Source organism: Rattus norvegicus, chromosome 9, assembly GCF_036323735.1.
Source record: "Rattus norvegicus strain BN/NHsdMcwi chromosome 9, GRCr8, whole genome shotgun sequence".
Lineage (NCBI taxonomy): Eukaryota > Metazoa > Chordata > Mammalia > Rodentia > Muridae > Rattus > Rattus norvegicus.
This window is the reverse complement of record NC_086027.1, coordinates 31,180,662-31,233,161: the sequence shown is the minus strand read 5'-3', so window position 1 is coordinate 31,233,161 and position 52,500 is coordinate 31,180,662. Positions and strand designations below refer to the sequence as shown.

The window sequence follows — 52,500 nt, the reverse complement described above, 5'->3', positions numbered from 1 at the left end:
ATGGGGCGGCAGGATCACTGGCTGCTCTTCCTCAGGACCCGGTACCCCATGTGGATACAGTGGTCTGTATATTCGGTTCTGGGGAGTCTAACATCCTCTTCAGGTCTCTCTGGGAACCAGGCTCACATTGGTATACAGACCTACGTACAGGAGACTCCTACCCATAGAATAAAAATACTTTAAAAACTTCGTGCCTCTGATTGTAGTGTATGGAAGAGGTCAGTTCGAGGTGTAATCTCAAGGGAGAAGCACCTTGTCCCCCACTGAACTCAGTAAACACAATCACAGAGATTTTTCTAAGGAAAGCAACCACCAGGTTCCTTCAGCTTCCTTACCACAGGAGCCCAGAAGCTGCTGGCCCCTTTAGGAGTAGTTTATGTTCATTTCCCTACTCTTTTGTCAAAGCGTCCAGGACAGGGGGGACAGCTGCTTTTCTGAAACCCATTCTCTCTCTCATGGCTGGGATCTAAGTCATCATCTCCTTCCTCTGGGAATTCTGCCAGAGAAGGGAGAGGAGGCACAGTGACAGCTACTGATAGTTGCTTCCCGGTGCCCTGGTTTTTTTAATTTCCCCAATTCCTCCTTAGCTCGTCTAATTAATACTTTCATTTTTTTTTTTTTTTTGAGACTCGTGGCGAAGGTCCAAAGCATCCCGGATTAAAGCACACACACAGAAATGTATCTACCATGACCTTTTCTGACCCGTGAACAGTGTAATGATCTGTTCTATATTCTAATTGTTTTTTCTGAGTTAGTATACTAACCATTCCCTGCTCCAGGAATCACGGTCAGGATGAGTGCACTGGGGCTAAAAATGTTTCCGATGTCTGTTTTTTAAACGCTATTCTTGCGGCTTGAAGCAGCTCTTAGACTGTGAACTAACCGGTTCTTTGTACTACCCTGCCCCTTTTCCCTGTTTCTCTTCTAGGTGAGTTAGGCGCTGGGTAAGCACCGCCCCAACCTATTGTTCCCCCACTGCCCGGCCCCAGTACAGTCCTTAATAGTCCATTGACCCACGGATATAATTACTTACCCAGTACTCAGAATTACCCTTCACTTTCTCTTTTTTTCTGAGGTCAGATGACAACTTCTGGGAGTTCTTTCCTTCTTCTGTCATGTGGATCCTTGGAAAGCGAGCAGCTTGGAATCCAGCACCTTTTCCCACTGGGCCACCTTGTTGGCCTCCTGATTGTTTATTTAAAATTATAGAACATCTCATAGGAAGAAGATATAGCAGTACACACCTGCAATCTCTGCAATTAGAAGGGGGCAAGGGGATGAAGAGTTTAGGTCATTCTCTTACATTGCAAGTTCAAAGCCAACCTAGCCTACATGAGGTCTATTCTTTCCTCTAGGGCTTTCAGGGTATTAGGCCTTATATTGAGGTCCAGAAGTAGAGTAGAGGCCTTTGAGGTAATGTTCTGGCAGGAAACATGGCTGTATTTGAGGCATGCCCATGCTGGGGAAAGCAAAGAGCTTATTGGGAACATCTAGTCTCTAGACTTTTAAGTGCATAATATTATTTAATGTGGTGATGCAGGCCTTTAACTCTAGGCTGGGGCAGGTGGACCTCTGTGTTCTGGGTCAGCCAGGGCTATATATAGACTTGGTCTCAAAACAGTAAGAAAGTGTGCATAATGGACTGGCAGGGTGGCTCAGCATGGAAAGGAGCTTGTCCCCAAGCTGGTGACCTGAGTTTGAATTCCAGGATCCACTTGATAGGAGAAAAGTAACTGACAGCTTGTCTTTTAGCCTCCACCCCGCTGCAGTGGCACACATGTGTGCACACATGCATACAGTAACACATAAGTGGGGAAAATGCACACCATGGTATAAATCGAAGGCTGACAGGACTTTTTAGGATTGGTTTGCTATTTCATAGGAAGTGGTCACGCTGGGGAAATGGAGGCCAAACTTGGCCTTTGAGCAGATGCTGTTACCAGGTAGTGGACTTGAGCTTGAGCAAAGATTAGTGCTGAGAAAAGGGCACGGTAACTGTTGGTTGGTTCAAGCTGTCTAGCCGTTGGTTAGGTGTGCATTTCAGTTAATGTTGCCAGGCATTAGAGGTAAGTCCCAGTGCTTAAAGGATGTCTTTAGGGAGGGCGTGGCCTTCTGGGCGTGGCCTTCTGGGCGTGGCCGTCTGGGCGAGGCCTTCATTAATCCTCTCACTAGCATCATCTGCACTTAGGAGATGGGCAGGGAAGGGGATGGATGAGGGAAAGGCTGTGAGTGCCTCTGCGTCCAGAAGAGAGCTGTACCCAGGGGTCCCTGTGTGCAACTGGGTAAAATGCATGTGCCACCACACCTGGCTACAGCTCTCTTTTCCCCTTCTTTGTTTTAAAAAGACTGATATTCATCATTTTCAATCGTGTATATGTGTGGGCATGGACAACACATCAGTAAGTGCACAAGGAGGCCATGCAAGAGCTGTACTCATTTTTAACTACTCAGCCATCTTTCCAGCTCATGTAAAATCTCCCTCCCCCCTCTCCCTCCTCCCCCAGGTGGAGTTCCGTCTCTGATTGCTGGGCTCTCTGTAGGCCTTATGGCTGGCTATGGAGCCTACCGTGTCTCCAATGACAAACGGGATGTCAAAGTGTCACTGTGTAAGTGAAATGTCATCCCCCAGTTACAGAGGATCCATGTGGAAGACGCCCCCTTCATGAATGCTCTATACCAGGCTTACTAGAGAATGAATGAACTGTCAAAGTCAAGTGTCTGTGAGTCCGTGTCAAGTCTGAACATAACTCTTGTTCCTCTCTAGACAGAACTGGTAAGAAATAATAGTACTCACATCCTTCTTCTGCCTCATGTTTTTATAACACAGGATACTGAAAACTAAGTCAGAAAAGGCATTGGGATTATGACCAGATTTTCCTAGGTGGACATTTCATATGTATTTTTCAAGTTGCTGTGAAAATACCTTTATATAGCCTTACATCGTTATCATGTTCAGGGCACAGAGAGCTTTTATGTAGAGCCATGCCTTAAGACTGTCTTAGAGAACAAAGCTGGCTTACCTCTACCTTCTTTTCTCCTGCCTTTACTAAGAGCATGCCTGTTGGTTATCTCCACTCGACCCCCAAGGTACTTGACTTTTAGTCTCTTGACTAGCAAGCATCGATAATGTGAGAAATTCTAATTCATGGAATTTGGGTTTCAGTTACAGCTTTCTTCCTGGCCACCATAATGGGTGTGAGATTTAAGAGGTCCAAGAAAGTAATACCTGCTGGTCTGGTCGCAGGCTTAAGGTAAGAGCCATTCTGATCTATGCTTTCCTTTGCCAGCATTTCCGAGTGGTGGCCATCTATGGCAGTACCACTCTGAATATGCCCAGGCTTGCCCAAGCTATGGCAGTTTTTGTGCAGAATTAATGTCCATGGGTCTATGTAGGATTAGTTGTCATCCCCACCCCCCAGACCCCTCTGAGTCTGCTCTGCCACAGGGGAAGTTTGACCTTGCTTACCCACGCTAGCCTCTTCCTGGTGGGTGTCAGGGACACAGCTCCAGGAAGTGCTGGTCTGAACTCAGACACAGTGCTGGTGACTCAGGAGTCTCCAGGTGAGGCTTTTGGGTTTTCAGGCTCTTGGGGATCCAGGTACCACTGGGTTGCTGAGGAAGAGCTGAGAACAGAATGGTGTCCTGTGGGGCTAGATGTAGCCTGGAGTGAAGGAGGAAAGAAGGGGACTCCAGCTGGTCCTGTGCGGAGGATAATCTTGGTTGGATGGCAGCCCTTAGCCTTGAGCTTGGTGCCCCTGGGAGCGCAGGGAGGATTTCTTCAGGAGATTAGACATTAGCTCTGTAGGCAGGCAAAGGCCTTCTCTGTGGCTCCCCAAGGCAGATCCTGATGAAAAGAAGCAGTCCATGATTTCAAGGCATTTATTGTCATGGCAGAAAGTGGATGAGAAAGCCATACCCCACTTCTCAGTGTGGGCCTGAGATTAAACACCTTTTGCAGGGAGGAGTGTCTGGGAAGGGAAATTCTTTGCCTTAGCCTCCAGGCCTTTAGGTACCTCATTATAATGGAGATCTATCTTAAGCCTATGTGACCTATGGTCAGGTCCTCTACCTGTGGAGGGGCTTGGGGCATTGCCCTTATGTGACTGATGGTCACAAATCTATGGAGGGCTGCAGGCTAGTGACTGGCCTGGTTTCCTTGGAGTCCGGTGAAATGCCTACTGTCCAGTCCCTCTGGTCCACTGGGGTTTCAAACCTTCTCAACTGGGAACCAGGGTTCCTTTCACTGTCCCACAGGTCCAGAGGAAAGGTTCACTTACTACTCTTGCAGAGGACCAGGCTTGGTCCCCAGGGATCTAACGCTCTCTTTTGGTCTCTGTATTAGGAACTTGTGTATAAGCACACAGGCAAAGCATTATTACACAAATAAAAATAACTAATGTTTTTAAAAGGAATTAATTTCCTTGCTGGAGAAGTGGCCCAGCAGTCACAAGACCATTTGTTACTTTCCAATAGGAACTGGGTTTGGTTTCCAGAACGCACATCAGGGGCTCACAACCTGTACCTTCAGGTCCAGGGGATCTGGCAGTGTCTTCTGAACACTGCAGGCACCCACACTTGTACATATACATGTACACACACACATGCGCACACACACACAGAGGAACGCACACAATGGTGTAATTATCATTTGAAAAGTCAAATAGTTATTATGATAAGAATTAGCATAACAGACTTAAGCCACCATGGATTCCGTTAGTCTTTGGTGTGACAATGCTCCTCTCTGATGGACTTTCCAGTATTCAATCAGATGTATGTATTTATCTTTATCAGAATAGGAAATTAAGTTTTCCTCCAGTTGATTCATCCACTGGTATAGCAAATTCACTTAGGACCCTTTTAGAGAGTTGTACAGTGACAGTCTGAGTCATTGACTTTCAAAGGGAGATAAGTTTTTAAAAGTAAATAACCTTACATTTTACTTTATTAGGATATAGCATATTCATTTTATTGATTTGTTTATTTATTTGATTGTGTGTTCAGTGTATGTCTTAGGGTTTTCCTGCTATGAGCAGACATCATGACCAAGGCAACTCTTATAAGGACATTTAACTGGGGCTATCTTACTGGTTCAGAGGTTCAGTCCATTATCATCAAGACAGGAGCATGGCAGCATCCAGGCAGACGTGGGGCTGGAAGAGCCAAGAGTTCTACATCATCATCTGAAGTCAGCTAGGAGAAGACTGGCTTCCAGGCAGCTAGGATGAGGGTCTTAAAGCCCACACCCACAGTGACACATTTCCTCCAAAAAGGCCATAGGCCACACCTCCAAATAGTGCCAGTCCCTGAGCCAAGCATAGTCAAATCAACCACCATGAGTTCATTTTCAATTCCTGTGATAGAATGCTCCAACAGGAAGCACAGTGGAGGACAATATGGTTTACTCCAAGACTATATTCTAGAGGGGACGCATCATATCACACAAGACAAAGTAGCACTGGGTGAGACAGGCTTGGGAATCAGGAAACAGAGTGATCACATTCTGTCCACACGAAGAGAGTAACAAGATGGCTAAGCTATAAAACCTCGAAGCCTGCCCCATATTGACCTACTTGCTCCAGCCAGATTCCACTTCCTATGGGTGTCAATACCTTTCCAATCATGGCCACCAGCTGGGGACCAAGCATTCAAGTTCATGAGTCCATGGGGGAACACTTCTCCTTCCCACAGCTAGTTATTAGTTACCTGTTACTGTTCAGTGCTGACGACTAAACCCAGGGCCTTGCACAGGCCAGACAACCACTCTGACACTGAGCTCCGTCCCCAGCCCAGGTCCTTTGACTCTATCTACGAAGTTAAATACATATTAACAAATGAAATCCAGAGGAAATGTTTCTAATTCCTCCTGGAAGCTGACCCTCCTCCCTGGCCCCGTGTGCCAAAAGCTACAAACATCGCCTCGCTTTGGAACACATTTTTGGGTGATAATAGGAAATATAATGAGCTGGAAAACTAAAGCTGCCTAGAAAGTCACCAGAGGAGAAATATAAATGTTTTTTCCATTTAATGGAATATTGACCAGGCATTTGCATATCATGTTTTAAAAACTAGTTACTGCCATTGGAAATGAATAATATCATAATAAAATAAGAACAGGACCAAAACCCCAAATATAACTTGACCCAATGTTTAGAAGTGTCTGTGGCAAAAAAAAAAAAAGGTGGGAATACTTCAGGTATCAGTTGTGTATTGCCCTGGATACAGCCTCCTGAGTGGTTTTATGCTTTTTTGTTGCCATAGAATTTCCTAGAGTGACTCTGTATTTACCTAGTGTGGTGACCTTTATTTGTGTGGAGAGGTGCCAAAGACAACTGTGCAGCTATGTCCCTGACCTAAGATGAACTTTGATGCTGGGAAGGATCAAAAGTCATGAATGATGAATACGGGACCCAGTTCCTGATACTGTTCTAAGTATCCCCACTGCATTACTCCTTGGCTTTCTTTTCTCTTTTAAAAAGGTGTGTGTGTGTGTGTGTGTGTGTGTGTGTGTGTGTGTGTGTGGTGTATACATGTCTGTGGTGTGTGTTGTGTGTGTATGTGTGTGTGTGCAGGTGCCTACAGAGGACAGACCCCTTGGAGCTTGAGTTGTACATCATTTGTTGGTATGAGCAGCTCCATGGATGCAGGAACGGAACTCTGGTCCTCTGGAAGAGCAGCAAGTGCCCCTCACTGAAGAGCCACCTCTCCAGCACCCGTGATGGGTCTTCCCAGTTGCTCCTCTTCAGTGTCTTTTAAAACCTTATATTTCTCCCTGACCTTTCTCCCTTCAGCCCTCAGCTGAGCCTTTCTGAACAACAGGTCTGGTTTCTCTCAACTGTTCATGAAATGTTTTTAAGCTGCTTCTGGGAAATTGGGACACAGGAAAATGAGTCCACCCTCCTTCCTCTAAGGAGGGCTATGACAGAGCCCTCAGAGACCACAGCACAGGGACATGAAAATGAAAATAGAGCTCCCTGCTCCCAAACCCTGTGGGAGAGAGAGCTCATCGCTCAGACAGATGGGCACTCCTGAGACTACAGGGCAGGAGAGACCAACAGTGCTGCCCACCCTTGCCCACATCCCTGGCCCAAGAGGAAACTGTACAGGGCCTCTGTGAACAGGAAGATAGAGGCATTCAAGCTGCAAGTCCCCTGTGGTCCAGACACTGCCCAGATCTGAAGGAACCTGGTCAAACAGCTCCCTGCACCCAAATCTCATGGGAGGGACAGCTAAAGCTTCAGAGGGGCAGCCATGCCTTGGAAGCCAGAAGAGACTACACTTTGCCCACATTTCTGACTCTAGAGGAAAACGCTTAGCGCCATCTGCGACCCGTGTGCACAGGGACCTGAGGAAAGGTGGGCCAGGTTCTTCTGGTTGCTGCCCTCATGGAGAGGAGAAAAACAGCACCCTAGGAGCAACTTCAGGCCCAGGACCAGAGGTAAGACCAACTTTTCGGCTCCTAGTGACCTGCCTGGTGCACTCAGGACACATGCCCACAGGAACAGCTGAAGACCAGTAGACAGGAAAGACCGTACGTCTGAAAGCAGAATACTCTGGTCCCATAACTGGCTGAAAAAAAAAAAAACAGGAAAACAGGTCTACAGCACTCCTGACACACATGCCTATAGGACAGTCTAGTTACTGTCAGAAATAGCAGAACAAGTTAACACCAGAGACAACCTCATGGCGAGAGGCAAGCGTATTAACCCAAGCAACAGAAACCAAGACTACATGGCATCATCGGAGCACAATTCTCCCACCAAAGCAAACACGGAATATCCAAACACACCAGAAAAGCAAGATCTAGATTTTAAATCACATTTGATCATGATGATGGAAGACTTCAAGTAAGACGTGAAGAACTCCCTTAGAAAAACACAGGAAAACATAAATAAACAAGTAGAAGCCCATAGAGAGGAAACACAAAAATCCCTGAAAGAATTACAGGAAAACACAAACAAACAGGTGAAGGAATTAAAAATGGAAATAGAAGCAATAAAGAAAGCACAAAGGGAGACAACCCTGGATATAGAAAACCAAAGGAAGAGACAAGGAGCCATAGATATAAGCATCACCAACAGAATACAAGAGATAGAAGAGAGACTCTCAGGAGCAGAAGATTCCATAGAAAGCATCAACACAACTTTTAAAGATAATGTAAAAGGGAAAAAGCTACTGGCCCAAAACATACAGGAAATCCAGGACACAATGAGAAGATCAAACCTAAGGATCATAGGTATAGAAGAGAGTGAAGACTCCCAGCTCAAAGGACCAGTAAATATCTTTAACAAGATCATAGAAGAAAACTTCCCTAACCTAAAGAAAGAGATGCCCATAAACATATAAGAAGTCTACAGAACTCCAAATTGATTGGACCAGAAAAGAAACTCCTGCCGTCACATAATAGTCAAAACACCAAATGCACAAAACAAAGAAAGAATATTAAAAGCAGTAAGGGAAAAAAGTCAAGTAACATATAAAGGCAGACCTATCAGAATCACACCAGACTTCTCCCCAGAGATAATGAAAGCCAGAAGATCCCACACAGATGTCATACAGACCCTAAGAGAACACAAATGCCAGCCCAGGTTACTGTATCCTGCAAAACTCTCAATTAACATAGATGGAGAAACCAAGATATTCCATGAAAAAAACAAATTTACATAATATCTTTCTACAAATCCAGCCCTACAAAGGATAATAAATGGTAAAGTCCAACATAAAGAGGCAAGCTACAACATAGAAAAAGCAAGAAACTAATTGTCTTGCAACAAAACAAAGAGAAGACAAGCACAAAACATAATCTCACATCCAAATATGAATATAACAGGAAGCAATAATCACTGTTCCTTAATATCTCTCAACATCAATGGCCTCAACTCCTCAATAAAAAGACACAAATTAACAAACTGGATACGCAATGAGGACCCAGCATTCTTCTTCCTACAGGAAACACACCTCAGAGACAAAGACAGACACTACCTCATAGTAAAAGGCTGGAAAACAAATTTCCAAGCAAATGGCCTGAAGAAGGAAGCTGGAGTAGCCATTCTAATATTGAATAAAATTGATTTTCAATCAAAAGTCATCAAAAAAGATAAGGAAGGACACTTCATATTCATCAAAGGAAAAATCCACCAAGATGAACTCTCAATCCTAAATATCTATGCTCCAAATACAAGGGCACCTACCTACATAAAAGAAACCTTACTAAAGCTCAAAGCACACATTGCACCTCACACAATAATAGTAGGAGATTTCAACACCCCACTCTCATCAATGGACAGATCATGGAAACAGAAATTAAACAGAGACATGGACAGACTAAGAGAAGTCATGAACCAAATGGATTTAACAGATATTTATAGAACATTCTATCCTAAAACAAAAGGATACACATTCTTCTCACCATCTCGTGGTACTTTCTCCAAAATTGTCCATACAATCAGTCATAAAACAGGCCTCAACAGATACAGAAAGATAGAAATAATCCCATGCATCCTATCAGATCACCACGGGCTAAAGTTGGTCTTCAATAACAATAAGGGAAGAATGCCCACATATACATGGAAGTTGAACAATGCTCTACTCAATGATAACCTGGTCAAGGAAGAAATAAAGAAAGAAATTAAAGACTTCTTAGAATATAATGAAAATGAAGATACAACATACCCAAACTTATGGGACACAATGAAAGCTGTGCTAAGAAGAAAACTCATAGCTCTGAGTGCCTGCAGAAAGAAACAGGAGAGAGCATATGTCACCAGCTTGACAGCACACCTAAAAGCTCTAGAACAAAAAGAAGCAAATACACCCATGAGGAATAGAAGGCAGGAAATAATCAAACTCAGAGCTGAAATTAACCAAGTAGAAACAAATAGGACTATGCAAAGAACCAACAGAACCAAAAGCTGGCTCTTTGAGAAAATCAACAAGATAGATATACCCTTAGCCAGACTAACCAGAGGACACAGAGAGTGTGTCCAAATTAACAAAATCAGAAATGAAAAGGGAGGCATAAGTACAGAATCAGAGTTAATTAAAAAAATCATCAGATCCTACTACAAAAGCCTATATTCAACAAAACTTGAAAATCTGCAGGAAATGGACAATTTCCCAGACAGATACCAGGTACCAAAGTTAAATGAGGAACAGATAAACCATTTAAACAACCCCATAACTCCTAAAGAAATAGAAGCAGTCATTAAAAGTCTCCCAACCAAAAAGAGCCCAGGTCCAGATGGGTTCAGTGCAGAATTCTATCATTCATAGAACACCTCATACCAACATTATGCAAACTATTCCACAAAATTAAAACAGATGGAGCACTACTGAATTCCTTCTATGAAGCCACAATTACTCTTATACCTAAACCACACAAAGACCCAAAAAAGAAAGAATTTCAGACCAATTTCCCTTATGAATAATCGAAATGCTCAATAAAATTCTTGCAAACGGAATCCAAGAGCACATCAAAACAATCATCCATCATGATCAAGTAGGCTTCATCCTAGGGATGCAGGGATGGTTTAATATATGGAAAACCATCAACGTAATCCACTATATAAACAAACTGAAAGATTAAAAAAACACATGATCATTTCATTAGGTGCTGAGAAAGCATTTGGCAAAATTCAACACCCTTTCATGATAAAAGTCCTGGAAAGAATAGGAATTGAACCCAGAAATGAATCCACACACTTATGGTCACTTGATTTTTGACAAAGGAGCCAAAACCATCCAATGGAAAAAAGAGCATTTTCAACAAATGGTGCTGGTTCAACTGGAGGTCAACATGTAGAAGAATGCAGATCAACCCATGCTTATCACCGTGTACAAAGCTTAAGTCCAAGTGGATCAAGGACCTCCACATCAAACCAGTTACACTCAAACTAATAGAAGAAAAAGTGGGGAAGAGTCTCAAACACATGGGCACTGGAGAAAATTTCCTGAACAAAATACCAATGACTTATGCTCTAAGATCAAGAATCAGCAAACGGGATCTCATAAAACTACAAAACTTCTGTAAGGCAAAGCACACTGTGGTTAGGACAAAACGGCAACCAAGAAGTTGGGAAAAGATCTTTACCAATCCTACAACTGATAGAGGGCTCATATCCAAAATATACAAAGAACTCACGAAATTAGATGGCAGGGAGACAAATAACCCTATTTAAAAACGGGGTTCAGAACTAAACAAAGAATTCACAGCTGAGGAATGCCGTATGGCTGAGAAACACCTAAAGAAATGTTCAACATCTTTAGTCATAAAGGATATGCAAATCAAAACAACCCTGAGATTCCACCTCACAGCAGTCAGAATGGTTAAAATCAAAAACTCCAGGGACAGCAGATGCTGGTGAGGATGTGGAGAAAGAGGAACACTCCTCCATTGTTGGTGGTAATCAAAACAAAAGAAATCCGACATTTCTTTAAAGAACACAGCTCTGCAAATATAACTTAGCGAGGAAGTTTCTGGATGTCTTCTGAGCACAGTTTGTGCTTTGGGGTGTTACCTAAAAGTGTTGGGAGCTGTGTAACCATTTCTAGCTGAGTCCCATTAGGCCCCTTTTGGGTCTTTTTCAGCCACAAGCATCTTGGAGCCATTGGCATTCATTGTCAGTTTCTTTGCTGTGTCCCTCTTTCCACACTGCTGAGACAGAGCATTGATCAGATCCCCTTGACTGGAATTAAAGAACGTGTTTCTGTCCTTTACGAAGTCATTCACAGCAGTCCACATGCGCACGTTCACATGCGTGATACATGCAAAAATAAAATACAGTTTACAAAAAACAAAATCCAGCAAAAGTATTGTGTAAGGGCTTGGGAGATGGGGCGGCAAGATCACTGGCTGCTCTTCCACCTGGTTCCCCATGTGGATACAGTGGTCTGTATATTCAGTTCTGGGGAGTCTAACATCCTCTTCAGGTCTCTCTGGGAACCAGGCTCCCATTGGTATACAGACCTACATACAGGAGACTCTTACCCATAGAATAAAAATACTTTAAAAACTTTGGTAGTAGTGTATGTTAGACATCAGTCCAAGGCACAAAGATCAGAATGCTCTGGCCTCTGGAACAGTCAGTGTGTGTTGTAAAGAGAGAAAGGAAGTCACGCAGAGCAAGCAGAGGACAGGAGAGGACCTTCTGTCACAAGGGAGGTGTGTTTTGCTTGGAGCTGGGTGGCTGGAGGCTGCAATATCACCTGACATCAAGTTAGACTCTGGCTCGGCTTACTAAAGGTGGAGAACTCTTTAAGCCAAACAGATCAGTTGAATGCCATGACACCTTACCTGTGGGGAGGAGAGTCACTCCTGCCTACTGACTCTGAATGAAGAACATAAATGAAACCCCTGCCTTCTGTCTCTCCTCATCTCATTTTCTACCGATCCAGCGAATTATATGCTAACCTTTGCTTTGCCCAGTGTTTCTGACTCTTCCTAATTCTTTGACCCTTTCATATAACTGCTCAAATGATGGTGACTCTCTCACCATAAAATTATTTTGCTGCTACTTCATATCTGTGATTTTGCTACTGTTATGAAGTGTAAATAAATGTCTGATGTGCAACTACAAAGGGGTCATGACCTACACGTTGAGAACCACAGGCACGGTCATTACCTGGGTATTGGACTCCTTTTTTTTAAATAAAGATTTATTTACTTATCTTGTCTTCAGACACACCAGAAGAGGGCATCGGATCTCTTTACAGATGGTTGTGAGCCACCATGTGGTTGCTGGGAATCGAACTCAGGACCTCTGGAAGAGCAGTCGGTGCTCTTAACCGCTGAGCCATCTCTCCAGCCCCTGGACTACTCTTGTAGTTAGAGCTAGCACAGCCCAGGAGTTAGGCAATTCACTGCCTTCACTAATTCCTCTAGGGTAAAATGAAGGCAAATCACTGAGTGTGACCAATGTGTGACTGGTACCTACCAAATGTTGTCTTCTTCCCATTCATCCACACTCGAAAGTGAATGCAGGAACACTGCCCCCCCCGCCCCCTTTTCCCAAACCACAAAGCCAAATACAACCTCCGGGGCAGCACACGGATTTCCAGCATGAGCAGGGAATTAACAACTAGGCTTGGAATGTGAAACTCTGAACTACAAAGCTACATTGAACTCAGTCTACGTTTTACTTTGATCCCTCTGTGGCTGAGCAGCCAAGGAGCTGAAGAAAGGGATGCTGTCTCCTCAACCTGACGTCAGTGGTAGCCTCTGATTCCCCGGGACTTGGTGACTCCCAAATCTGCCTTTGTTTTGCTCCTGCACAATGGACGTGAATTTTCAGGTCCATAAGTGGCCAATCTGTAAGGGCAGGCTTTGCTTTTTGCTATAGAATAGAAGTAGCAGTAAGTATAGCTGAGCACCCGATAATATTTCAACCCATGATGAGCCTTGTGATTGACAGTGGTACTGTATGATTAGAGCGGAGCTGAATGCTTTCGATGACCTAATACAACGCAGCCATCATAAATCAAACGACAGCACGTTGGGCGCAGATTTGTGACAATTTTAGGGTAAACAGTTGCAACAAGCCTTCTATAAAAATAGAGAGCATACAACTATATATAATCCTTAATGCTTATTTTTAAAGATTTGCTTTGAGTTTATGTGTGCTTGAACGTTTTGCCTGCTGATATGTTTGGATGCCAAATCTGTTTCTGGTGCTCACAGAAGACAGAAAAGGATGTCAAAGCCTGGGAGATTGATAATACAGAAAGTCATGAGGTGCCATGTGGGGGATGGGCACTGGACCTGTATCTTCTGCAAGAGCGACTAATGGTCTTAATAGCTGAGCCATCTCTCCAGTCCTCCAAATGAATTCCAAAAGACTGATATTTTATACTATACATAGATAGATAGATAGATAGATAGATAGATAGATAGATAGATAGTTATTACCGCAACCTCTCACCCGAGAACCTGCCAAGCACAGCCTCAACTCATCCCACAGACACACGAGGCTTGTTTGATCATGTCTCAGGGGCTACTAATAGGTTTGTACTGAGGAAGGCATTTCAGAAATCCCTGAGGATCCACCATAGAGAAGACCAAGTGCTTCCATAGAGTGGACACTGCTTAACCATCCTTCTGGACATGCATTTATGCCTGCATGGTTTAGCTCACTGATCCATGTCCTGATGCATTGCAAGCAAGACAAGAGACGGTGGCTGCAGACAGGGCAGAATGAAGTGCACCTGGTCACCCTTGGCTTTAGAGAAGGGCTCTGACTGGGACAGCTTAAGTTAGTCCTAAGAGTGACCCTATCCAATGCCTTTCACAATTATTAGAATGGAAATTCTGAACAATGTTATATAAATGAAAAGAATAACATGTATGTGATCTACACATATTTATGTGGGGGCCTTCCTTTGGGTTAGTACCGTGAAGGAGAGTGGATGAGAACACAGATCCTTTCGGGATCTCACACCGGCACCCCAGGTCTGCCTTGGTCTTGCACTCTGTATCCAGCCCCTCTCCATCTCTCAGCCCAGGCTGTTACTGTGAGATCCACTGCTGTTCTCTGCACAGACCCTTTGGCAAATGCCTTCCCCTCCTCAGTCGCTCAGTTTTATCTGTGAGAATTGGCCGTGATGGCTGTGATCAGACTGTAGGCACTCCTGTCTCAGCCCCGTGTGCATGGTTCAGTCTTATTTCTGTGTTTCCATCTTGTCTACTCCCTGTGAGTTAGCGTCTGACACATGGGCATCCCTTAGATGGTATCAGACCATAAATGAAAGAGTTTAATGTACAGGACAGAAACCAGAATGACTGGGAATGAATGTCTTTAAGGTATCTGTGTGGGTACTGGAGAGATGGTTCAGTGTAAGAGCACTGGCTGCTCTTTCAGAGGACTTGGGTTTGACTCCCAGCACCTACATAGCAGTTCACAGCCATCCAAAACGCCAGTGTAAGATCTGATGACCTCTTCTGGCTTATGTGAGCACCAAGGGTGCAGGCAGTGCCCAGAAATACTGCAGACAAAAACCCATATATGTCTAATGATTGAGGAAAGATGTCTGATGAAATGGTGTTGAGCTCCGAGTTCTTTCTTCTCCAGCTCACCTTGTTCACATCTCTGCTTCTATGGAGGTGCCTGCTGCCACACTGGAAGTTTTATACAGATTATTAAAGATGGACTCCCTACCAATTAAATACATCTGTCTCTTAAAAACCTTTTCTAATTCAATTCATATTTAAAATATCCTGGGGTTTGGACATGGGAGTATACTTTGAAAGGGACACATGGCTTCTTTTCCGGTTCCCACAGCCGCACCCATGAGCAGCAAAGTTTCACGTGACACCCTCTACGAGGCGGTGCGGGAAGTCCTGCATGGGAACCAGCGTAAGCGCCGCAAGTTTCTGGAGACGGTGGAGCTGCAGATCAGCCTGAAGAACTACGACCCTCAGAAGGACAAACGCTTCTCGGGCACCGTCAGGCTTAAGTCCACCCCTCGCCCCAAGTTCTCCGTGTGCGTCCTGGGGGACCAGCAGCACTGTGATGAAGCCAAGGCCGTGGATATCCCCCACATGGACATCGAGGCGCTCAAGAAGCTTAACAAGAACAAGAAGTTGGTCAAAAAACTGGACAAGAAGTACGATGGCTTTTTGGCCTCCGAGTCTCTGATCAAGCAAATCCCACGTATCCTGGGCCCAGGCCTAAACAAGGCAGGCAAGTTCCCCTCCCTGCTGACACACAATGAAAACATGGTGGCCAAAGTGGATGAGGTGAAATCCACAATCAAGTTCCAGATGAAGAAGTTGCTGTGTCTGGCTGTTGCCGTCGGCCACATGAAGATGACCGATGACGAGCTGGTCTACAACATCCACCTGGCTGTCAACTTCTTGGTGTCCTTACTCAAGAAAAACTGGCAGAACGTCCGGGCTCTGTACATCAAGAGCACCATGGGCAAGCCCCAGCATCTGTATTAGGATGCTCCAATAAACCTCGGTGCTGCCATCAAAAAAAAAAAAAAAAAAAAAAAAAAAAGGGACACATGATAACTTACTCTACAGCATAGTTGACAAAAAGCAGCAGTTGACGGGTGAAAATGATGGATAATTTGGATTTTTCAATACTATTTCACTTTCTGTCAAAATTGTTATACATTAATTTACTGAGTAGGCACTAAGGACATATTTTGGGCCCCTTTACAGGGACATGACATGTATAAAATTCATTAATCATATTGAAAACATTATGCTCATGTTATATTATGTTAAAAATGAAACATAAATGTGAAAATAACTCAAGACACAATAATTGAGAAAATTAATAGTAGCTGAGGGTGGAAGAGTCTAACTGAACACAGAGCACATCCGAAGGCCTTTTGGTGAGAAGGTAAAATCCAGGACACCCATGTCGATGTGAAGCTCAAGAAAAACATCTCCTTTTAGTCTAAGCACGTTCCCTACCATGGCCAGGCAACAGAAATACTCCCTAGTGGTATGCTCTTTATAGCACCTCCCAGCTTAGAAACAGAGATGTCCCGTTTTCTTTAGCCCTTGCCTGCCACCTATGAAACCTCACTGGAAGTTTCCTGGAAAATGCATCTACACTGACTTCCAAAGAGTTAAACTTGTTGAAAGACTTCCTGCCAGCTTTCTGCTGGCAGCATTGGAGGGGAAACACATTAACCAACTGTTTAGCAACTCAGGCATGACTTTGCATTTTTCTTCTAATCTTTCATAGAAATTTCTGGCCACTGGACACTGTGGGAGCAGCTTTTACCTTATTGGACTATCTCCCCTTAAGTGGGAAGGGCTTAGTCAAATGCAGTAAAGAGCTATAAAACATCGAGAACTCTTGATGTGTTGTGAAACTTAGAGGGAGCAGCTTTTTAACAAGGTAAGTACTGATCGAATCAATTTTTCTACCTAACACACACACACACACACACACACACACACACACACACACACACACACCCCTTAGGTACATAGAAAATACTTTAGCACAAGCAAACATTTCTTTTATACTTGGGTTATGCAGACTTGGTGTAGCTCCCTCAGGGACAGTTTAAGAGTTGTTGACTCCATTTCTGCTGGATACATTGTTGCAGAGATTTGAAAAGAAAAGGATTTAGAAGATTATGGTATAAGAATTTAATGCTCAGAAGCAAACTGACTTAATAAGGCGAGAATAGAGTAGGAAATAGCCTAGACAACCTGGAATTATGTCCAGGAAAAAGAAGCATGGGATTCAAGCTAGAGTCGCTTTTTCTAAAGAAGAAACCAGGGTGCAATTGGGAATTGGGAGGCTGAGGCAAGCCACAAAGACAAAGAAATGAAATAAATGAGGAAAGAAATCGAGGTCCTCTCCTTAGCTGCTTGAAAATTTGAATAACATAATGAGTTATGTTTATAGTCTAACCACATGCTTTGATCATTAAGCTTTTTGGACTGCATTCTGTCCTATCAGACCATAGACCAGTGCAATGGACCTCATAAACCACACACAATCTAGTGTTATGGGGAAACTTCTTGGATTAAAAGTAGCACTCCTAAACCCGTTGCCTAACATTTAAATCCTTGATTGAGGTTACTAACAGGCGTGTGTCTGAATCAAAGACATTGGTAATGACTCAAAAGCTGCCTCCTAGAGCTTCCTGTCTAGCTTCTAGGAAGCTTCATTGGAAAATTTCCAGCTTTTGTTCTCTGCTTTTGTAAACATGGGGAGGGGCCTTGTAAATCTTACAGCTTTTATGATCTTCCTAAGTCTCTTAGGTTACCTTAGCTTTCTCAGAATTATAAGGCTAGTTCTTCCTTTCCCAAGATTGTTTTAGTTCAGAGGAAATCACTACACAACACTTCCCCTGTTACCTGGCTACCCAATCTATAAAGGGCTTCCTCCCTCTCCGTTTTAGAATGTTGAGATAGACCCCAGACCTCTACCACCAAAGAGTGTGGTGTTTCACATGTGCATTACCTTCATGCTGTGGGAGCCCAATATGTCTCCCCAACCTCAGTAGACGGCAAGCAATAAGTCCTGACGATCAATGAGGACCTGCCTTCTCAAGGATTAACACTTCAGAATTCTTAACAGAGAGGGCAAACACGGGAGCATTTGACAGGTAGCCAGAATGTGGAGGTCATTAGAATGTGGAAGTCAACAATGACACAGAACAAATGTTAGCACTGGGGGAAAGGGACCTATTACAAAAGAAAGACTGTGAAGTTTTCTGAAAGTCCAGATGTCAGAGTAACCAGGTCTAACAATTCATAGGAAGTGAGTTGGTGGAGAAGGATATTGAATAGACATTTTAGAGGAGCAGGCTGGCAAGATGCTACCCAAGTAATGTTTGAGTGAGATGTGGTCCTGATGTGACCAGAGGGAGGTAGACATCTCAGACTTTGAAAGTTTTCTGTACCTGGCAAGTAGCTCCCCATCCCAATGCAAAACAGAGAGGTCCCCAATCTCTTAGCTCACTTGCCTTCTCTTATGGTTCTTTGTGCTTGGTCATCTGAATCAGGATTCATGGATTGAGGTTTCCAAAACACATGTGTGAGGTTACCGTTGAACACATTGTGCTCTGCCAGGTTTCCACAAGGCACATGGATATCTTTAAACTCTAGAGAGAAAGGACCATGTTGGAAAATCATCCTTCGCTGGTACATCATGGTTTCTTCAGATATGATGGATGGCTGATGTGTTCAGACACACACTAGTCTCCCAGGAACGGAGGCCATGGTGAACATGCTTGTGTGATGTCTCTGCTATGAGTGTTATGCCTATTGATTTATTGTGTTGTTCATTAGCTTCTGCAGGGAGGGTGCAACTTTCTACAGTGAGAAGGGAAAGGGAGAACCAGATTTAGAAATCTATTGAGTTCATATGTCTCCAAAGCTGGAAGGATTTAATCTGTGAGACTTCCTTCTACCTCTGAAGGTGTGTCACCCTTAATCAGATGTTAGGATTAACCAGAGATAGAACTCCTTTAATTTACTACTTCAAACCTTTATGGATTTGTTCATTTCAAAAGAAGCTCATTTTTTCCCACACATGTTTTCTTCGTGTTCTTTTTATATGCTTGTATTCTGTTTTGTTATTATTTTGAAACACCTGGCTAATATTTAGCTCAAATTCTTATCCTCCTGCCTCGACGTCTCAGGTACTGGGATGGAAGTTGTGTCCCAACTCACTCAGCAGCAAGTTTTCTTAGTGGGACAAATACAGCAACATTAATCTTCCTCACACTGAGTTCCTAAATCCTCACAGTAAAGCACCGAAAACCTTTATCTGTGTTTTCTTTCCCTGAAGTCTCCCAAAACCTGCTAACAGAAAGGCATTCGTGCGTTAGATGCTCCCTCTAGTCCCTCTTCCAACACTGACTTGGCTGAAGGACTCTGGGGAAATAGGCAGTAGGTGCTCAGGAGAGCAGCATGGAGCTCAGGAGGGCTCCAGGGTGGCGTGGAGAAGCCCTGACCTGTAACTAGGACAAGTGCAATACTCTGAGAGCGGGAGTGTGTTGCTTCTCCCTGAACTCCCTGAAGACCTCTGTGAAGGAGCACCAACAGCTGCCCCTGTTGGGCAGGTCCCTGACAGGACCTGGATGTGGCTGAAGAACATGTGAGACCCCATGAAATCATTCGGTCTCTCTGGTTCTCATTCTCTGTTGACTCTGTGAGGCTGTGTGATACCCTTTGCCCTGGTGGAGAACCATTAGAAAGCTCTTGTTTGGAGACTGCAGAGTGATAGCATGAGGGGCGGGGCGTTATGATGAAATGTCATGTAATGTGATCCTCTATAGATGCTAATCGGTTTAGTAAGCAGATTTGAACCGCTTGGCTCAGTGTTCCCAAGGATCAATCACCTGCAGCCACTCAAACTTTACTATCGCTTCCTCCTGCTCAATCGTTCTACCTAATATGAACATGAAATAATCACCTTCTACAGATATAAAAATAACGAAGCAATTATAATTACCATAGATTTTACAACATAAAGTTTGGGGCTCAGGAGCTCTATGTTATAAGTGAAGGTATTTAAAGTAATTTGCTATTTTAAATCCAAGTGGATATACTTAAAAAAAATACATGTTAGTAAAGACAAGGATAGTGTTTCCAACTGTACAGTATCAAAAGCTCTCCAACGACAAATATAATGCTTTGTAACAGCTATTAGGATCTGTAGAGGGAAAGTGTGATGCCCCTGAGTTTAGTTTTATATCCACGACTTCATTGGTCCCATCTGTCCCGGGGGCCATTGCTTCATTGCTTCTTAAAATTTATTTAAGTTTTGTGTGTGTGTGTGTGTGTGTGTGTGTGTGTGTTTGTGTGTGTATGCTACCTCCAAGCATCCTGAGATGGGGAGCTGTCATATTTCCTCACTGGACTCATGCAGGATCTCCTAATTCTTAGCAATGACTAATTGAGCATATGGACACACATCTATTCATCTGTATGGTGTACACACTGAACTGAAAGCACGGTCACCTATTTAACCCTTTCTGTACTCTGGTACTTCTTATCTTTTTCCTAGTCCATTAAAAAAATGGTGATCTTCATAGCCCTTCTAGAGATTTCCACACACATTTTGAAAACCAATACCATAGGAAATAAATCCTAGACTCAAATTTTAAATGGATGAGTTAAAACCAGAACAGTGTTTCATTTGGGCTAGCTATTCCAGAAACCTCTGTCTTTCCAGCAGTGCACTTAAAAAATATTTAATAGTCCCAGCAGGTTATGTTTTAAAATTAGGATAAGGAGAAGATGAGCTGACAAGAATACTCAGCATGGCATAGCTGGACACCCTTAACCTGGTCCTATCTATATTCTTTAAAATGAACTGAGCACCATTCAAATGCAGAAGCAGACATAGAAGCAAGAAGTTAGGATTCTGTGTCTGTGGGGAGAATTTGGTTATTTTGAGGGGCACCTGAGTAATTCTTAGCATATTCTCTCCATGTGGTCAAGCACAGCTTCTGAAGTCCACTCTGTTCTTACTCAAATGCAGCTTAACAGCCAAAGGGCTTAACAGTGCCTGCTGCCATGGCCATCGCTGTGTTAGCCGTGTCCTCTGGGTTTGATGTGTTCGCTTATGAGGGAACAGATCCTTCTTGTCTTTGTTCCTCCCTCTGACTCTTCCTGTCCATCCCTGACTTCAGGGCAATTGTGCACACTGCATTAAACTTACTGATGTCCAGGTTCCTTAACTGAGCCATGGAGAAATAGGCAGTTCATGTGGCCATGTGTGTGCTAAAGGCAGTGTGTTAGAGGAGATCTGGGCCGGGGATGAGGCTCAGGGATACAGGCCTCGCCTAGCCAGTGAAAAGCCCTGGGTTAGACCTTCACCAGGAGGGGAAGGGGGAGGGACCCGAGAGGAGGGGAAGGAAGAGAGAGACTGTAGTTTGCTGGTACTTTGTTTTCCTATAATGTCCCACATGTTATCATCCTCCACTCTGAACTCTGATCCTATGTTTTTTTAAGTCACATATTAACTGATGGAGACACTAACTGGTTTGGTGCAACCTGAGGGTGGCTCCTGATAGCTACCAATTTGGACCATGGAACAGAGTCCAGGGATGTTTCCGACCCTGCCCTAAAGAAGGCAGACACTTCTTTAGCAGCCGTTGTCCAGACCCCCTCGTAGGACAGACTTTTAGAACAGGCTGTGCTTCATCTCTGTTTAGAGAACTCAAGCAATTGCTGCCATGCCGGGGAAGCCAGTCCTTCACTACTTCGATGGCAGGGGGAGAATGGAGCCCATCCGGTGGCTCCTGGCTGCAGCTGGAGTAGAGGTAAGTTCTGCATGAGTCATTTAAGTGGGACCTCGTTGTCAAACACTTTCCTCACACGAACTGACAAAGCGTCTTACTGAATGACCTAAGATAAAAACTGCCACACACACACACACACACACACACACACACACACACACACACACACACACACACACAAAGGAGAGAGAATAAAAATAAAACTCAAGGGGTTGGGGATTTAGCTCAGTGGTAGAGCGCTTGCCTAGCAAGCGCAAGGCCCTGGGTTCGGTCCCCAGCTCTGAAAAAAAGAAAAAAAAAAACTCAAACTAAAAGACGTGTAATTTATCAAAACTATATACTTTCTTTAAATTTAAACTGTAATTAAAAAGCTAAACCTAAAAGTTATGCCATTAAAAGAAAAAATAGAAACACGAACATCGCCTTCTTGGTGATGTTAAAGGGCCTTTAATGTTTAGTGTTTTCGTGTATTGTAGTTGGTTTCCTTTACACAGACTCTATGCTTTGTGATTTGGGTATATATCTGGGTGTAAGGATGCATAAGTGTATGTAGTTAGGCACATATGTGGAGGCTGGAGGATAACATTTCATCTGATTTCTCAGGTACCAGTCACCACTGATTGTTTTGTTTTGTTGTTTTGTTTGTTTTGCTTTGCTTAAAGACAAGTTCGTTCACTGGCCTGGAACTTACCAAGCATGCTAGGTTGGTTAGCCAGAAAATATCTCTGCTTCTCCAGCAGCCAGGGATCACAGCCATGCTCACCACACCCAGCTGTTTGACATTCCTAAAAGCAGAAAATGGAGCAGGATATTTCTCTCTACAAACGAATGATGCTTCTGCGTTGAGAGCCACGTTGTCAGCTTTAAAGGAATGTTCCTGACACTGCTCCTCAATGTCCCACTGTGGCTCCTGTCCTCCCGCCTCGTTTTTAATCTATACGTTCTCCTTGCAGGGATAGCTCTGCAAGTCTGCTATAAGCTATGACAGCACCTTTGCACAGTGTGTGGTTGACCCAACGTTGGTATAGATGGTGGATGCGTGCATGGGATGTGAGAGTTCCTTCAAGGGATGAGAAAAGAGGTGTGGATGGGCTTACAGGAGAGAGCCCCGCTGCCATGTCTTGACAACTGTTGAGAGTGAGGGGTACAAAGAGGAACCTCATAAGTTTCTGATTACTTTCACACACCCCCAGACACGTCAACAATAAAAGGACTGAAGCATACACTCTTAGGAAATGAATGTAATCACCCAGAAAATACACACACCAGATGAGGTGGACAGGAGACAATGCCAATCCTCTGTTGAGCATGAAACGTATTCGTTTATATCAGCTAGAGAAGTCAGGATTTTTTTTTTCTGGGTCATGGAGGTATAGGGCCATAAAAGACTGACAGAATGCTTGCCTTTGGACGTCATATTGTCACTGTGGTAGCCATAGCTCTCCTCTTAAAAGGAATAAGAGATAGCTTGTTCTATCTAACTACGCACTGTGAGTTAACATGGTCCAGGGAACACAGACAGATGTTGCGCCCAACACCCATGTTCCAACATAAAAGGGTTTTATAGTTTTACAGAACAAAGAAGGTAATATGTCAAGCTAAGTTTAACATATATTGGTGGGCATTTGTTGTCAAAGGTGTTCTGTGTCAAGAGCTTCTAAAAGGTTTTTATTTATTATCGTGAGATGTTAGTTCAGATACAAGGTGGGCCAAGGAATGGCTTTTCCACAAGGCTAAAGCGAGCCCAAGATAAAGGAATTAGAGTCTGAACCTATAAATTCCAACTCTTCAGAGCATTGACATCCCAATAACGTCTATTGGACAGACAGACTCTTCCCACAGGATTTTGGTTCACAGTGAGATATAGCTTCTCTATAGGAATTTTTCATTCACGGTATGAATGAAAACGAATCAAGTTTTTTTTTTCTTTTAAACATGGTTAAAAGGCATTTTTTTTCAAACTTTTTTGCACAGTAATCTGGTGGGATCTTTGTGATCCAGCTGGATACTGCTTTCTACAGGTGTTACAAGGGAATACGTTTCAATCTAGGCAGAGGCATCCCACAAATGGGTGGCCATGTTTGTGAGAAAAGAACTCATGAAAACTGCCGAGAGATCTTGTCCCTATATGAGATCTTATCTCTCACATGAGTTTCTACTATCTCTGCTTCTTGGCGAGCTGTTTCCCAAAGCCTCAGATTACCACCCATTCACATCTACTCTGCGAATGTATCTACTGTGTGGCCCGATCCTGTTTCAAATTCAATGAAGAAAAAAGGAAAAAAAAATGTGTCAAAACACCCAAGATTGTTTTCTTCACACAAATGAATGTGTGGTTTCCCGGGTAACCAGATGACAGCCTTGTGTTTCAAGACTCCCAACCCTCTGGGTAGAGGAAGGTCAGTACAGACAGAGCAAGAAGCAATGTTGCCATCTTCCTCTCCTGCCTCTCAGCATGACTGAAGAGCCTGCTGGGAACAAGTGGCCTGGAACCTCTGGCTCAGAACTTCTGTATCCAAAGGATGATCACTATCTCCCCATCCATCTTCCTCCTCACCATCATCATCACACTCCCAGCCCCATCTCACCTTGCCCACCCTCCTGGGATAACAACTTTCTACCCCTTATGATTTTCCTGGGCTAGGTGTTTGGCAAAGTGTTATCATACGACCTCTTATTGCTTCTAGAGCGTGATACACTAGTGGAATCATACAGTACCACAAGAAACTGATCCACAGAGCACTCTCGATAAGCCCAAAGTCCTGAATTTTCACTACCAATGGCTCTGTAAAAGTCAAATAGTCACTGAGAGTAACCCTAAGGCATTATGTAATGACATTTGCTCTCTGTGGGGCAAGTGAGGTACTGAATGTTTTTGAAAACTTTCCAGTATTCTTTTAAAGAAGAGTACACTTCCTCTAACTTTACAAATGAGGGAGTGAAGTCTTTCCCATGTTAACTGACTGATTATACCATCTCCCAGCTAACATGAGACAAAGCCATGAGGGCAAGCAAACATGTCAACCTCAAGAGTCACATGCCTTGATGACTCGTTCCATGGGCTTTCCTTGGGTTCTGCCTACAAAACAACTTGTATTATTATATACAATCCACCTGTCCTCTCTCTCTATGAGATATGCATGGCTACTGGAGTTGTAGCAGATGCAAGGCCCTGCTCCCAGCAGACATCACACGCACAATGACTCATTTCAGGAAAACACGTAAATGATCAGATATGGTTCTAGGACAAAGTACATTTTTTCAGCAATGTGAGAATAGTTTAAGCTATATTTAAAAACAAAAGGGATGATACCAAAAGGTACCTGGGGACAAAAATTCCTGAAAAGAAGCTAAGTCTGCAGAGACTGATTAAGACTATGGAGAGTTTGGCTTGCCACAGACCCAGAGGCTAATCTTGGACAAACTTGAGCCCCCTTTGGGTCCATTCTTTGTACACCTCTGTGTCAGATCTAACGTCTCATAAACAGATGAAAAATATGGAATGTATTTACTTAACAAACGCTGATGCTGATTCACCACCAGCCTAAGAGTTGACATGTTATCAGGTAGCACAGAGGTCTATAGTTAGCATTCTACCACATGGCTATAACCCACCTCTATATTGTTTCCAACGCCTATATTTTAAATATACCTTTAACATGTGCCTTCTTTGTTCTGTCATAAAATTCATTCCCTATTGGAACAATTAAACTTGGGGTCATCAAAACCCATGTTCTCAGGCCATGGCCAATCCAACGTGGATCCAAAATAAACTCTCTCTTATCTCCTTTGAGTTGAGAGGTGTGTTTTTTGTGTTTACATCCATCTTTTGAAATCCTAATGATGTCCCCACCTCTTGCTGGCTACTGCACTTGGGAAAGCAGGCCACAGCTAGCCAGGACAGCATAGTAGACCTGGCCCTGGTGGCATGGGTATAGATGAACCAGCCCGAGGATATGAGGGTCAGAGTGCTGCCCCAGTGCCTTGTTGATCATTTGGTGGCATGGGAACAGGAGATGTAGGAGTGTAGGAGAGTTGGCCCCAATGGTCTGAGCATTGGAGAGCCAGTCCCTCTTCTCGATAGCTAGCTCTATCTCTTGCATGTGTAAATCAAGAGATGTAGCCCTGGTGACATGGGTATGGGAAAGAAGGCAGGCTGAACAACTCAACCACCACCCAGGCCCAGAGCCAGGGCTTAGAGTAGGTTCACATCTCTCCCACCTATGAACTGCTGGAGCTTCAGAAGGGGCCAGTTCTGCAGAACCAAAGCATCAGGATCTCCATGACACAAAATCTCTGAGGGGAATCCTCATGAGGATCCAGTAGTGACAGTGTGGCAAAAGCCGGAGGCCTCGAACTAGACCAATGACCCATTGCAACCAACATTTCCAACTGAAGCTTTTTGGATTAGCTGTGAGACCCACTGTGACCCAACACAGCTTCCACAGGAAGGTTTTGTTTTATTTTGTTTGTTTTGTGTGGGGAAGACTGCCAAGGTGGATGGAGGATGTGGAGGGATAGGGGGATGAATGGGATCGACGTTGATATGATGTTCAGAAAGAATCAATAAAAAGTTTTTACAAACCCTAATGGTGTCTCACGCTTACTGATCACTTACTGTACAACCGGTGGTTTTAAAGGTGGCTTGCACGCCTTAGCGATTTAGTCTTGAAATCAACCAAAAACAGGCATTGTAAATAAATGCATTCTATGGATTAGGGTACTGAGACACAAGAAGACTCAGTAGCATGGTTGGTGTAAAGAACCTAATACATTCAGAAGGACAAAAGATCAGTGACAAAAAAAAAAGTATGGAGATATTAATGCTTTCTTACCTCAGGAACGCTACATTATTGTGTCCCCATTTTCCAGGAAAGGCAACTTTACTTGCAAGAGAAAAAGAGTTTAGCGAACAGGAAGTGCTTCGCTCACTGAAGCAAGGCTCCTGCCTGAAGAGATAAGTGCTGTTAAATACAGCAGAAGCCTAGTGGCAGGATATTAGACATACGTTCGTGCCATATTCCACTCTGGAGACACACAATGTTCCTTATGATCCCCCTTGGGATCGGATGAAATATTACAAATGCATAGCCAGAAGAACACACCAGCATTTCCCTGCTACTGGCATTCCTGTAAGTCATGATTTACTCAGCAGCACAGGTAGAGTCCTGGGAAAGATGACGTCAACTACAGTAAGGTGAAGCGATGTGACGACAGCTCCTGGCCATAAGACACCCGCTATAAGTTCCCATTAGCTATGACTAGCTTACCTGTGTTCTTGACAAGTTTAAAATTAGCTTTCTTATTTCATATATCCTATGGACAGGAGCCTTCAAAATGAAAAAGGTGAAATTAACCAATAAAGACTTGGTTACTCTTTCTGTTTCCTAGTTTGAAGAACAATTTCTGAAAACTCGGGATGACCTGGCCAGGCTAAGGAATGGTAAGAAACAGATCTAAACATTCCTGAGGGTAGTCTCTGGTAGAAACTTTAAACATTAAAGAACCTGCCTAATTCTTGTGTTCATTGATGGATAAGGTGATAGATTGTAAACCACAAGTCTCTGTGAGCAGATCTGAAAATCTCAGTTAAAGGAACTGAAAAGCTCTTTGTAGTCACTGAGAAACCATCCCCAGAGCCCCACGGGGGTCCCATCTCTGCTGTCACATGCTCAGTGCAGTCAGCTCAGGTTCCCACAGTGCCCTCCACCCACATACAACTCACCTGATGCCAGGAGCAAATAGAAGTCAGTCACCTACCTTGAATTTTGGCAGGTTTAACAAACTGATTTGCGTGTAATACTGTGCTCGAGGATTAACAAAAAGATTATGCTGGTTATGTGGAATCCTCTGAGAGGATAAGCGGAGAAAGGGAGAAGGCCAACACTTATGGGTGACGATCACTGGGCCTGTCCAGTACATACTGTCCCTTTGTGTTAGTGAAAAGCACACAGGAACCTACATAGAAGCACATTCATGATCTTGTCTTGATATTATGAACAGCAAGAGACTTGAGGACTTTCTTTTTTATTACAAAGAAACCTGCTGACAGTACAACTATATCTCTTTCAACTTCTTTCTAAAATATACATGAAAATGAAATAAACACACCATCACATCCTGTCAACAGATAACAGCATTAGTGTTCGTGGTATGAAATAAAAATACCAGTAAAGTAATAGGCTGGATCTTAAAAGACACAAAAGATGCAGAAAACAAAAATGTAAATGCTATTTCACTGAAAGTTATCAAGTCATCAAATCTGTTTTGTTTTAAATATATCTGACCATAGATTTTACAAATTATTTTCCTTTCCCTTTCTCTTTGCTTCATCCAATAGATGGGAGTTTGATGTTCCAGCAAGTGCCCATGGTGGAGATTGATGGGATGAAGCTGGTGCAGACCAGAGCCATTCTCAACTACATTGCCACCAAATACAACCTCTATGGGAAGGACATGAAGGAGAGAGCCCTGTACGGTGACTTTCTCTGGAAAAGATTTCATCCTCTCTTGAGTGAACATAACCATGGCAAGGGATTCATGAACACAATGGGGTTGTGTGCTTGGATGTACATACACTGACATCCGTTAGGAGGAATACCATGGAGATGAAGAACATGAGGGTTAGAGAAGTGTTGCTATAGAATAGGAGATGTTGGAATCCTGTTTCCATTTGTTTAGTCTTTAGAAGAGATATTTTAGCCAATATCTTTGGACAGAGGCCAAGTCTTTGACTGAGGGTAAGGAGAAGGAGGACCCAAGAGTCTATCTTCTAGTTCTGACCATTACAAGGCACAGCCATGGTTCCAGGTCACCATCTAAATCTATATACAGCCAGGCTGCTTGTGGCTCATGGAGTCCAGTGCAGAGATGCTAGGGTTGCATGAAGGTTTTTGTGGAAACTGCCAAGACTGATCCTGAGGTCTCCTTTCTCCCGTGATAGGACCTCTCTTTTCGAACTAAAGTTTTCCATGGAACTGTGAGTTGTTTCTCAAAAAGCTAAGCATCAAAGCCCCTAGCAGCTCCATTAATAGAGAAATGCACAAGGGGAATGAAAATACATACTCAGGAATAATCATACAGGAATGTACACAGATGAGCTATTTATAATGTAAAAAAAAAAGTAAAAAAAAAAGCCAAATGTTAAAGAGAGGATGCAGAGAAGAACATTGCTTGCTAGACAGTCAAGTCTTTCAAAGTGGAATATTACGAAGGTGGTGGCATTTGCCTTTAATCTCTGAACTTGGTGACAAAAACCTGTCACCATAGTAAATTACAGGCCAGCCAGAGCTATCTAGAGAGATATGTTTGTTTTTTGAAAAATCTCAAAGTACTGCTAAGCTACAAATAAAAGTCAGATTGCGATTACTGGCTCCACAGTACTATCAGAGGTGAAGGAATTTACCACAACCTTTTACATCCTTTAGCAGTAAAATCTGAGGCAGGACAGTTTTAACAAGATGCTTGTCTGTTTTTCAGCATCGACATGTATGCAGAAGGAGTGGCGGATCTGGATGAAATAGTTCTCCATTACCCTTACATTCCCCCTGGGGAGAAAGAGGCAAGTCTTGCCAAAATCAAGGACAAAGCAAGGAACCGTTACTTTCCTGCCTTTGAAAAGGTGAGAGGAAGTTCACTGACCTTGCCCATGCTCAGAGGGTCTAGGAGTCCTCAGGGGACAGTCCTGAGCAGCCAAAGATGCTATAACAAAACGCCAAGCACTGTGTGAGTTAAACCATACACTTGTTCCAGACTTGTTCTTTAGTCCATGGATGCCCCTCATCTGTCTTCAATTGAAGATGTGGTACAGGAAGTCTCTGACGTCCCCTTGTTGGGAACACGGATGCCATTCATGAGCACTTAACTTGTAGGATCTCAAGGGTCCGACTTACTAAGAGCATCATGCTATAGACTAGGGATCAGCTTAAGACTGTCTGCATTTTGGGTTACACAGGACAATTAATGCAGAGGGGGGAGGGGAAGAGGAGGGGGAAATGGAGAAGGAGAGGGAGAGATACTACAGGATTAAACCTAGGTTTCTCAGATAAATTGACACCAGAACCCCGTTTTTCTGAGCCTCTTTTTGTTACACAAGAGGCTTTTTAGGAAGTCAATTTCCACATACCAAAACATCTTATCTGATCCAGGGGTTGTCTGAAGGAACCATTACCTAAGCCATTCTCAGACATAGGGAGGGAGAGAGTTCCTGGTTTACCATCTATGTCCTAGGGACTAACTTATGCAAAGGCTCTAAGAATCCCTCAGAAGAGAAACCTCTTAAAATTTCAAATAACAATCACTGACTATTTACAAAAGGCCACTTCAAAGTCTAGGTGCCTTCACTTCAGAATTCATGCCAGATACGAAGGCTCTGCTAAGATTCTGCTACACAAAACAAGGCTAAAATGTAGTGATCTTGAGGCCAACCTGGGCTATATGAAACCTTGTATTCAAAAATAGGAAAGGAGGAAGGAAGGAAGGGAGGGAGGGAGGAAGAGAGGGTGGGAGGGAAGGAGGGAGGGAGGGAGGAAGGAAGGAAGGAAGGGAGGGAGGGAGGGAGGGAGGGAGGGAGAAAGGAAGGAAGGAAGGAAGGAAGGAAGGAAGGAAGGAAGGGTGGGAGGGAAGAAGGAAGGGAGGGAGGGAGGGAGGGAGGGAGGGAGGGAGGGAAGGCAGACAGAAAGAAACAAAGTTAGTTTAAAGAACACATTGTGTATCATCTATTTGATGGCAAAATCAGCATTCTCTGGTACTGGCTTTGTTGTAAGTATCCATTCCTCCCGTCTCTGCCCATGCACCCTTCTTCCCACCAGCTAACCATGGTATTTAATTTCTAGCATTTGAAAATTAATTATAGACATGTATGCAGTTAACCCTCTGATGCTTCAGCAGTGCTGAGGATCCCATAATATAGAGTCTGACGTCGCAGAGATGACAGCTCAGGCCTTCTGTAGATGCCACAGACACGAGAACACTGGGAAGCAGAATGAGGAGGAAGGTAGTCACTGAAAGTCTATGTATGTGTGAAAGGTGCAGTCACACAGCAAAGCCACTTCCCACAAAGAGACTACAGAGTACAGTGAGGGATTACTCCCAAATGTCAGGGCTTCACCCCTTTAGGGTCATCAGGATGAAGTAGTGCAGTGGGAGCTAGGAGTTTGGCACGTCTCCAACATGTAGGGAAGGACAGGTGACAGAATGATTGTCAGAGATCTGTTTTGTGATTTTATCATGAGCCAGGGCCTAGGGACAAGCACCATGCACCTCACAAGGGAGCGAAGGGACATTTGATATGAGGCTCAGGAAAACTCAAGAGGCCCCAGGTCTGATACCAGTTGTCTTCAAGATCTAACTAGCATCTTGACTTCCTCAGGTGTTGAAGAGCCATGGACAAGATTATCTCGTTGGCAATAGGCTGAGCAGGGCTGATGTTTACCTAGTTCAAGTTCTCTACCATGTGGAAGAGCTGGACCCCAGCGCTTTGGCCAACTTCCCTCTGCTGAAGGTACTCTGTTTCATATGGGACAGTCCATATCTTACTTATGTCATTGAATCCAATATTTTAACCATAAGGTTAACAGTGATGCAAACTCCAGTGTTGCTTAATTCCAACCCCAATAAACCCAATATAAAAACACACAATTCTACACTACATAGTGTAGAATTATAAACTACATAGTTGTAAACTACATAGTTAGAGTGGGCAGATCTAACACTATGCTAATTTATTCCCCAGCTGTAATAACCCTTGCTCCTGGAAGTTTCATCTGCCCACATGGTTCTGGTCCATCATGGCTTCCTCCTCCTCCTCTTCAGTCCTCTCTCCTTCCCCTCTTGTCCTCTTTTCCTCACTACCCGCCCGCTCCAAACCTCCAATCCCACCTTTCCCTTCCACTGCCCAATCATAGACTCCTACTGATCAGTTAAAATGGGGAGAAGGTTCACATGAGTATGAGATGGATGGCTCACCCGAGGTAACACCTCTTGAGGAAACAGAATTAACATCAGAATATAAGCAGCATCAGGACAACCTACAACATCCCAGTTTCTTCCTGCAACCCCTCTCCTCCAGCCACACCTACAAAATGAGATTTTAGACTCTAGTTCCAAGACACGAAAAGAATCATGTTACATGAGGAAATCTGAGGTGGATACTCTCTCAGGACACATATTCTCTCTTGTATAATGGAAAGACCCCAGGACTCCACTCTCTCTCCCCTCACCCTATCCCACCTTGGACTTGATCCTGATTTCAATGGGATTCTCTCTATCAAAGATACAGCATTGTCCTTCTACAATGAACATATCTGGAGAGATCTTTTTCAAGCTTCTGCATTAATGAACATTGTATTTCTTTCTACAGTAGTCCCCTTTCCTGGATCACAGTCCCTCTTTTTTCCTTTCTTTATTTCTTCCTTCCTTCCTTTCTTTCTTTCTTCCTTATTTATTTATTCATTTATTTATTATTTAAGATATAGTCTGTCACTGAGCCTGGTCCTCATCAGATCTGGTAGGCTGACTAATCGATAAATTTCAGAGCTGTCTCTCTCCACCCTCTGCACCATAGCATTGAAGCAGAAACACATACTACTCTCCTAGGTTATATGTGGGTTGGGGATCCAAACTCACACCCTCATGCTTGCAGAGCAGGCACTTTGCCCACTGAGCCATTCCTAGGCCCTCACGCTCTTTTTACGTGCCTTTGTTTTTTCTGTGGTGCTCGTGAGTAAACCTTGCTTCTACCAAGAAAATGCTGTACCACTGGGCTATACTGCCAGTCCCTGCTACTCCCATTTTTCTTTCCAGGTGAAGGTTTGTGGTGACTGGATCCAGGTGTCCCCGTTTCCTTTCTACTACCATTTCTGACAATATTATCCCAAATCATCATTTTTACCTATTTGGGTGTTTCTATGTATCTATGTGCTGAGAGAAGTGGTGAGTCTGCAGGATTAATGTCCAAACAAGACGGGAAAAACTCAGAGAGAATGAATCTTTAAGATATATTGGTACAAAGTCCATTTCCTTCCTCTCATCTTCATTGTCTCTGGGTGTCTGTCTCCAACCTCTACCCTCGTGCTGCTGATGGAGGGGCTCAGTTGGTCATTTGCCCGGCAGGGGCACAGGGCTGGGCAAACCATAACTCTTTCTTCAGCTGCTCTCTGAGGCTCGGATTTGTCTGTTGCAGGCCCTGAGAACCAGAGTCAGCAACCTCCCCACAGTGAAGAAGTTTCTTCAGCCTGGCAGCCAGAGGAAGCCATTAGAGGATGAGAAATGTGTAGAATCTGCAGTTAAGATCTTCAGTTAATTCAGGCATCTATGGATACACTGTACCCACAAAGCCAGCCTTCGAAAGCTTTGCAACAATCGCATATTTTGACTAAATGTTGACCCTACTTATTGGGAGGCCAACACGTTTTCTAATGCTTCTGTGTTAATTCATATAGACATGACTGATGAGGAATTGCTGGGATGCTATTTGGTTGTAGTTAAAATTTGAAATCATGATCACTTCCTCAGATATTACTTTGAATCTCAATAAAAACTTCGCAAGCTTCTTAGAGTCTGGGGTATTCGAACATCGTCATGAAATAGTTGTAAGGTCCTCGTCAGAGGAGAAATCCTCATGTCAAACTCTTCCTTATGCAAAAATAACCTTTCTGTGGGGAGAGTGCCCTTCCTGACTACACACATACATGTGTACTCTTACACTGTAAAGAAGTTTTTTCCTTCAACTAATTAACCTTTCTGTAAAATTAATTACTCAAACAATATATTTGTGTTCAATATAGAGCAATCATTTCTCCTGGGGCTGCATGAATGATATATATGTCAGATACAGTCATTTACCCCACCCCCGAAGCTCTGAATTTATTGTCACAAAAGTAAGAAAAACTTGGGGTATTCCTAATATAAACTTGGACATTCTGTGCGTCCCATTACTGAGGCTTCTAGAACAGTGTATTCCAAACCTTATGCCTTAAAATAATGTACGCTTATTGTCCACATAGTTCTGGGTGAGGTGTATGTCTGAAATCAAAGTCCTAGAAGCACGAGGTTCTCTCTGAAGGCTTCGAGAAAGGATTCCTCTTAGCCCCTTCCCAGTACCTTTTGGTAGTCAGTCATGCTGAAATCCCTTGCTCTATTGATGTATAACCCAAATCTCTCTACCTCCATGGTAGCATGGCGCTCTCTCTCTCTCTCTCTCTCTCTCTCTCTCTCTCTCTCTCTCTCTCTCTCTCTGTGTGTGTGTGTGTGTGTGTGTGTGTGTGTGTGTGTGTCCCTTGCCATAGAATAGTAATCAGATTATGGGCACCTTAGTATGACCCCAATTCAGTATGTACATCCGTAGAGACCGTTTTTCAAGATGAGGTAACATTGACAGGAATTATGGCTAAGATTGAAACCCTCTCTAGGACGGAATGGTGGGAGCAGTTATTTCTGGTTATATCCCTAATAGAGATACTGCTGCTGGGCACTGAATGAGAGCTCACACAGCCATGTTCCTTCTGCTCTGGCAAAAACACCTGTGGAAAGTGACTTGGAGAACAATGGGTTTCTTTTTCGGCTTACACTCTGGGGATACAGTCCACTCTGCAGGGAAGGTATGCTCGTGAGAGTAGCTTTAGCTCATCTGTCAAGGATACGAACAGCTACTCACATTCCTGACGCAGTTGGGAGGCAGACAGAGAGATGAATGCTGTCAGTGTGGCCATCTAATTCCAGAGTCCAGGTTGAGCCACCCACTCATGATGTGGCCCCTGGTCATCCATGTGTCTCCGAACAGCTACAGGAAGAAGCTGGCAATCACTGCCTTCCTCCTTCGCAGGGCGTAAGTTGATGTCATTATGCAGGGGAAGGCAGACAAGATAAAACAGGGTCTGTCATTAGATGAGAAGGAAGGGAGGCAGGAACAGAGGTTTTAGAAGGAGAGAGGGGAACGAGAGGAGAAGGAGCTGGGAGAACATGGCGGCAGGTGTTAAGATTCTTCTCTGCACATAGACACAGGTTGAATGAATATTTTTAAGGGATGGGCGTGTGCGGGATTTTGGGCTGTCTAGATGGGAAAATTATATCTTATCGATTGGGTCAGAGATTATTGTGTGGTGTGTTCTTTCATGTGGTGACCTAATTGAATCCAAGAGAAGCACCAAGCCTGCCATGGAATTGGGACGTGTATGCCTGGCATGGTAACAACCGTCCAAGGGAACTGGGAGTGAAAGCAAAGCAGTGTGGCAAGGTGCCACGCAGGAATGGCTCACCGACCGCCCAGGGTTAGATAGTACCATGAGGGCCAGCACGGAGCCACTGAGATAAATAAGCGCTACTTCCTATGGACAGCGGAACCTGAAACTAGCAAGAGAGCACCATCCAGATATGCACTGGAACTGGTTGCACGGCTTTTTCTTTTTTACCACAACAGGGGACCTGCAAAGTGCAGTGCGAATATAAAGGAACTCCTTCCATCTCTGAGCTAACTGCATATATGTCTGCTCTTAGGTCACTGTTACATTTCAAGGTGTTTCTTCTTGCTCTGACTGTGAACCAATTTACAAGCCTCTCCCTACCTCTTGTTAATAATCACACGCATTTATTTTTGGCTTTAAGGCCTACGTGTGTGTATGTGTGTGTGTGTGTGTGTGTGTGTGTGTGTGTGTGTGTGTGTGTGTGTACAATGTATGGGCGCAGTGTTCACAGAAGCCAGAGAGGGGTGCCGATCCCCTTGGATCTTGGTCTGGAGTTACAGATCATTGTGAGCTCCTGTGTGGGTGCCTGGAATTGAACCCACGTCCTCCTCGAGATCACTCAATAACTTTTAACAACTCTTAACAACCATGCCATTTCTCCAACCCTTTGCCTGCTTTGCTAGTCGTCTCCCTCTCCCTCTCTCCCTTTCCTTCTCTGTCGCTCCAATCTCCAAAATATGCTTCAGTCTCAAAACCACATGTGGTGAAAATCTTTCCCCATGAAAGATATTTGGAAAGATGAGAATCAGGAAGAAAACACAAGGAGAAAAAAATCCACACATCCTTTCAAAGGTGAAAGAGTCCGAAGGTTGTTGTTTCGCCTAGGAGCAACATTTGACGGATAAGCTTGCGTCCAAGGGTGTTTTGCCATGGGTTTGAGACCCTGAAAGGCAAGACTACAGCTTTCTATCTGTGTGCCTTAGTCACCAGCTATTCCCTAATGTACAGCACAGGCAAAACAAAGATGGTAAACAAAACTAATGGGAGAGGAGGTTAAGGAACCCACGGGCATGTCCTCAGGACTGTGAAATACAACCTCACATTCGGATTCATTGTGCTTAGGATACAACATCAATTTCATTAACTTTATACATCCATTAGGAATTCAGAACTCTCCCTTTATGATGGATTCTTGCTAATGGGCAGGAGAAGATTTTTTTGCATGGGTTGCATTAGGATTGTGGAGACAGATAAAAATATTTCCTTCTCATGATTCAGGCAGCCAGTCTCTGCTCACAATGTCTTCACAAGACACTGCCCCCGGAAATTCTGTAGCAACCTCTCACCTTTTCAATGTGGTTCCTGTAAAAGACACAGGGCATAGGTGTATGGGGGAGGGAGGTATTTGTGACGGTGAGAGATAGAAATAAAATACAAGGGGGAAAGGCATATTGAAGAGAGAGAAGGGGGATAGGTCTGGACAAGATGGGGGCTTGGCAGAGATAAAGCACAGATGCTATCTACAGCTTAGCATCCCTGGTAACATTATCAGTATCTGGTCTGAGCAGATGTCTGAGAGAACTGACATCTGCTCAGTATCTCATAGAAAAATGAAACAGGTTTCTATCAGTCTCATCAGAAATTGTTGCAGATACTGTTCCTGAGGTGTGATTTTTACATTGATGTGGTGTGTGTGTGTGTGTGTGTGTGTGTGTGTCTGTGTGTGTGTGTGTGCACGTGAGTGTGTGTAATGAAGAGGGTTGTTTCCTTTTGCTAGGCTTGAACATTAACACTGTGCTCTTGTAGTTTCACCTGACAGCACACTGAACCACAAGGCACTGTGTCCTCCTGGCCTTGTCCTGGAGCTGGCTGGCAACCATTGCTCCACTGTACTGTGCTGTGGGCTCGTTCCTCTGAACAACTTCTCAGCTCCCCACACTCCACCATCGTTCGCAACTTCCAGGCCTCCTCTTCTCCGGCTGCCCTGACATTGGCATCCATTTCTCTCCAAGGCACATGAAATGTACGGCTCAAAGAAAGAGCCTAGTTATTCCCAGCTGAGCAAGGCCCAGGCAGCCTGCAACCCAGACAAGTGGGCACCATTTGCCTCAGAACTACTGCCACGCCGTGTGTAAGTCTTCCATAGAGGACAGCACCATTCCCTTTGGTCTCTGAGTCCTCTTTCAGTCCTTCCTGAAATCATCCTCACTGCCCCCTCAGAGGACTGTTTGACTTCATACTGGCAGGCCTGGAACAGACAGCTCAGGGCAGTGCTTCTAAGTGGGCTGAAGAGTAGAGCATGGCCCATGCCTCAAGTGCTCTCTTACGAGATGATGCACAAGTCTGCTTGGATGAGAGCTCCACACTTCCTTGGTCTGAGGAAGATGATAATTTGGAAATAATTCTGCTACTCGCTCGCCAGCAGAGAAGAAATCTTTCTCTTGTCTGTTTGCTTGTCTTGGGCATCTTCAGTCTCCATGATGATGCAGACCCGCTGCATTCAGCTACAGACTCACACACCAGGTGACACTCTGTGTGCTTCATCACTCAGAGTCACCTCTCATGTGTCTGTGGCCCTATCCACACACCCACCCCTGTCTCTGGTGCCCTCCGAGTGACTTCCCTAGCTAGGCTATCAGCTCTCCCTCTGAGATCAAGTTAGGGTAAAAACTCCCAAATCAGGGAGTCTAATGCTCTAGGCTCTGCCACCTGTCCTGAGGAACTGGGACAAGGGCCATGAAACTGGGAAAGGACCTTTATTCATGATGTGACATCAGAAAGCACAGAGGTCCGGTGACCTAAAAGCCAACTACAAACTGTCTCAGCATTACAGGGACAAGGATTGGAGCTCTACAAGACAGGGTTCTGGTGGTGTTGGTCTAGCTGATCATTACCCTAGCCACTGAGAGCTTTTTTGATGCCAACCAGCTCTCCCGTGCTCAGGCATTGGTTTCAGTCCTTTGTTTAAGATGATCATCAGTTAGGTTGTGGCTTCTGAAACCCAAGGAACTGTGGGTGGCTTGGGAAAGTTCAGAAAGAGGGGAAAGAAATCAAATGGGATAAATAACAAAATCCACTTAGCCCACCCCATCCAAGTCTTTCTCAGAGGCTTTGAGGAAAGGACAAAGAAGCCTAGCTCTGTGTCCTTGCTCAGGAGCAAGCTTGGCAAGAGTCATCTGGGGCTAAACCGATGGCCTTGACGGAATCAACTTAGCTTGTCCCTGAAGAGACTGAAGTTATCAGGCCCAAGGCTGCTGTGTGCTGGGACAGGCCTTGAGATTCCTCAGGTTCCTTTTGTGCAACATTGTTTGCTTGGCCTCCCACTTCCGGACTTCGTCCCATTGTACAATGGAGCCTGCCAACTCTGCCCCATTTCTCCCCTGGAAATAGTGATGCAGTGCTGTTCTTATTAATAAGTTTTCTGGGCATAAGACAAAGCTTCTTCAAGGCCTTCCACCCTTCCTCCCAGCTTTTTTTTTTTTTTTTAACGCTTCACAAATTTTCGTGTCATCCTTGCACAGGGGCCATGATAATCTTCTCTGTCTTGTATTCCAATTTTAATATACGTGCTGCCCCGACGTGAGCACGTCTCATCCCCTGGCATCTCCACCTCAGGATCTCGTCACAAGAAGGACTGACGTGCTACTCCAGTCAGTCCCACAGCTGCTGGAGAACCAATGGCAAGAGGCTGAGAAAGGAGTCTCAATCTGTCATGGAGTGATTCCAGATGTCATTCAGTGGCCCCGGTCTCCAGGCACAGCCAGAATCTTTGCGTTATTTGGGGCTTCCCAGTAACAAGGGCAAGAACACAAGCTCCAGGGCTGGCTGCATGGATTGGTTTGGGGATTGTGGTGGTGGTGGGTGGATATTTTGTTTGCTTGCTTGTTTGTTGTTTGTTTGTTTACGTCATGATCTCAATATGGACTGTATTGGTAGTTGGTACAGAGCGAAGCCGACCTTGGATTCAAAGAGATCTGCCTGCCTCTGTCCACCCTAGCTCTGTGATTAAACGAATGCAACCCCAGCCACATACCAGGCATCTGTCTGGTTCAGGATTCCAGCTCCATGTGTTAGTAGCGGCTTGACCCTTGTAGGGATGTCATGTTAGATCCAGTTACTATTCTGAGTGCAACGCTTGCAGCAGGATCCCTTTTATGGACACAGACTCTCCACTGAGAAATTGTCTGTAAGTCCCCTAGCTAAAGAAATTCTAGGTGCCAAAGGGACTTTTCATGGACAATGGTAGTGGTGGCTACACATCCTGTTTCCTACCACCTCCTTTTTAGTGCAGGTACAGGCACACAACATATGAAAGGTATGTGCACACATCGTCAGAAGAGTATGTGCACACATCATCTGAAGGGTATGTGCACTCATAGTCAGAAGGGCATGTGCACACATCGTCAGAAGTGCATGTGCACACATCGTCAGAAGGGCATGTGCACCTATCATCAGAAGGGTATGTGCACACATCGTCAGAAGGGCATGTGCACACATCATCAGAAGGGTATGTGAACACATCATTAGAAGGGCATGTGCACACATCGTCAGAAGGGTATCGGGTAGACCTCCCACTCTCTCCTCTCCTTAGAGCCCCCCATCACTGTTATCCGTTTGCCTGACCATAGTATTTTTTAGAGTAAATTCCTAACTCCTCAATGATTCATCCAGATGACTTTCTCAAATCACTTCTCTGAAACCTTTGAACCCCTGATCCCTGTGCCTCAGTTCTCACCTGCACAAAGCTGGGATGAAGCAAGGGTTAAATAAGTTAGTATTTAAAAAATAAAAAAGATTACAACAGTGCCTAATGTTAGCTTGCAGGTGATTCCAACAGACTCCTCTCAGGTACCTAGCAACAGCTTATGTCATCACCTGCCACCATTTCCACCAGGTGCGGCTGGTTAATGTTTAAGAGGACTGCTAGCAACAGCTTTTGGAATAGCCCTGCTCCAGTTGTTCGGGACTCACCCGAAGACCAAGGTACACATCTGCTACATATGTGTGGGGAGGCCCAGGTCAGCCCATGTGTGCTCTTTGGTTGGTGGTTCAGACTCTGAGGGGCAGTGAGCCGGTTATAAAGTGAATAAGTAAAACCAAAAAAGGACTGCTTGCCACCCCAGTACAGACACTCTGTCCTTCATCCTTTTTCTCTCTGCTCCCACATGTTCTCAGCCAACCTCTCTCTCCTGCCTCCTGCCCTGTTTTCTGTCCTTCACTGTCCCCCACTTCTTTGCTCTCATGGCTCTGCTCCAGTTTATCTGTCTCTACCCGTCCCCCTTTATGCCAGGTCTTTTGCACTGTGTGATTTCTCGGGGGACACTTTAGGATCGGCCTGCTAGGTACCCCCAGCTGATACACTGTATTTCACAACACCTGCCACAGAGTTACCATTGGATGAGTGTTCCTCAATATGTCACCATAGGCCCGACAGTGCTGTCCGCATTTGACAGTGAGGAAACCCAGGCTGGCAAGAAGAGTTCCTGTCAGATGTAGACCTGAAGGCCAGGTTTCCTGGGAAGACTCGCTGCCTGTTGTTATGAAGTGATAAGAAAAACAGCACAACTGCTTATGAGACACTGGCTAAACGCTCCCTGTGCTAAGGCCTTAATACACAGTGCTTTATTTTTTCCTCATAACCGACAAAGTAAGGCCCTTAAACTAGTTCTCTGCTTTCAAGTTAACAGATAAACCTGTACTTTTCCACTTAGCAGTTGTCTTTACTGCCATTTTAGACAAATTTGAGGACAAAATATTCAGAAGGCAAAGACTTTATGCTCTGTGACAGGCACTGAGGACCAGGACACAGGTCTCTGCATCCCCAGAGCCTGAGGCATCGACTATGTATGCTCCGTGACCTCTGCAATGCAAAAGACCTGCTTCCCAACTTTATAAACAGCAGTGGGCGAGCTACCAGGACAAACTGGGTGACATTTGGGAGCCCCTCGAGGTCAGGAAGTGTTGGGAGTTGGTTCTAATGGCCAGGTCCCTTCTCTGGTTGGCTTCACTTGGCAATATGGCATTTCCATACAGTCAGTGGCTGGGCAAGGAAACAGAGGCATGACTTTTAGATTGCACAGGCAAGGGACTGAGGGGGAAGGACAGAATTCCTATTGTAGGACCCCCTCTGGGGAGACCCCACTCCAGTCTCGGGATTGTACTCCCCCAAGAAACTCGAGAGACCGGCTCTTGATGTAAAGCACACGAGGCAGTTTATTATCAGAGCTCTGGGACGGCTCGTATCTCACACAGGAGACAGAGGAGTCGACCCCAAGACTCGAAATTTAAGGCTTTTTATAGGGGAAGGTAAGGGGATTCAGCGTGGTTATACTTGATTGGTTGATTTATATATCAGCCAGGGAAATGGGTACAAGGTCTCATCAGCAAGCAGTACGTGCGGGCTGGAGTGTTCACAATGCAGGAGAGTGTATCTTTATTTGTAGAGCAGGGAGTTTGGTAGTGGCTAGCCAGTTCCGGGAACAATCCCTCGACCTTGTTTTTAGGCTTGTCCGGGCATGTCTCAGGCCCGTTCTGTCCTGTCCCCTTATCTGCTGTTCTTTTGTAGTTTTTATGAAGTTTTTATTTTAACTCCTTCACTATAACAGGGAAACAAAGAGGACAGACTTAAAGGCCCAGCCACATGTAAGAAACCGGGAAAGCAGCCCTAGTGTCCACTCTCCTGATTGGGTCTGGGGTAGCAGAAAGGAAATAGAGTTTTTAAAAGTTGTTAACTGGGGAATACCGGAGGGGAGTCTGTTCTAGCCCCGGGGATGTTTACAAGTGTCCAACCATTGAGCAAGTAAGGCGTATCAAAATTAGCTCTGTGTGTGTGTGTGTGTGTGTGTGTGTGTGTGTGTGTGTGTCTTTCATTCAAGAATCCAGAGAACTCTGGTGGGTGGCTAGAGGCTCGATCACCCACGAGGAGGGAGCTCAAAACAGATTAACTATTCACTGCTACAAGGAAGCTGTCCTTGTTACCCATCCCTCATCTCTCCCTCTGCATCAGTCACTATACCCACAAGTGATCCATTCGCTCCTGTGGACGGAACTTAAGGAGTCAGGCTCAGGAGACATAGGGGCCACGTGAGCCCTTGCTAGCCAAAGCCAGGGCTTCGGACACCAGAATTGTTTGATAATGCTGAAAGACTGAAGCAATTGATGCCAGAAAGCAAATGGTTTGATAAGTGCTGAAAGACAGAAGTTGTAGATACCAGAGGAATCTACTGCACGTCTAGTCACACAGCCTTGTGATGGCCATCGATTTGCAGAAACAAAGCAAACCCAGTGAGTGATGGCTGGCACTTCGCACAGGAATGGCAAGTTCTAGAAGGGTGCTGCTCCAGAGAGGGCTGCAGGTCACTGCCTGCTGTAAGAATATAGAGGAGGTCTGAGGGACACAGCCCTTTACCAGGCGTTGCCTAAGCCATTCTGACTGATCACACATGGTTATGGCTGGTAGACCAGCCAGACAGGCCTGTTCAGGCTTCTGTTGTTTCTATTTTTTCCTCTATCCTCAGGCATAGACTCAGGGCCCTGAATCTCAGCTGTAATTGGCGATGGTGGCCAACTCATAAGCCCTGCCAGTGCCTGTTGGCGCCCCCTGCTGGAAGAGCAAAGGATAAAAACACCATCTGGCCAGGTAAGGAAAACACAGGAGCTGTAGGCATCTTCCCAGCTGACTTCAAAGAGCTGTGCTGTATGTCTCCCTGCTGTCTCTCATAGGTAAATGATTTACTGTGACTTAAGGGGCAGCAGACACAACAGCTCTGGACTTCAGATGGATTTTGATGAGAGAAGCAGATTATTGTCTGTGTCTTAGCTTCCCTTTCAAGGCTATACAACTGCCACTCCATTTGAAAGGTTCCCTACTTAGGGCTGATCTGGGACTAGGGATGAAAAACATGCAGCTTGAGCAAAAGGTATTTATTTTTTTGGTTATTAGGGTAAGATCAAGGACATATGAAAGTCATTTGTGAAACTTGACGCTAGTACCACAGAGGAAGGCAGAAAAGGCTCTACACGATGCCCTTCACAACTGCATTTCTCCTGGGTTTATGCTTAATGAGGAACGCTTTGGAAGGGCAAACATGGCTTTCCTCTTTTTAGTACCCTCCTCCACATCTCTTCCTGAACATGTCCTGCCCCGAAATCTGTGGAGAATAGTATTCTGTGAAGACTTCTTACATAGCCCTAAACACTCACGTCCAGACTCTGATCCTGTCTTATAGATTTTCATTCCCTTTCCCCATCACCAGAAAGGCTGCAGAAGCCAGGCCATGTGTGACTGGGTCATAGTCTCTGCAAAAAGTCCCTGAAGGTAACCACATGAACTTGAAGGTGAGCCCTCAAGATGTGGGAAATGTCAGGCACAGAGTGACGTGGGCCCATGGGAGTGGCAAGAGCTGACAAGGCAAGGCTGCCAAAGCTTATTATAGCCCAGATGAAGCCACCACAAGCTCCACATATCAGACATGGAGATGCCAGGTTCAGTGTTTCTGCTGCTGGCTTTCAGGATGGTTTTGGTCCAGTCACTCTTTGCTGTCCACCCCTGTTCCTCTCTTTGGTAATGAGAGTCTTTAGTCTGTGCGGAGACATTCTGAAAGTCTGTACTTAATTTTCTTATACTGATGGCAATCACAGTTAAGAGATTACACTGGGTCTTAGAAGTGACTTTGGAAGAAGAGTCTGTGTGTGGTGTGTGTGTGTGTGTGTGTGTGTGTGTGTGTGTGTGTGTGTTGTGTAGGATCAAGTGTAGCACAGACTGTCAAGCTTCTTGCACTAGAGCTGCTGGGGACATGAGCACTGACCCTACATCCAGGGTTCCAGAGTCACTGGCTTTGGAGTAGGGCCTGAGGATCTGCTCTTCTAATCTCCCTCAAGTGGTGCTCATACAGGTCTGTGCCCACACTTGGAAGATCACTGTGTATATTTAAGCCCAGCACAAAGAAGGCTTAGCTAGGTAGCACACAAGCAAACAAAACCTCCAAACTGTTCTCTTTCCAACTCAAAATCAAGGTCCACTCAGGAGAAATCGTCACCCCCAGAGGAACTCGCTGAACAATGGTGAGAGGTGACACCAATGGGCTTTGGAAGAGCGTCACAGTGAAGGGCATTTGAGAAATGGAGCCTCTGTGCTAAGCTTACTGATGGAAAGGACCTGGCTGGCACAAACTTGCTCTATCAGGCAAGTATGGGATACATCGTAGGGTGTGTGTGTGTGTGTGTGTGTGTGTGTGTGTGTGTGTGTGTGTGATCTAAAACCTTGCTGTTATTCAGAGGTAGCGTCGTGAGAATTCAAGCTCAAACGCTTCCTTAGTCAGGATAAATGGCTTGATCCCAGAGCACTGCACTGACCTGGGACCTGTGCAACACCGGCTTGAGGAGAGCAGAGCTTCAGGCAGAATGAATTCCACTCCTGACTCTATTCCCTTTTAAGACCTCCTATGTGAAAATAAATGTCCTCAGGGCTACAGGCAGTTGTTAGAAGTATCATTGAAAATAACCATGAAAATATTGTTCTTTTTTTCCCCTTCGGGTTTTTAGAGACAGGGTTTTTCTGTGTAGTCCTTGCTGTCCTAGAAGTCACTCTAGAGACAAGGGTGGCCTCAAACTCACAGATCCAGCTGCTTCGCCTCCCAAGTGCTGAGGCTAAAGGTGTGTGCCACCATCACCAAATGAAATACTGTGTCCTGGAAATACTTCACAGTTTTAAAACTGAATATAGAAGAAGGTTATTAATTAATCATAAACTATTGGCATTCCCCTTTATATCCCGTTTAATTGTACACATGTGCATTAATATGTACAACACGAAGCAGGCAGTAGATGGTAATTTTAAAATAGGTCATAACTCAGACTTGATGGTTCACATTTATAACTCAGCCCTTGGAAGGCTGAGGCAGAAAGGATTCCTGTGGCTTTGGGGCCAGCCTGGGCTACATAGTGAATTCCAGGTCAGTGTGGGTTACAGAGTGAAATTCTGTCTCAAAAATTAAGTAAATATTAATATTCTGTACACTGTACACACACATGCTTATTCAACACCTCTCTTCCTGGTGAGCAGAAGTTGCCATATGGACAAGAAAGGAAAGAGTGAAGACTTTGCTTTTGTTGTCCTTTAATGTCAATAAATCCCTGAGATTTGACTCTTTAGAAATAAATCTTCCCAAAGCAGGATAGACCTGGAAGACCTGAGGCACTCTGAGTTTCTCTGGTTGTTGGGAACCAGGCTTAGGACCCAGTAAGAATAACTCAGGATGTCCTGACTGATTAGTGGGCTGGACAGACGGACTGCTGACCTGCCTCTCCCTCCCACCATTTCTTTCCGTACTCCACCTATGGAAACAAGCATTACCATAGAACCTGTCAGCTTTCCTCTAGGATCTGCTGTAGGATCAGAACCAGGAATGAGAGTCAAGCAGAATGAAGAAATTTCTGTTTTCACTAGCCTCCAACTTAGTCTCACCATTTCCATTAGGGAAGCACACATCAGACCACAGTAGCACTACTATGTGTCTCCTGTCACCAGGGACCACACGCAATCCCATCACAGATAGTTTAAAATACACCTGTACCTACGTTGCTTTGAAACTATACTGGAATACATACCCCAGATTTCTTACACTATGGGATATTCATAAACTGAGCTTCCTTTAAAATCTTATGTATTTCTCCGGCATGCCAACACTCTGAGGCCATATTGAAGTGGGCATCTCTCTTATTATGGAGTATGAACAGAAAGCCTGTCTTAGTTAGGGTTTCTATCGCTGTGAAGAGAAACCATGACCACAGCAGCTCTTATAAAGAAAAACATTTAACCGGGGTTGGCTTATGGTTCAGTGATTTAGCCTATTGCCATCATGTCAGGGAATATGGTGGCACCAAGGCAGACACCTGGGGAGTAAGCTGAGAATTATACATTAGGAAGTACAGGCATCAGAAAGAGTGACGTTGGACATGGCTTGAGTGTCTCAAGCTCAAAAGCCCACTCCAAGCAACACCTCCTAATAGTGCCACTCCTATGAGCATTTAGGGGCCATTTTCATTCAAACTATTACACAGCCCTACAAGCTGGCAAAGGTAGAAGCTTTCACTGCACTGGGACCCACCCTTGTCATCTACCTGAGCAGGTGGCAGCTGATGACTTGAGCTCAGGTGATAAGTTCCCTCTACCTAGGAGCAATTCTGTTCCACATATCTGACAGATGAATCCCAAATGCCCTACCGGGAGATGTTCTCCGGGGTTCAGTTAGAGTCATTGAGTGGGAACGTGTTAAGGTTAAGGTTGTACCTATCTTCTGATACTTTAGTAGCAGAATGTCAGAGCGTATACTCTGAGCCGTTCTTTACCGAGTTGCCGAGGCTGATGGCTCTGTCTCAGAGGAGGAGTGTTTAAGTCCTACAGAGTGCACAAGAGAGGCTGTGCTTAAATTCTCAGTGCCAACCAAACAACAGCAAAGACGCCACATCATCATGACCAGAGGGCTGATCCACCCAATCATGTGGTGGGAATAATAAAGTGCTCCAAAGGGGTTGTTTTGAGTAGGGAACGTGTTCTATGAGTCTGAGGAGAGAGAAGGCAGGGATGGGTGTGCTATATGTGTATGGGACGGAGAGCCAGGAGGATTCATAGGCACACTTCAGGCTAGGAACGACTCTGCAACCCTGTGTCTTGATGCCAGTGCTCCTGCGACTCTCCCATTAATTCCCTGGGACCAATTTAGATTTCCTAATTCTCAATATATAATCAAATTACTTCCCCGAAATTACCGGGTGTGTGTTTGGGGGTTGGGGGATGCTGTTATTCCGTAGAGAGTTCGTCCGAGTTATCGAGTTACTATTTTCATCATAGAAAGTAAAAACGGAGGGGTGTGAGAATTTACCAAGAGGCACAGGTTTTTGTTTGTTTATTTGTTGACTCAGGTTTCATTTCTGGGAACTGGTTCTCTGGAACTGCATGATTCAAACACGCTTCCCAACTCTGGAGTTCTGTGCCACAGCTCCTGGACATCTAAACTTGGATATCCTGATCGCACACGGTAAGAGCAAGATCTCTATGCTATGCCCATATGTACCTAGCTGAAGGGGCACGCGGCTATGAAACCAGATCAACTAGGATTCTGACGGTGGACACACTACGTCACCTTTTGGAATGTCCCCACGACCACTGAAAATTGAAACAATTTGTAAACTGTGTGTATGTGTTTACTTTCCTAAAATTCTTATGGCTTACTGGGAGTCTAGCTAAACCAAGGAGTCTCGCTGCAAGCATCATGCAGGCCGGGAGGGGGCAGCAGACTCCAGCCATGCGGTCCCTGGGCCAACACAGCCTGGCGGAGAAGCCAGCCAGTTCATAGTGTATTGGCTCCATTATTCCAGAGCTGCACCCTAGGCCGAGGAAAGCAGAAGGACATGGAATCAAGGACTCCACGTCTCAGGAACCACCTCCTGAGAAGACTAGGCTGAATACACACTAAGGCGAGTCGCAGCTAGAAAGTGCGCCTGTGCAGTACAGCATCTAGAGTGAGGGACTGCTCTTGTGCATCACTGCTTTCTCCGCCTTCTCCAGCTGCTGCAAGGGCTCAAGGGTGCAGGTGAGTTGTGCATCCGTCCCATACAAGAAACCTTTCTTGCAGAGACAGGAGCAGCCGCCCTCTCCTTCAATCTCTCAATCTTCACAGCAGAAAACAATTCATCCTAGTTCCTAAATTTCTGCCTTCTTGGGGGCTCTAAAGCTCACATCTATTTTGCCCCTTGCCTTCCAGGAGGTAGGGTATGGTGGTGGGTAAGGTTCAACCAGACTTGCTTCAAAACATGGCTTTCATACCCACTTAGCTCCTAGGGAGGCAATTATTTTATTTTTATGTGAAAATACTTTGTGTATATTTATTGACAGATCTCTTAGTGGGTGGAGAAGATTCTGGAAGACCTGGGACAGGGCAGCACAGGAATTTTTCATTCACTTTTGTATGCCAAGCAGTAAATGATTTTGCTGCATTGCGCCCAGGACATTTTCCAACATTGTTATCAGCACTTAGCCTCTGTCTGTCACTGGTATAAGTGACGCTTCCCTCTTCCAGACACAGCCCACTCCTTTCAAGGTCTTACAGCCTCATGGTTGAGGGTTGGGGGTGTAGAGCGAAGGACAAGTGTCCTTGTTTTCCAGAAGAAGCCAAAAAGGTAATAGTGTAAGTTTTGTCAGCGAGCACTTGTTGGGAATGGATTCGTTTTATCCTTCTTTAGAATTGTGCGGTTCTTGACAATGTAGCCAGGCCTGGTGGGGCAGTGGAGGGGAGCCTGGATAACCTTCACACAGGCTGTGTCTTTGAGATACCAACACATTCACTTAGGGCAGTGTGATTGGAGCTGTGTGCAGGCCAGCAATGGATGAACTAGTGTAGGTTTGCCCTACATGAGCTTGGCTGGACGAGAGAAAGAATCTGTCAGGCAATATACCTCAAGCAGCTTTACCGGAAATTAAAGGGATTTATCCCTTATTAAGACAAGGTCTCATGAACAGTTGCGGGATTCAGGTGAACTCACTTTTCATACTTTAGGATAGCTTAGAAGAAAAAGCAAGGCTCCAATCAACTATCTAATGATGAATGATCTGTCTTACCAGCTTTGCTTTTGTAATGACTGTTAGACACCTCAGTCTATATTTCAAATATTATATGTCTTGTGTGTGACACACACACACACACTTATATGTCTTGTGTGTGACACACACACACACACACACACACACACACACAATTGCCCCAGGGCTCTGACTGAGAGAAAAACATCAAGACTCCCCACCCCTACGTCTAGTGGTCCAAGGTAGAGACCAGTAGGGAGCCTTGCTTGAAACCTCCCAGGCCTGCATACCTCCAGCCTGGGGACTCTCAGGCTGAATCTCAACTTCATCCCCCCTGCTTGCTTCATTGTCCTTTCTCGAGGGTGGGCACTCATCAACCACAGCTTCACTGTGGTCAGCTCCAGATCCATGTCTCTGTCTCCCTAATGGTGTCCACTACCACAGGTAGGAAACACTGAGTCTGTAAGGCTTGCTCACTGACCCCTTCACTGACCTCGGGGTGAGAACCTCAGACTCCCCTTACAGCCTGGTGTGAATGGAGGTAGTATTTCTGAGCAGACACTCTTTGCACAGCCCACGTATGATTCCGGTTTTAATGTGTGTCATTAATCTTTAACCATGTGTGCCTCTGTGTGGGTTTGTGCACATGCGCTTGCCCTCAGTTCTAAGGAGGTCATCAGATGCCCTGGTGTTAGAGTCCCAGGCAGTTGTGAGCTGCCCACATGGGTGCTGGAACCAGGGCTCAGAGGCTTCACCAAGCTCTCCCAGTCCCTGCCCCCTTTGCATTTCATTTCAGTTTATTTACAAGCATGCCTCACTCGCTAACTCCCAGAAGGCTTTGCACAGGATCCTTTATCTGCTTACAACACTGGCTTACTCTGCTTGTTCCTGCTTTCCCCAAGATCCCAGCTGGGACCCTGCCTCCCCTTGACATCATCCTTAGACTCCAGTGCCAACAGATGCCTGTCCTCTGGGGCTCTTCGCCATCTGCTTCTCCCTGCCCGGTTGTACTGTAGACAAGCCTGGGTCTGCAACCTTTTCAAACTGCTTCCTACTGCCTTGCACAAAGATAGTGCTCAGTGAATACTTGTTGAGTGGAAGGGGTTAAAATGTGCTTCATTGAGTGTCCAGATGACAGATTTATTCTATGTCAGTTGTTTTCTTGGTGTGTGTGCTGAAGTACCAAATAACAGGGGAAGAATATTATTATCACACAGTTAATAGTTGTCTTAAAATGCACTTTTGCATTTAGTTGACATAATAATTATCCATATTTATGAGGTAGAGTGTGGCACTTCAGTATCTTGTATTTAATATTTAATCAGCCGATTAGGGTGATTGGCATAGCCATTGCCTCAGACATTATTTTTTCCACCGGGGCCATCCATCATCCTATATGCCAGCTACTGAAGAATGTAAAGTAGTTGCCAACCACGGCTATCCCACTATGCTCTAGGGCATTAGACGTTGTTCCTCCTTACAGCAACATTGTGCACCCCTCAACTTCTCCCTCCTCATATCATTTCCACACTTTGGTAAGATTGTAGCTTCCACATATAAGCGAGACCACATGGGATTTGTCTTTCTGTGCTGGAGCAACTAATGTTTCCTGAAGGCGCAGTATGTGCCGGGCACTATCCTGGTCCTCTGATTCATCTTGGACGTAACCATGTGAGCTAGACATTTCTAGTGTCCTTTTCTAAAAATGGAGAAACTGAACCACACAGCAGTTGAGGAATGCACCTGGTTTGACCCAGAGAGTAAGCCTCGGTCTCAGGAGGCCGAGGTATGTAATATGGCGTCTTTATACATAGTAGTAGGTGGGGCTTCCTGTGAGATGCTCATGGGGCAGAAGAGAATGAGTGACAGGTGGGTGGTGCACTCTGGTCACAAGGTGTGGAGTGACTCAGCAGAAGAACCCGCCCTAGGGATCTGGAGCACAGCACTCACACTGCTGGTCCACCTTGTTCAGCCCAGCTCCACAGTTCTTAGGGGCAGGACTGCATAGTGCGACTTCCCTGAATACGAATTCTTGGCTGTGTGTGGCTTGGACATTGCTTGCTTTCTCTGCACCTTAGTTTCCTCACCTGGGAAATACTTATGCTGACAGCACTGCCCTCATAAGGTTTCCGTGGTGATTGACTGGGTGATACGGAATCGAGTGCTTATAGCTCAGAATTATCTTTCTCCTTACCCTATTGCTGCCCTATTAAAACAAAATAAACCTTTTCCATTGGTTTGTTTAGTTTCTAAAATTTTGTTTTAGTTAGTTAGGTACTTCCCACCCCCCCACACCGGGGGTCTCACTGTGCAGTGCTGGGTGGCCTAGAACTCATTTTGCAAACCACCGTGGCCTCAACCTCACATTATCCACCCACATGGGGTTGAAAAGATATGATCCCTGGCAGGTCAGCCACTCTCTAGACCCCATACTCAAGAGTATTTTAGTAACACAAATTGTACTCTTTCGGGGGAAGGAGAGGGGAGAGAGAGGAGAGGGAGGGGGAGGGGGAGGGGAGAGAGAGAGAACAATAAATTGGCTTGGTAGGGAAGTAGGTAGTTTGGTAGGAGATGATCTGGAATGAGTTGGGGGAAGAGTATGTTAAAAAAAATACATGGAAATCTCAAAGAATAAGAACAATATTTTAAAAATCACCTATCAATGTAGGATTTAGCAAGCTGTCTCACTTTGGGGAGCATGGGGAAAGAAGGGTGTGGCCTATGAATCCAGCTTCTAGAGACTGAGTCCTTATCCCCTTGGATATATATCTTTTTCTATTGCTTCTTGGGTAATTGAGGGCAGGGACTCAGTGGAACCTTTCTTACCCCTGGAGGCACTTTAACTGTTGCATGAGTCACACCAAAATGACACTGACAAACACTTTAATTTTGGCCCAAGGCTCCATTATAAGGCATAGTGATTTACTATGAGTTACAACTGAATGTGTTGGACCCTGGGGAATTGCTACGGACTGTACCCTAGTACCCTTAAAGTGTAAGCCAAAATAAACCCTTCATTCTGTAAGAAACTGTTAAGGTTTGGTCTTGTATTGTAATGCTAACTAAATACTGGTCCCCAGAGCCTGGTTGCCCCCAAGGATGAGAGAATTCTCACATAGACCCAAGGGACTCTGTGGAACCCTGGCCCCTGAGTTACCCCTGACTGTTGAATAAAATTGCCTACAGCTGGGCAGAAGAGAGAGAGGTGGGCTTTTGGTTCCTGATCTTGGTTCAGAGTCAGGAGACCATGAGGAAAAGGGGAGAAGAGAGAGAGAGAGAGAGAGAGAGAGAGAGAGAGAGAGAGAGAGAGAGAGGAAGACCTCCATGAGGTAAAGGATCTTAAAAACTGGCCATGTGGGCTGGCCAATCAGAGTCAGAGAGGCCCATGCAGAAGATGGCAAGTCATAACTCAGGGTTATTGATAGATAATTTTTAGAGGGTAGATATCTACCCAGGTCTAGTGCTGATTAAGACTTATTATAAATGTAAAAGTTGTGTTTATCTTTTATCTGAGAACTGAATGATCAAAGGCAGGTTAGAAACCCCCCATTGAGATTAATATTATCTATGGCAAGAAGCTTTCTCACGTGCTTTTTGTCATAGCAGAAAAAAGAAAAGTAACCACCATTTCTCACACTCAGAGTCTAGCAGAGGTATCTCTCGTTATGCACCTGGAATTAACTGTTCCGTAATATTTTAGGATGAATCCTGTCCTAGAGAATCTTCCATCCTTACCTATAACTCCTGACAATGTCTTCTCTACGATCTCTGTAATCTCGACAGTCCACAGATGTAAAGGTTTGGGTGCTATACCAACACACCAAGGTATTTCAGCATCACTGGCCGCCAGGCTAAGAAGGATTCTTTCTCAAAGCCTCCAGAGGGAAACTGGCAGATTTCAGACTTAGATGTCAGACAGGCAGCTCCCCCAGAACTGAGGGAGAATAAGTTTATATTATTTTAAGATTCATTTGTGATACATTGTTGTAGAAGTCTTAGGGACAGGACACACAGAATGTC

General features: G+C 44.7%; 1 protein-coding gene, 1 long non-coding RNA gene, 1 other non-coding gene and 1 pseudogene across 4 annotated transcripts in view; 3 read left to right on the top strand and 1 right to left on the bottom strand.

Annotated features, from left to right (window-relative positions):
• Rpl10a-ps1 (ribosomal protein L10A, pseudogene 1) lies at nucleotides 15,252-15,961 on the top strand (annotated as a pseudogene).
• On the top strand, nucleotides 16,556-33,275 carry Gsta1 (glutathione S-transferase alpha 1). Of its 2 annotated transcripts, NM_031509.2 has the most exon segments (7): nucleotides 16,630-16,847; nucleotides 21,634-21,741; nucleotides 27,112-27,163; nucleotides 28,061-28,193; nucleotides 29,200-29,341; nucleotides 31,091-31,222; nucleotides 32,903-33,275. In NM_031509.2, coding segments are annotated over 6 exon segments (666 nt in total). In that variant the 5' UTR covers nucleotides 16,630-16,847; nucleotides 21,634-21,654; the 3' UTR covers nucleotides 33,023-33,275.
• Nucleotides 33,276-38,377: 5,102 nt separating this feature from the next.
• Nucleotides 38,378-38,488, bottom strand: LOC120094861 (U6 spliceosomal RNA). The gene has a single exon (XR_005489560.1). It is a non-coding gene; the product is annotated as a U6 spliceosomal RNA (small nuclear RNA).
• Nucleotides 38,489-46,068: 7,580 nt separating this feature from the next.
• The window catches only part of LOC108351903 (uncharacterized), a 7,159-nt gene continuing 727 nt past the window's right edge, over nucleotides 46,069-52,500 (top strand). The window contains exon 1 of the long non-coding RNA XR_010054959.1: nucleotides 46,069-47,494. This is a non-coding gene — a long non-coding RNA (uncharacterized LOC108351903). The remainder of the gene's footprint in view (nucleotides 47,495-52,500) is intronic.

What these genes read in the sequence shown, in the direction of transcription:
- Gsta1 (XM_063266628.1), top strand. Translation starts at nt 21,655, where the DNA reads ATGCCGGGGAAGCCAGTCCTTCACTACTTCGATGGCAGGGGGAGAATG. An exon ending in CCTGGCCAGGCTAAGGAATG is followed by an intron (nt 27,164 to 28,060) that starts GTAAGAAACAGA and finishes TTCATCCAATAG; the next exon opens with ATGGGAGTTTGATGTTCCAG. An exon ending in GACATGAAGGAGAGAGCCCT is followed by an intron (nt 28,194 to 29,199) that starts GTACGGTGACTT and finishes TCTGTTTTTCAG; the next exon opens with CATCGACATGTATGCAGAAG.